The 72,089-nt window shown below is 42.5% G+C and overlaps 3 protein-coding genes across 3 annotated transcripts; all 3 read left to right on the top strand.

Moving 5' to 3' along the window:
- Window positions 1-30,673: 30,673 nt before the first annotated feature.
- LOC131707242 (T-cell ecto-ADP-ribosyltransferase 1-like) lies at window positions 30,674-31,330 on the top strand. Its single transcript, XM_059009515.1, has one exon. The coding sequence runs from the start codon at window positions 30,674-30,676 to the stop codon at window positions 31,328-31,330; it is 657 nt and encodes a 218-aa protein (XP_058865498.1).
- Window positions 31,331-35,866: 4,536 nt separating this feature from the next.
- Window positions 35,867-39,851, top strand: LOC131707362 (NAD(P)(+)--arginine ADP-ribosyltransferase 2-like). Its single transcript, XM_059009891.1, has 4 exons — window positions 35,867-35,906; window positions 36,839-36,955; window positions 37,287-37,944; window positions 39,815-39,851. The coding sequence occupies exons 2-4, from the start codon at window positions 36,869-36,871 to the stop codon at window positions 39,838-39,840; spliced, it is 771 nt and encodes a 256-aa protein (XP_058865874.1). The 5' UTR covers window positions 35,867-35,906; window positions 36,839-36,868; the 3' UTR covers window positions 39,841-39,851.
- A 26,111-nt stretch (window positions 39,852-65,962) lies between these two features.
- On the top strand, window positions 65,963-71,432 carry LOC117414372 (endonuclease domain-containing 1 protein-like). The gene is made up of 2 exons (XM_034024164.3): window positions 65,963-66,458; window positions 69,654-71,432. Exons 1-2 carry the CDS (start codon window positions 66,144-66,146, stop codon window positions 70,230-70,232), a joined length of 894 nt encoding a protein of 297 aa, XP_033880055.2. The 5' UTR covers window positions 65,963-66,143; the 3' UTR covers window positions 70,233-71,432.
- The last annotated feature ends 657 nt before the right edge of the window (window positions 71,433-72,089 follow it).

The following is a 72,089-nucleotide window of genomic DNA, read 5'->3' as shown; positions in this document are numbered from 1 at the left end:
TGAGACTCCTATTTCACAGCAGTTTCAATGAGACTCCTATTTCACAGCAGTTTCAATGAGACTCCTATTTCACAGCAGTTTCAATGAGACTCATATTTCAAAGTAGTTTCAATGAGACTCCTATTTCACAGCAGTTTCAATGAGACTCCCTATTTCACAGTAGTTTCAATGAGACTCCTATTGCACAGCAGTTTCAATGAGACTCCTATTTCACAGCGGTTTCAATGAGACTCCCTATTTCACAGTAGTTTCAATGAGACTCCTATTGCACAGCAGTTTCAATGAGACTCATATTTCAAAGTAGTTTCAATGAGACTCCTATTGCACAGCAGTTTCAATGAGACTCATATTTCAAAGTAGTTTCAATGAGACTCCCTATTTCACAGTAGTTTCAATGAGACTCCTATTTCACAGCAGTTTCAATGAGACTCCTATTTCACAGCAGTTTCAATGAGACTCCTATTTCACAGCAGTTTCAATGAGACTCATATTTCAAAGTAGTTTCAATGAGACTCCTATTTCACAGCAGTTTCAATGAGACTCCTATTTCACAGCAGTTTCAATGAGACTCCTATTGCACAGCAGTTTCAATGAGACTCATATTTCAAAGTAGTTTCAACGAGACTCCCTATTTCACAGTAGTTTCAATGAGACTCCTATTTCACAGCAGTTTCAATGAGACTCCTATTTCACAGCAGTTTCAATGAGACTCATATTTCAAAGTAGTTTCAATGAGACTCCTATTTCACAGCGGTTTCAATGAGACTCCCTATTTCACAGTAGTTTCAATGAGACTCCTATTGCACAGCAGTTTCAATGAGACTCATATTTCAAAGTAGTTTCAATGAGACTCCCTATTTCACAGTAGTTTCAATGAGACTCCTATTTCACAGCAGTTTCAATGAGACTCATATTGCACAGCAGTTTCAATGAGACTCCTATTGCACAGCAGTTTCAATGAGACTCCCTATTTCACAGTAGTTTCAATGAGACTCCTATTGCACAGTAGTTTCAATGAGACTCCCTATTTCACAGCAGTTTCAATGAGACTCCCTATTGCACAGCAGTTTCAATGAGACTCCCTATTTCACAGCAGTTTCAATGAGACTCCCTATTTCACAGTAGTTTCAATGAGACTCCCTATTGCACAGCAGTTTCAATGAGACTCCTATTGCACAGCAGTTTCAATGAGACTCCTATTGCACAGCAGTTTCAATGAGACTCCCTATTGCACAGCAGTTTCAATGAGACTCCTATTGCACAGCATTTCCAATGAGACTCCTATTGCACAGTAGTTTCAATGAGACTCCCTATTTCACAGCAGTTTCAATGAGACTCCCTATTTCACAGTAGTTTCAATGAGACTCCTATTGCACAGCAGTTTCAATGAGACTCATATTTCAAAGTAGTTTCAGTGAGACTCCCTATTTCACAGTAGTTTCAATGAGACACCCTATTTCACAGCAGTTTCAATGAGACTCCTATTGCACAGCAGTTTCAATGAGACTCATATTTCAAAGTAGTTTCAATGAGACTCATATTTCACAGTAGTTTCAATGAGACTCCTATTTCACAGCAGTTTCAATGAGACTCCTATTGCACAGCAATTTCAATGAGACTCCTATTGCACAGCAGTTTCAATGAGACTCCTAATGCACAGCAATTTCAATGAGACTCCTATTGCACAGCAGTTTCAATGAGACTCATATGTCACAGTAGTTTCAATGAGACTCCTATTTCACAGCAGATTCAATGAGACTCCCTATTGCACAGCATTTTCAATGAGACTCCTATTGCACAGCAGTTTCAATGAGACTCCCTATTTCACAGCAGTTTCAATGAGACTCCTATTTCACAGCAGTTTCAATGAGACTCCTATTTCACAGCAGTTTCAATGAGACTCCCTATTGCACAGCAGTTTCAATGAGACTCCTATTTCACAGCAGTTTCAATGAGACTCCTATTTCACAGCAGTTTCAATGAGACTCCTATTGCACAGCAGTTTCAATGAGACTCCTATTTCACAGCAGTTTCAATGAGACTCCTATTGCACAGCATTTTCAATGAGACTCCCTATTTCACAGCAGTTTCAATGAGACTCCCTATTTCACAGCAGTTTCAATGAGACTCCCTATTTCACAGCAGTTTCAATGAGACTCCTATTTCACAGCAGTTTCAATGAGACTCCTATTTCACAGCAGTTTCAATGAGACTCCCTATTTCACAGTAGTTTCAATGAGACTCCTATTGCACAGCAGTTTCAATGAGACTCCTATTTCACAGCGGTTTCAATGAGACTCCCTATTTCACAGTAGTTTCAATGAGACTCCTATTGCACAGCAGTTTCAATGAGACTCATATTTCAAAGTAGTTTCAATGAGACTCCCTATTTCAAAGTAGTTTCAATGAGACTCCTATTTCACAGCGGTTTCAATGAGACTCCCTATTGCACAGCAGTTTCAATGAGACTCCTATTGCACAGCAGTTTCAATGAGACTCCTATTTCACAGCAGTTTCAATGAGACTCCTATTTCACAGCAGTTTCAATGAGACTGCCTATTTCACAGCAGTTTCAATGAGACTCCCTATTGCACAGCAGTTTCAATGAGACTCCTATTGCACAGCATTTTCAATGAGACTCCTATTGCACAGCAGTTTCAATGAGACTCCCTATTTCACAGCATTTTCAATGAGACTCCTATTGCACAGCAGTTTCAATGAGACTCCCTATTGCACAGCAGTTTCAATGAGACTCCCTATTTCACAGTAGTTTCAATGAGACTCCCTATTTCACAGTAGTTTCAATGAGACTCCCTATTTCACAGCAGTTTCAATGAGACTCCTATTGCACAGCAGTTTCAATGAGACTCATATTTCAAAGTAGTTTCAATGAGACTCATATTTCACAGTAGTTTCAATGAGACTCCTATTTCACAGCAGTTTCAATGAGACTCCTATTGCACAGCAATTTCAATGAGACTCCTATTGCACAGCAGTTTCAATGAGACTCCTATTGCACAGCAATTTCAATGAGACTCCTATTCAACAGCAGTTTCAATGAGACTCATATTTCACAGTAGTTTCAATGAGACTCCTATTTCACAGCAGTTTCAATGAGACTCCCTATTGCACAGCATTTTCAATGAGACTCCTATTGCACAGCAGTTTCAATGAGACTCCCTATTTCACAGCAGTTTCAATGAGACTCCTATTTCACAGCAGTTTCAATGAGACTCCTATTTCACAGCAGTTTCAATGAGACTCCCTATTTCACAGCAGTTTCAATGAGACTCCCTATCGCACAGCAGTTTCAATGAGACTCCTATTGCACAGCAGTTTCAATGAGACTCCCTATTTCACAGCAGTTTCAATGAGACTCCTATTTCACAGCAGTTTCAATGAGACTCCTATTTCACAGCAGTTTCAATGAGACTCCCTATTGCACAGCAGTTTCAATGAGACTCCTATTTCACAGCAGTTTCAATGAGACTCCTATTTCACAGCAGTTTCAATGAGACTCCTATTGCACAGCAGTTTCAATGAGACTCCTATTTCACAGCAGTTTCAATGAGACTCCTATTGCACAGCATTTTCAATGAGACTCCCTATTTCACAGCAGTTTCAATGAGACTCCCTATTTCACAGCAGTTTCAATGAGACTCCCTATTTCACAGCAGTTTCAATGAGACTCCTATTTCACAGCAGTTTCAATGAGACTCCTATTTCACAGCAGTTTCAATGAGACTCCCTATTTCACAGTAGTTTCAATGAGACTCCTATTGCACAGCAGTTTCAATGAGACTCCTATTTCACAGCGGTTTCAATGAGACTCCCTATTTCACAGTAGTTTCAATGAGACTCCTATTGCACAGCAGTTTCAATGAGACTCATATTTCAAAGTAGTTTCAATGAGACTCCCTATTTCACAGTAGTTTCAATGAGACTCCTATTTCACAGCAGTTTCAATGAGACTCCTATTGCACAGCAATTTCAATGAGACTCCTATTTCACAGCAGTTTCAATGAGACTCCTATTTCACAGCAGTTTCAATGAGACTCCTATTTCACAGCAGTTTCAATGAGACTCATATTTCAAAGTAGTTTCAATGAGACTCCTATTTCACAGCAGTTTCAATGAGACTCCCTATTTCACAGTAGTTTCAATGAGACTCCTATTGCACAGCAGTTTCAATGAGACTCCTATTTCACAGCGGTTTCAATGAGACTCCCTATTTCACAGTAGTTTCAATGAGACTCCTATTGCACAGCAGTTTCAATGAGACTCATATTTCAAAGTAGTTTCAATGAGACTCCTATTGCACAGCAGTTTCAATGAGACTCATATTTCAAAGTAGTTTCAATGAGACTCCCTATTTCACAGTAGTTTCAATGAGACTCCTATTTCACAGCAGTTTCAATGAGACTCCTATTTCACAGCAGTTTCAATGAGACTCCTATTTCACAGCAGTTTCAATGAGACTCATATTTCAAAGTAGTTTCAATGAGACTCCTATTTCACAGCAGTTTCAATGAGACTCCTATTTCACAGCAGTTTCAATGAGACTCCTATTGCACAGCAGTTTCAATGAGACTCATATTTCAAAGTAGTTTCAACGAGACTCCCTATTTCACAGTAGTTTCAATGAGACTCCTATTTCACAGCAGTTTCAATGAGACTCCTATTTCACAGCAGTTTCAATGAGACTCATATTTCAAAGTAGTTTCAATGAGACTCCTATTTCACAGCGGTTTCAATGAGACTCCCTATTTCACAGTAGTTTCAATGAGACTCCTATTGCACAGCAGTTTCAATGAGACTCATATTTCAAAGTAGTTTCAATGAGACTCCCTATTTCACAGTAGTTTCAATGAGACTCCTATTTCACAGCAGTTTCAATGAGACTCATATTGCACAGCAGTTTCAATGAGACTCCTATTGCACAGCAGTTTCAATGAGACTCCCTATTTCACAGTAGTTTCAATGAGACTCCTATTGCACAGTAGTTTCAATGAGACTCCCTATTTCACAGCAGTTTCAATGAGACTCCCTATTGCACAGCAGTTTCAATGAGACTCCCTATTTCACAGCAGTTTCAATGAGACTCCCTATTTCACAGTAGTTTCAATGAGACTCCCTATTGCACAGCAGTTTCAATGAGACTCCTATTGCACAGCAGTTTCAATGAGACTCCTATTGCACAGCAGTTTCAATGAGACTCCCTATTGCACAGCAGTTTCAATGAGACTCCTATTGCACAGCATTTCCAATGAGACTCCTATTGCACAGTAGTTTCAATGAGACTCCCTATTTCACAGCAGTTTCAATGAGACTCCCTATTTCACAGTAGTTTCAATGAGACTCCTATTGCACAGCAGTTTCAATGAGACTCATATTTCAAAGTAGTTTCAGTGAGACTCCCTATTTCACAGTAGTTTCAATGAGACACCCTATTTCACAGCAGTTTCAATGAGACTCCTATTGCACAGCAGTTTCAATGAGACTCATATTTCAAAGTAGTTTCAATGAGACTCATATTTCACAGTAGTTTCAATGAGACTCCTATTTCACAGCAGTTTCAATGAGACTCCTATTGCACAGCAATTTCAATGAGACTCCTATTGCACAGCAGTTTCAATGAGACTCCTAATGCACAGCAATTTCAATGAGACTCCTATTGCACAGCAGTTTCAATGAGACTCATATTTCACAGTAGTTTCAATGAGACTCCTATTTCACAGCAGATTCAATGAGACTCCCTATTGCACAGCATTTTCAATGAGACTCCTATTGCACAGCAGTTTCAATGAGACTCCCTATTTCACAGCAGTTTCAATGAGACTCCTATTTCACAGCAGTTTCAATGAGACTCCTATTTCACAGCAGTTTCAATGAGACTCCCTATTGCACAGCAGTTTCAATGAGACTCCTATTTCACAGCAGTTTCAATGAGACTCCTATTTCACAGCAGTTTCAATGAGACTCCTATTGCACAGCAGTTTCAATGAGACTCCTATTTCACAGCAGTTTCAATGAGACTCCTATTGCACAGCATTTTCAATGAGACTCCCTATTTCACAGCAGTTTCAATGAGACTCCCTATTTCACAGCAGTTTCAATGAGACTCCCTATTTCACAGCAGTTTCAATGAGACTCCTATTTCACAGCAGTTTCAATGAGACTCCTATTTCACAGCAGTTTCAATGAGACTCCCTATTTCACAGTAGTTTCAATGAGACTCCTATTGCACAGCAGTTTCAATGAGACTCCTATTTCACAGCGGTTTCAATGAGACTCCCTATTTCACAGTAGTTTCAATGAGACTCCTATTGCACAGCAGTTTCAATGAGACTCATATTTCAAAGTAGTTTCAATGAGACTCCCTATTTCAAAGTAGTTTCAATGAGACTCCTATTTCACAGCAGTTTCAATGAGACTCCTATTGCACAGCAATTTCAATGAGACTCCTATTTCACAGCAGTTTCAATGAGACTCCTATTTCACAGCAGTTTCAATGAGACTCCTATTTCACAGCAGTTTCAATGAGACTCATATTTCAAAGTAGTTTCAATGAGACTCCTATTTCACAGCAGTTTCAATGAGACTCCCTATTTCACAGTAGTTTCAATGAGACTCCTATTGCACAGCAGTTTCAATGAGACTCCTATTTCACAGCGGTTTCAATGAGACTCCCTATTTCACAGTAGTTTCAATGAGACTCCTATTGCACAGCAGTTTCAATGAGACTCATATTTCAAAGTAGTTTCAATGAGACTCCCTATTTCACAGTAGTTTCAATGAGACTCCTATTTCACAGCAGTTTCAATGAGACTCCTATTGCACAGCAATTTCAATGAGACTCCTATTTCACAGCAGTTTCAATGAGACTCCTATTTCACAGCAGTTTCAATGAGACTCCTATTTCTCAGCAGTTTCAATGAGACTCATATTTCAAAGTAGTTTCAATGAGACTCCTATTTCACAGCAGTTTCAATGAGACTCCTATTTCACAGCAGTTTCAATGAGACTCCTATTGCACAGCAGTTTCAATGAGACTCCCTATTTCACAGTAGTTTCAATGAGACTCCTATTGCACAGCAGTTTCAATGAGACTCATATTTCAAAGTAGTTTCAATGAGACTCCCTATTTCACAGCAGTTTCAATGAGACTCCTATTTCACAGCAGTTTCAATGAGACTCCTATTTCACAGCAGTTTCAATGAGACTCCTATTGCACAGCAGTACACTCAGTTATTCTTAAACACAATTATTAAAAAAAGGACTGTTATTTAAAATGCTGCAGTTATTAAAATGTCGCGATTGCTTTCCGTTTCTTCATTCCGATTTGTAAACTGACAACAAAGTAACATTGGGATGATTCAGAACCCATTGTAGCTGTTTCACAGAAAATACCTGCAATTGAAACCAATTTTACTATCTGCAATGGTACAATCATCCATTTACTAATCTCTTCAATATTCATACACACTTTGTATCAGTATTCAAATAAGCATTAACTGCAGGTTTCTTTCTTTACTCATATGTTATAGCTCCGATAATGAAATACACCAAAGAGACGGGTCTGTAGTTTTGCATATTCAGGACGGGGCGGGTGGGGGCGATTGAAGAGGAATTCAACTCACCCCTTGAGTGTTTGAAGAGACAGGCTGCTGGACTCATTACAATTGACAGGTAAGTGCAATTCCAAACTCCACAGAGACATCCTACAAAGTTTCTATTGGTTGTAATTCAGGGGTCTGATTTTAGGGTTTTACCCAGTTTAATTGGATCTGCATTCAGGGTTAAACCTGAAAACTCCCTGAACAGGCAGCAGGACTGTGTATGAACTAATAAACGCAGGCACAGTTAGCTGCGATTCAAATACAACGCATACAAAAAGAGCTTTTTTTGTTTCAAACGATCTCCAAATGATTTCATTTAACAAAATCACAACCTGATTGATCACAGTGAAATTCTTCCAGATGTTAAGAAATGGATAATTTAATGCTGTGCAAAAGTCTTAGACATTAGGTTAACTTAGACATCTTTCTTTGCATGTTTCTACTCTTTGCATCGTTTATCTGATCCTTGCTGTTCCTCACATCAATTTAAAGGATTTTTAAACAACTTTCTATTGGTATACTGTATATGAAAATAGCACAAATGTACTGTATGTTATAACTCCTGAAACCAGAACTCAAAACCAGAAGCCCTAATTATAGATTTTTTATATATATATTGTAACAGCCCGGCACTCACTCGGGTTCGTTGCCCCTTTAAAAGTACGACCCAGGACACAAGAAATGGAGTTTTCAGCGCTGACGCGCTAATATTTTAATAAACACAAAATTAAAACAAATACAAAACAAACACCTAGCTCCTCTTGGAGCGCTTACTACACAAGTTCTTTTCCCTCACTAACTTGCAGGACGGCTAAGCCGTTTACCTGCTAACACAAACAAACTTAACACAGCACTTACTCTTAGGACTGCTCGGAAACAGAGCACGTCTTCTGTCTCCTTCTACTCAGCAGCCACGTACAGCCAAGCTGCACGTCTTATATACCCTGCACCTGACATTAATTTACAATATATATCTGGTGCGGGTGATAATTAAACAATAAACAATTAAACAAAATAATAAAACAATTAAACAAAATGTGCATACGCACATGATTCTCTCGCAGGGAGGTTTTAACCCCCTCCCTGCTGTTTCTCATAACCCGCTATTTCACAATATATATATATATATATATATATATATATATATATATATATATATATATATATATATATATATATATATACATTTGTTTTTTCTAAGAGTATCTAAACTAACAGGACAGTGAAGAAGATGGCTCAATCTCTCTTGAAATTCTGCTTCCTTCTCCTATTGGCCGCTCAGTTTGTGGCCCCTCAGTTGTTTGTGGCCCCTAAACAAGTAAGTTTGTAATTTCCCTTCCTAGGGACCCCCTTCCCCCCCGTCTGTCTGTCTGTCTGTCTGTCTGTCTGTCTGTGTGTCTGTCTGTGTCTCTGCTGGATTTTGTTCCAACCGAGGAGTTTAATTCACTGAGCCCTTAATTTGAACTAAAACAATTTGCTTAATTGGAAATGTTTTAAAATTGTTTAGGTTGGGAGATTTCAAGTATATTTTGTGATCACATCGTCATGATTTATGCAACTGCACAAAATCTACACAAAACTGCACAAAATCTGCTGTCCATGAACGGCGGCCATTTTGTTTTTCCTATTTTCAGAATTCTCCAATACCGATGGACTTCTCAAAACATTCCCTGGATGATCAATATAAAGGCTGCAGAAACGAAATGTTACAAAAAGTTCAAAAGGTTTACCTGCCTAGAGAACTGAAACAGAACCCAAAATTTAATTCCGCCTGGTCCAACGCAAAATCGGCAATGAAATCCAAATCTCTGGGATATCTGACTCTAGAACAAGCCACTGCCATCTACGTTTACACAATGCCAGGCGTTTACAGTGACTTCAACACAACGGTCAGAAACGGAGGCGGAAAGAATTACAAGGCGTTCCCGTTCAAGGCGCTGCATTTTTACATAACCGATGCCCTGAAGAAGCTGAAAACCAAATTTAAAAACTGTTATCATGTCTACAGGGGCGTTTCCAAGCCCACAAGCGTGGGCAAGGGTAAAACTGTCCGCTTCGGCCAGTTCACCTCCACTTCACGAAGCCTACAAAAAGCCATGCATTTTGGATCCGGAACAATTTTCCACATGCGCACATGCCAGGGCGCATCGATTAAAAGTTATTCGATGTTCCCAACTGAAGACGAGGTGCTGGTGCCGCCATTCGAGAGGTTCCGAGTGGAGGACGTCAACGGGAATCAAATCAGACTGACACCACTGCCAAAAACCACAAGCATTTACAACTGTCTGGCAGGTAAGGAGAGAGATGTTGCGGCAGGCCATCTGGCTCAAAAACGCAGGAAGTTTAGTTTGACCTTTAACTCTTGATTGCAGACTTCCAAGTGGCATATCCAGTAAAGGCAATCTGCTGGAGTGCAGGATGCGCCCTATAGGAGATCGCTGGTTCGAATCCGGGGCTATGCCATTGCCAGCTGAAGCTAGGAGGTCCCAGGGGGTGGCAAATTGACCAAGTGTAGCTGGCCTTATTTTGCTTTGTGTAATTTATTTTTATTTTTTTTAAAGAATCAGTCCTGGATTAGTCATTCACCAACAGCTGTTTATTGAGTCTACCGTATCATACGGCCTGTCTGTTTCAAGGCAAAAGTAAAGAAGAAAAGGATGAATTAAGTGGCCCTCCTTCAATACCACACCTACATACGTCAAAGGATCAAAGGAAAACAATTAATTTGCTAGACAAAAATAATAATATAAAACAATATATACATCCATAAAGAATAACGGTTATTACTTTATACAGTGTTCATTCACACACACACACACACCCACATTCAAATGTGAGCTGCACGCGCATCATAACGCTAGCGGTTGATTTATAAATATACTTTTTAAATGTTTTCTCATTGTAATTTTCCATTTTTACATGAGAACATTTACCAATAAACATAATTATTGTATTCTATATACATTGGTATTTATTTGCGTTACGGTTTTATTTTCTAAATAGATTCGAGAACAATAATAAAAAATAAAGACTAAAAACAAAGCTTTCCCTCCACATATCACAGTATACAAACACTATAATAACGATATGTACAATAAGTAAACCAATTTATATAATAATAATAATAATAATAATTTCCAGACAGAGAGCGACGTGGAAAAACAACCTCCCTACGCCAGGTACATTACAAACTGGGCAGCAGGTCATTACAGTGACAGCGGTTTCTTAGATTGCCCGATTGGCTTCACAGCTGGCTTGCAGTGTGAAAGAAAGCAGGCAGCTCGACTTGACAGCTTGAAGCACGTTGTTGTTTCGGAGGACTGAAGCTTGAGTGCGCTTGTCTATGGCAAGCCTTTTTAACATCTAATCCTCAATTGCTGATATCAGCAATTTTAATAGTGATATCAGTAATGTATTGCTGATATCAGCAATTCTATTTTTGATATCAACAATTCTCAATGTTATTTTTTGATATCAAAAATAGAATTGTTGATATTGGAAAAATAATTGTGGATATCAACAATAGTACCTTTTATTTTGATATCAACAATTGTATTTCCAATAAACAATTCTATTTTTGACATCAAGAAAACGATTACAATACTGATATCAAAGATAACATTCGTGAGATCAATAATACCATTCTTGATATCAGCAATTGAGGATTAAATGTTAAAACGGCTTGCCATACTTGTCTGTCTTCATCTCTTCAAGCTGAGTCACTGCAGGGGGAGTGGGGGGGAGGTTGCAGTGGTCAGACAGGCTCTTTTAAAGTAATTGGGAATTCCAAATTGGGGAGAAAACGTGGTTAAAATAATTGCTGATTCCAAATAAAACAAAAATGGTAACTAGTAATTGCATTAGTTTTGCAGGTTTTGTTTGAGAAAGCTTAGCGTTACTTGAACAGTTTTTGCATGAATATAGTCTGTGTTTCACATTGCTACCCACTTGTCATTTATTTCTCTTTTTCATTGCAGTGCATAAAGGAAAGACACACGGGTGATGTCAGAGTTGAGTCTACAGTCACGTGACACGAGTCATGTGACCAACGCAGGCTGCACAATACAGATATTCAATCTAAATTCATTCATTGTGGGCCATTTGCTGTGCGCTGTATAAACCATTTCAAACAGATGGAGAGACACAAGTCTTTAAGTCAAAGACTTGGCAGCTTTTATAAGAGCAAAGCTACATTCAGAAATAGAGGGTCCGTGTTTGAATGTTCAGAACATGAAATGTAAAAAAAAAAAAAGAAAAAGCATTGTATGGAGTCTCTCTCTCTCCGTGGCTTTTGATGTGGTCTTTCTTTCGTTTTTTTTCTGCAATAAAACAGCTTTTTGAGCATCATTCAAAAATCACTTGTGCGTCTGTGTGGAGTTATTGCTTTAACTATAGAGCATGATCTGGCATTCATGCACTTCAGGGGTGGGAATATGACTCCTATTGCACAGCAGTTTCAAAGAGACTCCTATCGCACAGCAGTTTCAATGAGACTGCAGTACACTCAATTCTTCTTAGAATATTAAAAAATAAATAAAAAAATAGGACTTTTATTTAAAATGCTGCAGTTATTAAAATGAGCTGTTTCACAGAAATTACCTGCAATGGAAACCAATTTTACTATCGGCAATGGTACAATCATCCATTTACTAATCTCTTCAATATTCATACACACTTTGTATTAGTATTCAAATAAGCATTAACTGCAGGTTTCTTTCTTTTCTCCTATGTTATAGCTCCGATAATGAAATACACCAAAGAGACGGGTCTGTAGTTTTGCATATTCAGGACGGGGCAGGGCAGGGGCGATTGAAGAGGAATTCAAATCACCCCCTGGCTCTGGAGTGCCACAGACAGACCCTCCTGGTTTTGATTTACCCAGGCCCCCTTAATAAAGGAATTGATTGAATGACTTTTCAATTGATTCAAAGGTATTTGACAATTAAAGATGCCTAGAAAACAACAAGCTGCAAGGCTGAATTAGGCAATAATTACACTGAAGCCAGAACGAAATGAATCAGGAGAGACCAATGCTGCACAATGTCGTTTGTTAAATCAATCAAGATGTATATGAGGGTAAAAAGAAACTAGTTATTTTGGTAATTAGAGTTTGATTAACATATCAAAACATGTTTAAAGGGACGTCGTCACAGGGTGATTATCAAAAATAAAAACTCAAAACTAGAAGCCCTAATTTATATTTATTTATATATATATTTTTGTTTTTTTTCTAAGAATATCTAAACTAACAGACTGTCTGTCTGTGTCTCTGCTGGGTTTTGTTCCAACCGAGGAGTTTACTTCATTGAGCCCTTAAATTGAACTAAAATACTTTGCTTAATTGGAAATGTTTTAAAATTGTTTAGGTTGGGAGATTTCAAGTATATTTTGTGATCACATCGTCATGATTTATGCAACTGCACAAAATCTACACAAAACTGCACAAAATCTGCTGTCCATGAACGGCGGCCATTTTGTTTTTCCTATTTTCAGAATTCTCCAATACCGATGGACTTCTCAAAACATTCCCTGGATGATCAATATAAAGGCTGCAGAAACGAAATGTTACAAAAAGTTCAAAAGGTTTACCTGCCTAGAGAACTGAAACAGAACCCAAAATTTAATTCCGCCTGGTCCAACGCAAAATCGGCAATGAAATCCAAATCTCTGGGATATCTGACTCTAGAACAAGCCACTGCCATCTACGCTTACACAATGCCAGGCGTTTACAGTGACTTCAACACAGCGGTCAGAAACGGAGGCGGAAAGAATTACAAGGCGTTCCCGTTCAAGGCGCTGCATTTTTACATAACCGATGCCCTGAAAAAGCTGAAAACCAAATTTAAAAACTGTTATCATGTGTACAGGGGCGTTTCCAAGCCCACAAGCGTGGGCAAGGGTAAAACTGTCCGCTGCGGCCAGTTCACCTCCACTTCACGAAGCCTACAAAAAGCCATGCATTTTGGATCCGGAACAATTTTCCACATGCGCACATGCCAGGGCGCATCGATTCAAAGTTATTCGATGTTCCCAACTGAAGACGAGGTGCTGGTGCCGCCATTCGAGAGGTTCCAAGTGGTGGCCGTCAACGGGAATCAAATCAACCTGAAACCACTGCCAAAAACCAAAAGCATTTATAACTGTCTGGCAGGTAAGGAGAGATAGTTGGCTGTGTTGAGCATATGTGTGTGTCAGTGTGTGTAGGAGCTATAGCCTGGAAATCGCTGATTTGAATACGGGCTATGCCATCGCCGGCTGTGGCCGGGACTTTCCAGGGGGCGACGCAATATTGGCCAAGTGTTGCCCATATGGGGAGTGCTGAAGTTGGCTGGGTAATCCCTGCCTCACTACTGCTGGCTGTCTTCTTATCACCGGATCTGCGCGAGTCCTCCGACGGCGTGATGGGTCTGGTTGGCTTCACTGTGTGGGGCTCATAGTGTGGCAGAGAGAAAGCGGGTTGATGACAGCTTGAAGCTGCTTTTTTTGGCTTCTTTTTTTCATTGCTTTACATTGAAATACTCTTTGTACAAATTCAAGGGGATTGTGACCATTCCCTTATCAGCTCAAGTGTCACATCTGCAACAAAAAGCATTGACAATGCACAGCCAAAAAAAATGCTCCAACACCCCAGCCCTGGATCTGCAATGCCTGCCTGTGGCAATGTGCCCCGCCCCTGTGTGCATATTATGTGTTGTATGTTGCGTGCGTGTGTTAATGTTGGTGTATAGATTGGTACACGGGATATAAACGGGTCTGTGTTTCACGTGTGATTTAAAAAGTGTAGATTTGTATTTAGGCACGAGGAGGGCACAAATCACTTCACGTGCTGGTTAAATGAAATTTATAATTAAAGTTCGGGAGGAGGGTCGGACACCAATCTCCGCATCACCAAATTGAATCATTCAATTTACACATTAGCTAATTTAAATTGTTAGCACTATAAATACCCTCTTCACTTATCTCTCAGTTGCATTTTGATTTCATTGTACATGCACGCATCATGGTCTGCATTCTGGATTATTCCGTTTCGACGGATGACGATCTGTTTGCTGTTTCCCCGGAGCCGAGATCCACGCAACCAGTTCAACCAGCCCTTCCCGGGCCAACTCCACCACAACTTCGGTCGGCAGTATTACCACTCCAAACATCTCTGCCCAGATGTCAGCTTCTCCTGTCTGCTGTGGCTCCCGCCTGGCCACTCGTTCCTCCGCAACTCCTGAAATCAGAGACTGGATGATCTCCCGGCTCCAGCTTTATCTTCGTAGCAACAACATCCCATTCAAATCTACAGCACGTAAGGAGAATTTGTTTACTTTATTTCATCCTTCCCGTCGCAGGCGCTATGACGTCAGCACTGATCGTTGCTTTACCCAGTGTTGCCAAGTATCACGACAAAACAAGCCCAACCCATGTCAGTATGGGTGTTTTTACAAATTCCAACCCACGACTCAAGAAGCTAGCCCAATTTCCGCGTATTATAAGCGGACTTGAAACACCTCCCCCGCACTGACTGCATCTCCACGAAGCGCTTCTACTACCGGAAAAATCCGAAAGCAGGACCATCGCACCTGTCAATCAAAGGCTCATTTAGCAGTTCCTGAGCATTCTGGCTCCAACTATAACCTTTCAGGTTACCTCCCCTCACTGCAGGCGTCCAGCAGGCCCCTGCAGTGACCTCTTTGGCCACTATGGTCGTCCAGCAGGCCCTCGTAGTGATCCTTTCTCTGTGAAATGCTTTTCTTTCTGCGCTTCAGCAGTTTTGAGCATTTGTTTCCAGAGATTGTTTTTACAGTTAGGAGCGGCTGCTCCCGCGATCTATCCTGGGGGTTTCGACACCCGCCACTGTTGTATAATATGCATCTGTAACCTTTCTGGTTACACCCCCTCATCACTGCAGGCGTCCAGCAGGCCCCTGCAGTGATCTCTTTGGCCACTATGGGCATCCAGCAGGCCCCCATAGTGCTCCCTTCACCTCCAACTATAACCTTTCTGGTTCCCTTCCCTCACTGCAGGCGTCCAGCAGGCCCCTGCAATGACCTCTTTGGCCACTATGGGCGTCCAGCAGGCCCCCATAGTGCTCCCTTCACCTCTAACTATAACCTTTCTGGTTCCCTTCCCTCACTGCAGGCGTCCAGCAGGCCCCTGCAATGACCTCTTTGGCCACTATGGGCATCCAGCAGGCCCCCATAGTGCTCCCTTCACCTCTAACTATAACCTTTCTGGTTCCCTTCCCTCACTGCAGGCGTCCAGCAGGCCCCTGCAGTGATCTCTTTGGCCACTATGGGCGTCCAGCAGGCCCCCATAGTGCTCCCTTCACCTCTAACTATAATCTTTCTGGTTCCCTTCTCTCACTGCAGGTTCCCTAACCTTTCTGGTTCCCTTCCCTCACTGCTCATCTGCAGTTTTGAGCATTTGTATCCAGATATTGTTTTGCCAGATTTGTAATAACTTCATTGATGGAACCTGTGCTATTCTGCCTGTAACTTCCTTCATTTCCGCTCACCGTAACTCCACCACACCCAGCATCAACAGTCCCTCACGAAGATTGCTCCCTGCAATATGCAAATCGACCATGCCATATTCTTAATCAAAATTGCTGGGAAAAACGCATGACTGGCTAAAGCCAATATATCAAACACATTTAAAATCATGCCCATTGAGCCTGTCCTCAGGGGATTGTATTTTTTATATTTCCACTTTTCTGTCCGGTCCGGTCCCCCCCCCCCCACTAAACGCAATCTTCTGTCCCTCCTAGGCCATTTAAACTACATGGGAGCATGGGAGGATTTGCAAACAAGAGGATGCCATTCAGCCCATCTTGCTCGTTTGGTTGTTAGTAGCTTATTGATCTCAGAGTATCATCAAGAAGGATCAAGAAGGATCCCAGGGTGTCGGCAACATTACTAAGTTGGTTCCAGACCCTCACAATTTTCTATGTAAAAAAGTGCCTCCTATTTTCTGTTCTGAATGCCCCTTTGTCTAATTTCCATTTGTGACCCCTGGTCCTGGTTCAAAAAGTCTCCTGGGTTGACGTTGTCAGTACCTTTTAGGATTTTGAAAGCTTGAATCAGATCACCGCGTAGTCTTTGTTCAAGTCTGAATAGCTTCTTTTCTTTTGGCCTGTCTGCATACGACATGTGTTTTAAATCCGGGACAGTTCTGGTCGCTGTTCTTTGCACTCTTTCTGGAGCAGCAATATCCTTTTTCTTTTAATGAAGTGTCCAGAACTGAACACAGTATTCTAGGTGAGGTCTTACTAATGCATTGTACATTTTTAACATTACTTCCCTTGATTTTAAATTCAAAACTTTTCACAATATATCCGAGCATCTTGTTGGCCTTTTTACAGCTTCCCCACATTGTCTAGATGAAGACATATCTGAGTCAACATAAACTCCTAGGTCTTTTTCAAGGATTCCTTCAATTTCAGTATCTTCCATATGATATTTATAATGCACATTTTTCTTGCCTGTGTGCAGTACTTTACACTTCTCTATTAAATGTCATTTGCCATGTGCTTGCCCAGTTCTGAATGCTGTCTAGATCATTTTGAATGACCTTCGCTGCTGCAACAGTGTTTGCCACTCCACCTATTTTTGTGTTGTGTGCAAATTTAACAAGTCTGCTTATGTCACAGAATGACAATTTTAGCGTTTCCAGCCCAGTCTCTAATTTTGTATTGTTTGTATTTTTAAATAACGTTTTTTTATTATTATTATATTATTGGTTTATCACATATTTAACTTTTGTTTTTGTTGTGAGAACACTTTATTACTTTGTTATGAAGCACATTTATTTATTTTTTGTAAGTTAAGTTACTCACCTCGTTTTTTTGTTTGTATTACACGGAGCACTGTGACTGAGGAGAAGCAGAAGTGTGACGTCATCAACCCGCGCCTTTATATAGACATTTCCTGTTAGATTTTGGGAAATGTAGTTTTTGGGCTAGTGCTAGTGCCAATTAGATATTGGGTGTCTGATTGGTTTTGAGCAGGAATAGGAGTGGCCAACTGGGTTTATAAGCAGCACAGCATGAATAGAACGGAGAGACACACCAGGATACAGAAGGAGACGCACCAGGATACAGAAGGAGACGCACCAGGAGACAGATGTCAGGATACAGAGGATGAGAACTGGGGAGGAGAATTCTGGTGCACCTTGGGATTGCTGATTGAAGTACTGGAATACTGGAGTACCGGAACTGGAGCTGGAACTGGGATTATGGTTTGAGGCTGCATTGGATTGTGTCTGCTACCTAGATTACTGGGTGTATTAAGCAAATCGTTGGGTGATGGAAATTGCGTGTGATTTTATAATTGTCAGCAACTTTAGTTGTTACAGTGGACCCTGGTGTACCCTTTCTTCCTATTTGTATTGATTCTGATTGGAGGTGCTTCTATTTGTTGTGGGATTTTAGATATGTCTTGGTTTTATTTGACCTCCTTTATATTGTCACTGTTTCACTCTACCTAGCAAGGTGCGATTGAGAACTAAGCGCTGTTGGAACAGATTATTGCTGCTGTGTTTTCTTTCCATCTCTTTTCTCCAGGAGAGGGCACATGTTAATGGGGGACTGTCCTGGTTGTGGTACGGAAGACAGGGATTTTGTGGAGCTGGGAATACGCTGTTTACCTGCCCCTGAAGTCTCGAGTGGAGATTGAGCAAATTGAAGCGATAGCTCTTTAGTTATTACTGGAGGGCTTTATTAATTTTATTTTGTTACTTTGCTCCCTAGTCACTGTAGTGGGGGGTTTTTAATTTGTTACTTTACGCCCTAGCTATTGATATGGGTGTTATGTTTTGGGTTTTTATTTTGTGATTTTTACTTATTGGTTTATTGTGTTGTTTTAATAAACCATTTTATACCGTGTAATTTGTGTCTGCCTCTTGGTGTGGTTAGCGTTTTGTGGTGGTTCCCAACTAGTTACATTTACAAACGAACCTGTGTTCACTTGTTTAAAATCCAGGTCCTGGTGCCTGACCATCACCAGGTGGCGTAGTTGGCTACTAATAAACCAAAAGTTTACTATAAATAACATATTAGATTAAGCAGTCTCGTGCTTTGACGACTGGTGACACTTACTATTCCATAATCTAAATCATTATGTAGATTAGGAATAGCAGAGGACCTAATACTGATCCCTGTAATACACCACTGGTTACCTTGCTCTATTTTTGATGTCTCCTCTAATCAGTAATTACAGTTGGGTGCGGCTGCTCCCGCATTCCCCACCCCCCATCACTGCAGGCCCCTGCAGTGACCACGCTGGCCACTATGGGCTTCCAGCAGGCCTCCATAGTGCTCCCTTCTCTGTCAAACGGTTTTCTACCAGCTGCGAGCTTCAACAGGGCCCCACTGCCCCCTTCTATTCCTTACCTCCGCTGTCTTCCAAATGTAACCTTTTAGGCTACCCTCCCCTCACTGCAGGGATTCAGCAGGCCCCTGCAGTGACCTCCCTGGCCACCATGGGTGTCCAGCACGACCCCATAGTGGTCTCTTCTCTGTGAGATGCTTTTCTTCTTTCAGCTTACCGGCAGTTTATTCAAACACTTTCAAAACCATTCCCATTTCTTTGAATATCAGTCAGGGCCGCAATACTGCATACTCTGGAGGCCTTCTGTTTTCTACATGTTAACTACTCCCTAATCCACGTGCATGCATTTCCTTGAATCCCTACTGCGTTCAATATGAGAAATTAATCTTTTATGTGGGACTTTGTCAAAAGCTTTCTCGAAATTTAAATAAACCATGTCATATGCTTTGCAATTTGTACGCAATGAGGATAAATCCTCGAGGCAGAGCTTTTATCTCCTACCCTCTCTCTATTTGATCCTTTCTGTCGATTCCCTCAATGATGTCATACTTATGGTTTGGTTCCTTTTTTTTCGCAAGGAACTCAGCCTGTGGGAGCTCCTACTAAAAGAAAGGAATGGCAGTACTTTCTTTTACGACAACTGTCTCCTGCTGCACAAAGACATTCAGCCGTTCAAAGATGCAGCTCTCTCTCTTGGCTTTGGAGGATACTACAAGGGAAAATTGGTTTTCTGCTCCATGGCCCAACGAATTCAGCATTATTCCTATAACCGATCACTCCTCGTCATTGCGCAAAGTGTGTCCATTTGCTGTAGCCGCACTCCTTTTGGGGGTCTTCCTGGGCTCAAAATCCATTCTTCTCCACTCACAATTCACCTTCAGTCTAAATCTTTAACAAGATCGTTCATTCTCCCACCATATAATGAGAATATTCAGAAGGATTACCTGTTTATCTGTTACTCATCAGTTCATTTCCAGAGCTCAACACATTCTCGGCCACCTGAATATAATTGATTCTCTTTCTCGTTTCCAAATGCAGAGATTCAGAGCATTGGCTTCCGAAGACGACCTCCTGCAAACTCAGATTCCTCATTTTTCAGACCTGACATTCATGTGAGCCACCTGCTGCATTCCCTGATTTCTGCAGGCTCTAGAAACAACTCTTCTCAGCATCACTCCCCGCTCACTGCAAATGTACCGGTCATCCTGGAATTGCTTTAAAATTTCACTTTGCATTCAACATTCCTTTCCATCATTTTCAGTGCCCGTAGTGTCATCCTGTTTTATGTCCCTTAAGAACAGAGCTATAAGATTTGAATTTCCGGCATCAAGTTTTTCTACAAACTCAACTCAATTTCAGTGTCCCAGCTCTACACTCTGCAACTCACAAATTTCACTAATCCTGAAAGGGCTTCAACTATCAGAATCCTGCTTGCCATCAACGTACTCTCTTGGTGCCTCTCATCTGCTCCAGCTACTCCTGCCTGTTTTAGATAAAACCTTACAGATCTTTCTCTTAGCCTTCTTGGGTTCCCATAGGTGCTGGGAGTCTACATCGCTCTCAAATTCAACCCCCAGATTCACCCCTTAATCTCTGACCTAGCAATCCCCTCATCTGATACTCTTTCCTTCCTGCTCAAAAGAAGTAAAACGGACCAGGAAGATTAGAGAAAGCTTTTCAATTTTGTTTATAAATTAAACTCCCATGTTGGCCATATGACCCCTTTCTCTCTTGTCCATCTCTATCTTTCTCAGGGCGCATCACCCTCAGGCCTGCTGTTTATTAACGAAAACTGAACAATCGTCACCCAACATTTGTTCTTCTTTCACCTGATTTATTTCCAGGTCCGGATTCGCAGCTGAGCAGTTTTCCGGTCCTTCCTTCAGAATCGTAGCAGCTTTTTCCCCACTGAGTTCCAGACTCTCTTATCAAACGGTTAGGTCGTTGATCCTCCGGTGCTTACCAAGTTCACATTATAACAAATATTATGGAGCCTAAAAATGCTTTTACAGAAATGTGCTCTTAAGTGTTAGTAGCCTGCCTGGAGGAAGGGCAATCGAATCAGCCATGGATTCCCAGAGGTTTATTTCCCAAAAATGGGTGTTGTTTTCCTCTCCTGCGTGCTGATGATCATTTGTTAAAGGTTGGCTAAACCTTCAAGTGGGCTATATTCAATTCTAATTGTGGCATTGAGACCGGCTTGTTCTTTTTGGGGGTCTCAGCCTCGTCCAGTTGGCCAGGCAGCGAACCCTCAAACCAAGTTAGGTTTGATGCCAAATGAATGTGTATATACAGCATACTTTTCTGTTAAATCGCATACTCCACATTCTCTACAATAAATATTTGTACTAAAACATTTTGTGATTGGTGTTTGTCCCGAACTACTGAAATATTCATTGGTAATTTTATAAGTTCTGCAGTTTCCTTCCTACCAGTTTTCGCGTTGTTTTTTCCTTCAGAATTAACTGCCTGCCCGGAACTGTAAAAACACCGGTTTTCGCTGCAACACGGAAACAACGCCGCATTGGCAGACAGCAAATAGGGCAATACCTGGCTTCACTCCTATACTTAGCATTGGAGTAGCAGCCATTTTGGTTGAGGATAAAATAACCCGCATTACAGAAAATATCCGCAAGATGGCACCAAAGGACAGATAAATAATCCGATCCCAGGTCAGGCTGGGCAGTTGCTGTCACTGTTCCTGGAATCTTTATGTTTTTGTTTTGTTTTGTTTCTCTCCTCTCGTTCTCGCTCTCTCCTTCCAACACCCCACCCTGAGTGCCGAGAGCTGCAACAGGTGACCATCTCCTTCTGCATGAGTTTTAATTATGTTGTGGATGGGGCTACCCATCCACGCTAAACAAAACAAAATCGGCTACGCCGTCAAAATACAAACAATGAAACATACGGCACTCGCCGACATAAATACAATAAATCATAATAAACAAAAAACAATAATCTGAACAGGGGCGGAGGGGACTCCGTTCTAAAAATAAACAAAACAATGTACAGGGCTGCTCGCCCTGTTACAAACCCGCATTACAGAAAATTTCCGCAAGATGGCACCAAAGGACAGATAATTATTGCAGCAACTGATAACTTTTTACACAACTTTTTATTGTTTTCCTCTTACGATACTATGTGTCAGCGTTTTCAATTCAACCCCCTTCACTATTATTATATTATATAAAAATAGAACTGTGTGATTGAACACTGCCTTTCAGATTTGAATGTAATCGCGCCTGCGAAACAAACTGTGACATACTGGAGAGAATACAATCGCTACAGAATTCAGGACAAAAAAAAAATGCTACAATAGGGAACTGGGTGCAAGCCCGCTGAGGTGAGGCATACACTGGACTAGCTCCCCTGAAAACAATATTTGTTAAGATCTCAACTAAGCAAAAAAAAATAGTTTTTTGGTGGTTTTGTGTCGTGAAGTTAATTTGGACAACACAAAACCAGCACAAGCGCAGCACAAAGTAACAGGCCAGGTATGGTTTAGTTCCGTTATGGTAAGGGGAGGGGGGTCTATGTGACGTCACTCGTGTTACTTGTACCGCTGAATTTTGGAACAAGATACGGAGGTGAAAGTTCAGGACCTGGAAGGCCGAGATGCTTCTGGTTTTCATTCCAGTTCAACTCTTAATGACCTAATTGGGTTGATTGGAACCACTTAACCTTTCTTTCCTAGGACCGATACAAATGGTTAAATTGGTCCAATCAAGAACCCTGACCTATACCATCCTATACCATCATTGTGTATAACATCAACGCATCAATATGTTAAATTATAGGGCAATAAAAACATTTGGCCTATACCAGAGGTCAAGAGGAGCCCCAAATATAGTTTTATTTTATCATAGTGCTGATGTAGATAAGCCATGCTATAGGAATGAGTCATTATATATTTCATCTCTACATTCAAACGTTTCACTTTGAAACTTGAAAAGTACATTTTAACTCACAGCTTTTAAACAGTCAGAACTATAATCTCAAATAACAAACAGAAAGTCTTCATTCTAACCAGGAAGCACACTGCTCCCTTATTGCAGGAGATCGCTTCAGAAACACACGAGCGAGCGGTGACACTAAGCAGTTTTATTACACAGGAGAGTTACCCGTAGAGGTAACGTTCCAGCCCATTTCCACCTCTGAATACAATTATTATTATATTTCCTAGCAGACACCCCCCTTCTCCAGGGCGACTTACAATTATTACAATATATCACTTTATTTTTACATACAATTACCCATTTATACAGCCGGGTTTGTACTGGAGCAATCTAGGTAAAGTACCTGCCTGCTTGCTCAAGGGTACAGCAGCAGTGTGTGCCTTCCCCCCACTTGGGTTTGAACCCACGACCCTCCGGTCAGGTCAGGAGTCCAGAGCCCTAACCACTACGCCACAGTGCAGCCCTGAACTATCTTATCAATACTATGCTATCTAGTGCACTATATCTACTAGAAACAGTATCATGGTATATGAAATAAAAAGTACAATGCTATTAGGATCAAATTAAACAGTACAAATTCAGATGTTTTTGCAGTTGACAGCTTTCCATTTAAGTTGAGGTCTGAAATGAGAAATCTGGGTGTAATCTTTGACAGATATCTTTCATTTGAACCTTATATTAGAAAGATAACCAAAGTATCCTTTTTTCATTTAAGAAATATTGCTAAGCTAAGGTACTTTCTCTCCATGCAAGGTGCAGAGAGGTTGATCCATGCTTCTATAACATCCAGACTAGATTACTGCAATGCTCTGTTCTCTGGTATTCCCAGATCAATCTTATCTCGACTGCAGCTTGTGCAGAACGCTGCTGCCAGGGTCTTAACAAGAAGTACGAGATATGATCACATTACCCTAGTACTGGCAGCCCTACATTGGCTCCCTGTAAAGTTCAGGGTTGATTTTAAGGCTATGTTTATTACATACAAAGCATTAAATGGCTTACATCCCTCGTATTTAAATTATATTTTAATCCCATACACACCTATACGACCACTGCGATCCCAGGACGCAGGATGGCTTACTGTCCCTAAGATTTTTAAAATGAACACAGGAGCTAGAGCATTTGGCTTTAGGGCTGCCGAACTATGGAATCAACTGCCAGTTTCTGTAAGGGAGGCACCAACTGTAGCGTTTTTTAAAACCCGATTGAAGACATATTTTTATAATCTGTCGTTCATATTTGAAATGTTATTACCTTGTATTGTACTGCATTTTATCTGTATAGTTTTGCATTTTTATATTTATTGTTGTTGTTTTTTGTGCTCAACAAACCATTGCTGTTTTGTTCTGTTGTGAAGCGCCCTGTGACAGTTTATTGTGAAGGGCGCTTGTGGCGGAGTGTCCCGCCCCTTTGTTTATTATTGTTTTGATTTATGTGTTAATGTGACGGCGAAAGTCGTCCTTTATTATTATTATTATTATTATTATTATTATTATTATTATTGTTATTATTATTATTATTATGTATTGTTTGGCTGGACGAGCGAGATGCCGTCCGCCAGGTTATTGTTTTTATTTTTAAAAACCTCGTGAGGTTGCGTGACTGATCAGCTACTGATTATTTAACGAGCTGACAGTCACACATCCTTATTAATCCCGTGCAGACTGTGGCCGAGGGGTAATAAGGTAATTTAATTAATAGCTAGTTAACCCCTCGGCCAGAATATAAAAGCCTGTAGCTGTCTGCGCTCAAGGTGTAAGAGATGAGACGTAAGTTTGGGGGGAGGAGGGAAAGGGAAAGGAAAAGGAAAGGAACAATTGCTACATGTGCTGGTCACGCAACCAGCACACTATTTGTTTACTATTTGATTGTTTGGCCCTTGTGCCCTTTTGTTTTGTGTTTGTTTAATCTTTTGAGTATTGTTTAATAAAACGCTGGACGCCTTAGCGTCTCAGTTTGCCCCGCCATTCCTCACTGTTTGGAGTCTGTGTTTCTGGTCTGACGTCACCACTTCAAGCCACCCTTTCACAGTGCTATATTAAATAAAGATTGATTGATTGACCTGCACTTTTTGTTCACAGATCTTTACTGCCATTCAAATATCACCCAAATTTACATTGTATACAGCAGAGTAATACGTTTCGATATGTATCCACAAAGGCTTTAACACAAACTCTTAAACTATTATTACTGACACGTTTCTCTATGAACAATAAAATGCAAAGTTAACTCCACAAGGCCCATTCCTGTAGCAAATACTGTGGTTTGCTCTGTTTATTTTCCATCTCTCGCTTTAGCTTTTAACTGCTGCTGCTGTTGCGTACCGGATAAAGAGAAACATTGTTTTAATTTAGCAGGGATGAGAGAGAGAGAAAACAAACTAGTAGCACTGCTACTACTAGAAACTAAGCGCAGTGGAAGTTAACAAACTGAATTCGAATGCGATTAGACTGCAGGCAGAACGAAATGCAGGTTCAACTAGAATCAGCAGAGAGCAATGCTGCACAATGCTGTTTGTAACTCAGCTCATATATGAGGGTAAAAAAAAACATTATTTGGTAATTCGTGTTTGATTAAGAAAGAAAGTAAGAAAGAAAGAAAGAAAGAAAGAAAGAAAGAAAGCGAATTGGCTCATAATATGTTTAAAACAAAAAAAAAACAAAAACGAATACGCTGCAGATCTCGCCAGCTCCCTGTATTATTATTATGATCTCAATTCAATGTTTTTTCATAAGTAGTGCATGGTGCGTAGGCAGTTAGCGCTGTTGCCTGCCTGCCTCACAACCCTAGTGCCCTGGGTTTGAATCCCCGTCTCTATCTCTTTCTCTGGGTGTCTGTGTATGGAGATAGGATTTACAGTGCCTTGCGAAAGTATTCGGCCCCCTTGAACTTTGCGATCTTTTGCCACATTTCAGGCTTCAAACATAAAGATATGAAACTGTAATTTTTTGTGAAGAATCAACAACAAGTGGGACACAATCATGAAGTGGAACGAAATTTATTGGATATTTCAAACTTTTTTAACAAATAAAAAACTGAAAAATTGGGCGTGCAAAATTATTCAGCCCCCTTAAGTTAATACTTTGTAGCGCCACCTTTTGCTGCGATTACAGCTGTAAGTCACTTGGGGTATGTCTCTATCAGTTTTGCACATCGAGAGACTGAAATTTTTGCCCATTCCTCCTTGCAAAACAGCTCGAGCTCAGTGAGGTTGGATGGAGAGCATTTGTGAACAGCAGTTTTCAGTTCTTTCCACAGATTCTCGATTGGATTCAGGTCTGGACTTTGACTTGGCCATTCTAACACCTGGATATGTTTATTTGTGAACCATTCCATTGTAGATTTTGCTTTATGTTTTGGATCATTGTCTTGTTGGAAGACAAATCTCCGTCCCAGTCTCAGGTCTTTTGCAGACTCCATCAGGTTTTCTTCCAGAATGGTCCTGTATTTGGCTCCATCCATCTTCCCATCAATTTTAACCATCTTCCCTGTCCCTGCTGAAGAAAAGTAGGCCCAAACCATGATGCTGCCACCACCATGTTTGACAGTGGGGATGGTGTGTTCAGGGTGATGAGCTGTGTTGCTTTTACGCCAAACATAACGTTTTGCATTGTTGCCAAAAAGTTCGATTTTGGTTTCATCTGACCAGAGCACCTTCTTCCACATGTTTGGTGTGTCTCCCAGGTAGCTTGTGGCAAACTGTAAACGACACTTTTTATGGATATCTTTAAGAAATGGCTTTCTTCTTGCCACTCTTCCATAAAGGCCAGATTTGTGCAGTATACGACTGATTGTTGTCCTATGGACAGAGTCTCCCACCTCAGCTGTAGATCTCTGCAGTTCATCCAGAGTGATCATGGGCCTCTTGGCTGCATCTCTGATCAGTCTTCTCCTTGTATGAGCTGAAAGTTTAGAGGGACGGCCAGGTCTTGGTAGATTTGCAGTGGTCTGATACTCCTTCCATTTCAATATTATCGCTTGCACAGTGCTCCTTGGGATGTTTAAAGCTTGGGAAATCTTTTTGTATCCAAATCCGGCTTTAAACTTCTCCACAACAGTATCTCGGACCTGCCTGGTGTGTTCCTTGTTCTTCATGATGCTCTCTGCGCTTTAAACGGACCTCTGAGACTATCACAGTGCAGGTGCATTTATACGGAGACTTGATTACACACAGGTGGATTCTATTTATCATCATTAGTCATTTAGGTCAACATTGGATCATTCAGAGATCCTCACTGAACTTCTGGAGAGAGTTTGCTGCACTGAAAGTAAAGGGGCTGAATAATTTTGCACGCCCAATTTTTCAGTTTTTTATTTGTTAAAAAAGTTTGAAATATCCAATAAATTTCGTTCCACTTCATGATTGTGTCCCACTTGTTGTTGATTCTTCACAAAAAATTACAGTTTCATATCTTTATGTTTGAAGCCTGAAATGTGGCAAAAGGTCGCAAAGTTCACGGGGGCCGAATACATTCGCAAGGCACTGTATTTAGCATTTAATCATCATTATTATGGTTTATGCTACACAAAATCTCCATGATTGCTATGTGGAGACTTTCTTTCCAAGTGCAAAAATTGAACTTTAAAAGATAAAGATTCCTGATACTTGCTCTTTTGCAAAAGCTCCATATTGTAAACCCCTTCAATATAACACCCCTGCACTTTGTTCACCACACAATGGCTGGCTTTCATTAGTATTAAAACACCTTCTACCTGGGACAGTGAAACACACACACGCACACGCAAAGAGAGGGATCTGTAGTTTTGCATATTCGGGAGGGTCTATATTATAAAGTATAAGAGCAAATAATCTGAGTGGAACTCAACTCACCCCTTGAGTGTTTGAAGAGTCTGCTGGACTGCATTACAATTGACAGGTAAGTGCAATTCCAAACTCCGCAGAGACATGCTACAGCAGTGGTTCTCAACCCTGGTCCTGGAGTACTTCCCCCTGCCTGCCTGCCTTGCTGTTTTTTGTTCCAACCGAGCTGCTCTCAATTATTTCATTGAACTAATAATTTGCTTAATTTGAGTTTGTTTTATTGTGTATCTTGGTGGTGGCCAGCCCTGGTCCTGGAGGTCTGGTGTCCCTCCTGGTTTTTGTTCCAACCGTGCCCTAAATTACTAACTAGACCAATTATTACCAATTATATTGGATCAATTAAGTAATTTAGGACACAGTTACAAGAAAAGCCAGGGCTGGGCACCGCTGGCCCTCCAGGACCAGGGCTGAGTACCGCTGGCCCTCCAGGACCAGGGCTGGGCACCGCTGGCATTGCTTTATAAAAAGTTGGATCATTTAAGTTCCTCATACATTTTTTTTTATACTTACCTTGAAATCTCTCCCAAGTGTTTAAAATAATTCAAAAACTCAGATTAGGAAATTATGAGTTCAGTGAAGTAATTCAGAGCAGCTCAGTGGTTTAAACATAAACCTGCAGGGCAGGAGGGAAGGCAGGCAGGCAGGCAGGCAGGCATGCAGGCAGGGAGGCAGGCAGGCATGAAGGCAGGCAGGCAGGGAGGCAGGGAGGCAGGCAGGCAGGGAGGCAGGGAGGCAGGCAGGCAGGGAGGCAGGGAGGCAGGCAGGCAGGGAGGCAGGCAGGCAGGCAGGCAGGCAGGCAGGGAGGCAGACAGGCAGACAGGCAGGCAGGCAGGCAGGCAGGCGGGGAGGCAGGCAGGGAGGCAGGCAGGGAGGCAGGGAGGCAGGCAGGCAGGCAGGCGGGGAGGCAGGCGGGGAGGCAGGGAGGCAGGCAGGCAGGCAGGCGGGGAGGCAGGCAGGCAGGGAGGCAGGGAGGCAGGCAGGCAGGCATGCAGGCGGGGGGTTGTTGGGTTTACTCCACACAGTCTTACAAAATACGGGGCTTGAAGTTTTCTGTTTTTATTTTTGATCACTATTGTGATGTCCATATACAACTAAAGTAGCTGATTATTTTTTAATTTTTTAATTCATTTTTAGCATTACAGGGTTCCACACTCTAAATGAATAGGAAACATATTGAATCATATATATATATATATATATATATATATATATATATATATATATATATATATATATATATGAAGGGCTCAAGGACTAAAAACAGTTCACCATCACATGTAAGCAGCAGAGGTTAACAGCATGCAGTCATTTACAGTGCATTTCACAGCATGCAGTCATTTACAGTGCATTTGATCATTTCAAGGCTTAAAAACAACTATTGATTACAGGTTTAAAAGGGAGAGAGAGATGTAAAATAAACACTCAAAACATCAAGCCCTACATATATTCATTCTTTATTTTTTTAGTTCTTTCTTTTATTCCTTGCCTGTTTTCTCTTTCTTTCTGTTATTCTTGCTTTCTCTTTTCTTCCTTTGTGCACTGATTAATCTACCAGTTAATCAAGTAAAGCCCATATATTTTGATTGAGCGACAGCCCTGCTTGCTTTCCTTCCTTCTTTTTCTTTCTTTGTCTTTCTTTCTTTCTTTCTTCTAAAATCAATACATATGGTCACTATATACATGTTCCTAAGAGTATCTAAACTAACAGGACAGTGAAGAAGATGGCTCCATCTCTCTTGAAATTCTGCTTCCTTCTCCTATTGGCCGCTCAGTTTGTGGCCCCTCAGTGGTTTGTGGCCCCTAAACAAGTAAGTTTGTAATTTCCCTTCCTAGGGACCCCCTTCCCCCCGTCTGTGTGTCTGTCTGTCTGTCTGTCTGTCTGTCTGTCTGTCTGTCTGTGTGGCCCCTCAGGCCCCTAAACCGGTAAGTTTGTAATTTCCCTTTAAAAAAGAATAGCTTAATAACACAATACAGTACAAACAGGAACTGTCTTCAGTCCTAAATTAAGAGCCAGTTTAACTAAGAGCAAGTACAATATATATATATATATACCTGGTATATAACGTACACTCTGATATAATGTACCTGTATCGTGGGCCCAAATAAATATCGTATTGAATCCTTTTTAAAAAGCTTGTTTATTGCATACTCTTATGGTACATGCTTGCTGTTATTACGCACGCACCACGATGGCACGCAGCACGCCTGTGCGGCGGATATTACGTGCTTGCTGTTTGAGCGTTGCTCTTGATTACAGTTCATGTACTGTATTAACATGACGAGAGCTAAACGAGTGTCAATCTCACTCAAGGATAAACTCTACATTATCAGTGAAATCAAAAAGGGACGAAAGCAGGCACAATTATGTAGTAAACTGGGGTTGTCAAAAAGCACTGTGAATATGATATGGAAAAGTCGGGAGAAAATCCTGTCAGTGATTGATTCTTCAGTATGTGCACCTGCCTGTAAACAGGTGCGCACTTCGAATTAGAAGACACGCTTCTCAAGTGGTTTAAACAATAAAGAGATGCATTAGTACCATTAGTACACACAAGCGATTGATGTTGTTAAATGTTTTGTGATGAGCCATTCCAAACTCCGCAGAGACATGCTACAGCAGTGGTTCTCAAACCTGATCCTGGAGTACTTCCCCCTGAGATCAGTTCATGGACTCAGTAGTTAAACTTGAAGAGCTAAAGTTTAAAAAGATCTTGTTGACACCAGATCTGCGTTAGTCCTCCGACAGCGCAACAGGTCTGGTTGGCTTCACTGTGTGGGGCTTGCAGTGTGACAGAAAGCTGGCGGTGAAATAATTGCTGATTCAAAAAAAAAAAAAAAACATGTCTGTTTATGCAAGTAGGAGATTTTGTGTGATCATTATGACTTTTTCCACTGGTCAAAATGTACTGTCCAAGAGTGGCGGCCATTTTGTTTTTCTATTTTCAGAATTCTCCAATAGTGATGGACTTCGCAAAACAGTCCCTAGATGATCAATATGAAGGCTGCAGAGACAAAATGTTACAAAAAGTGCGAGAAGTTTACCTGAAGAAAGAATTGAAAAACAGCGAGAACTTTAGAAAGGCTTGGTCTATGGCTAAAATTGCAATGAAAAACAAACCTCTCAAAGGCCTGACGCCAGAACAAGCCACGGCTGTCTACGCTTACTCCACCAAACACATTTACACCGACTTCAACACAGCGGTCAGAAACGGAGGCGGAAAGAATTACAAGGCGTTCCCGTTCAAGGCGCTGCATTTTTATTTAACCGATGCCCTGAAGAAGCTGAAAACCAAATTTAAAAACTGTTATCATGTGTACAGGGGCGTTTCCAAGCCCACAAAAGTGAGCTTGGGTCAAATCATCCGCTTCGGTCAGTTCACCTCCACTTCACAAAGCCTAAAGGTTGCAACAGGTTACGGGACGGCAACTGTGTTTGTTATGAAAACCTGCCAAGGCACATCGATCGACGATTATTCGTGGTTCATTAAAAACGAAGAGGTCCTGGTGCCGCCATTCGAGAGGTTCCAAGTGGTGGCCGTCAACGGGAATCAAATCAACCTGAAACCACTGCCAAAAACCAAAAGCATTTATAACTGTCTGGCAGGTAAGGAGAGATAGTTGGCTGTGTTGAGCATATGTGTGTGTCAGTGTGTGTAGGAGCTATAGCCTGGAAATCGCTGATTTGAATACGGGCTATGCCATCGCTGGCTGTGGCTGGGACTTTCCAGGGGGCGACGCAAAATTGTCCAAGCGTTGCCCAGATGGGGAGTGCTGAAGTCGGCTGGGTAATCCCTGTCTCTACACTGCGGCGCACCAGTGACTCCTGTGGCGACCAGGTGTCTGTCTGCGAGCTGGCTCTCTTCTTGTCACTGGATCTGCGTTAGTCCTCTGAAGGCGTGATAGGTCTGGTTGGCTTCACTGTGTGGGGCTTGCAGTGTGAAAGAAAGAAAGCGGGTGGATTGACAGCTTGAAGCACGTTTCGGAGGACTAAAGCTTGAGGGCTCTTTGCCTCTCCCGAGTCACTGCCAGGGGGTTGCAGCAGCAGCAGCAGTGATGAGACACGGTCTTAAAACAATTGGGCATTCCAAATTGGGGAGAAAACAGGGGTAAAATAATCGCTGATTCCAAATAAAACAAAAATGGTAACTAGTAATTGCATTAGTTTTGCAGGTTTTGTTTGAGAAAGCTTAGCGTTACTTGAACAGTTTTTGCATGAATATAGTCTGTGTTTCACATTGCTACCCACTTGTCATTTATTTCTCTTTTTCATTGCAGTGCATAAAGGAAAGACACACGGGTGATGTCAGAGTTGAGTCTACAGTCATGTGACACGAGTCATGTGACCAACGCAGGCTGAACAATACAGATATTCAATCTAAATTCATTCATTGTGGGCCATTTGCTGTGCGCTGTATAAACCATTTCAAACAGATGGAGAGACACAAGTCTTTAAGTCAAAGACTTGGCAGCTTTTATAAGAGCAAAGCTACATTCAGAAATAGAGGGTCCGTGTTTGAATGTTCAGAACATGAAATGTAAAAAAAAAAAGAAAATGCATTGTATGGAGTCTCTCTCTCTCTCTCCGTTGCTTTTGATGTGGTCTTTCTTTCGTTTTCTTTCTGCAATAAAACAGCTTTTTGAGCATCATTCAAAAATCACTTGTGCGTCTGTGTGGAGTTATTACTTTAACTATAGAGCATGATCTGGCATTCATGCACTTCAGGGGTGGGAATATGACTCCTATTGCACAGCAGTTTCAATGAGACTCTCCATTACATAGCAGTTTCAATGATACTCCCATCGCACAGCAGTTTCAATAAAACTCCTAATGCACAGCAGCTTCAATGAGACTCCCTATTGCACAGCAGCTTCAATGAGTCTGCCCATTACATAACATTCAATGAGACTCCCCATTACACAGCAGTTTCAATGAGACTCCCCATTACACAGCAGTTTCAATGAGACTCCTATCGCACAGCAGTTTCAATGAGACTCCTATCGCACAGCAGTTTCAATGAGACTCCTATCGCACAGCAGTTTCAATGAGACTGCAGTACACTCAATTCTTCTTACATTATTAAAAAAAAATAAAAAAATAGGACTTTTATTTAAAATGCTGCAGTTATTAAAATGAGCTGTTTCACAGAAAATACCTGCAATTGAAACCAATTTTACTATCGGCAATGGTACAATCATCCATTTACTAATCTCTTCAATATTCATACACACTTTGTATTAGTATTCAAATAAGCATTAACTGCAGGTTTCTTTCTTTTCTCCTATGTTATAGCTCCGATAATGAAATACACCAAAGAGATGGGTCTGTAGTTTTGCATATTCGGGACGGGGCAGGGCAGGGGTGATTGAAGAGGAATTCAAATCACCCCCTGGCTCTGGAGTGCCACAGACAGACCCTCCTGGTTTTGTTTTACCCAGGCCCCCTTAATAAAGGAATTGATTGAATGACTTTTCAATTGATTCAAAGGTATTTGACGATTAAAGATGCCTAGAAAACAACAAGCTGCAAGGCTGAATTAGGCAATAATTAGACTGAAGCCAGAACGAAATGAATCAGGAGAGATCAATGCTGCACAATGTCGTTTGTTAAATCAATCAAGATGTATATGAGGGTAAAAAGAAACTATTTATTTTGGTAATTAGAGTTTGATTAACATATGAAAACATGTTTAAAGGGATGTCGTCACAGGGTGATTATCAAAAAAAAAAAAGAATTCTCCAAAACCGATGGACTTTGCAAAACAATCCCTGGATAATGAATATAAAGGTTGCAGACAGCAAATGTTCCAAAAAGTGTGAAATGTTTACCTGAAGAAAGAATTGAAAAACAGCGAGAACTTTAGAAAGGTTTGTCTATGGCTAAAATGGCAATGAAAAACAAACTTCTCAAAGGCCTGACACCAGAACAAGCCACGGCTGTCTACGCTTACTCCACCAAACACATTTACACCGACTTCAACACAGCGGTCAGAAACGGCGGCGGTAAGAATTACAAGGCGTTCCCGTTCAAGGCGCTGCATTTTTACTTAACCGATGCCCTGAAGAAGCTGAAAACCAAATTTAAAAACTGTTATAATGTCTACAGGGGCGTTTCCAAGCCCACAAAAGTGAGTTTGGGTCAAATCATCCGCTTCGGCCAGTTCACCTCCACTTCACGAAGCCTAAAGGTTGCAACAGGTTACGGGACGGAAACTGTGTTTGATATGAAAACCTGCCGAGGCACATCGATCGACGATTATTCGTGGTTCATTAAAAACGAAGAGGTCCTGGTGCCGCCATTCGAGAGGTTCCAAGTGGTGGCCGTCAACGGGAATCAAATCAACCTGAAACCACTGCCAAAAACCAAAAGCATTTATAACTGTCTGGCAGGTAAGGAGAGATAGTTGGCTGTGTTGAGCATATGTGTGTGTCAGTGTGTGTAGGAGCTATAGCCTGGAAATCGCTGATTTGAATACGGGCTATGCCATCGCTGGCTGTGCCTGGGACTTTCCAGGGGGCGACGCAAAATTGTCCAAGAATTGCCCAGATGGGGAGTGCTGAAGTCGGATGGGTAATCCCTGTCTCTACACTGCGGCGCACCAGTGACTCCTGTGGCGACCAGGTGTCTGTCTGCGAGCTGGCTCTCTTCTTGTCACTGGATCTGCGTTAGTCCTCTGAAGGCGTGATAGGTCTGGTTGGCTTCACTGTGTGGGGCTTGCAGTGTGAAAGAAAGAAAGCGGGTGGATTGACAGCTTGAAGCACGTTTCGGAGGACTAAAGCTTGAGGGTTCTTGTCTTTGCCTCTCCCGAGTCACTGCCAGGGAGTTGCAGCAGCAGCAGCAGTGATGAGACACGGTCTTAAAACAATTGGGCATTCCAAATTGGGGAGAAAACAGGGGTAAAATAATTGCTGATTCCAAATAAAACAAAAATGGTAACTAGTAATTGCATTAGTTTTGCAGGTTTTGTTTGAGAAAGCTTAGCGTTACTTGAACAGTTTTTGCATGAATATAGTCTGTGTTTCACATTGCTACCCACTTGTCATTTATTTCTCTTTTTCATTGCAGTGCATAAAGGAAAGACACACGGGTGATGTCAGAGTTGAGTCTACAGTCACGTGACACGAGTCATGTGACCAACGCAGGCTGCACAATACAGATATTCAATCTAAATTCATTCATTGTGGGCCATTTGCTGTGCGCTGTATAAACCATTTCAAACAGATGGAGAGACACAAATTGACTTGTTTTTTTGTTGTTTTTTAAGTCAAAGACTTGGCAGCTTTTATAAGAGCAAAGCTACATTCAGAAATAGAGGGTCCGTGTTTGAATGTTCAGAACATGAAATGTAAAAAAAAAAAGAAAAAGCATTGTATGGAGTCTCTCTCTCTCCGTGGCTTTTGATGTGGTCTTTCTTTCGTTTTCTTTCTGCAATAAAACAGCTTTTTGAGCATCATTCAAAAATCACTTGTGCGTCTGTGTGGAGTTATTACTTTAACTATAGAGCATAATCTGGCATTCATGCACTTCACGGGTGGGAATATGACTCCTATTGCACAGCAGTTTCAACGAGTCTCCCTATTGCACAGCAGTTTCAATGAGACTCATTTCACAGCAGTTTCAATGAGACTCCTATTGCACAGCAGTTTCAATGAGACTCATATTTCACAGTAGTTTCAATGAGACTCCTATTTCACAGCAGTTTCAATGAGACTCCTATTGCACAGCAGTTTCAATGAGACTCCCTATTGCACAGCAGTACACTCAGTTATTCTTAAACCCAATTATTAAAAAAAGGACTGTTATTTAAAATGCTGCAGTTATTAAAATGTCGCGATTGCTTTCCGTTTCTTCATTCCGATTTGTAAACTGACAACAAAGTAACATTGGGATGATTCAGAACCCATTGTATTATTGTTCTGCAATTGAAACCAATTTTACTATCGGCAATGGTACAATCATCCATTTACTAATCTCTTCAGTATTTATACACACTTTGTATCAGTATTCAAATAAGCATTAACTGCAGGTTTCTTTCTTTACTCCTATGTTACAGCTCCGATAATGAAATACACCAAAGAGATGGGTCTGTAGTTTTGCATATTCAGGACGGGGCGGGGTGGGGGCGATTGAAGAGGAATTCAACTCACCCCTTGAGTGTTTGAAGAGACAGGCTGCTGGACTCATTACAATTGACAGGTAAGTGCAATTCCAAACTCCACAGAGACATCCTACAAAGTTTCTATTGGTTTTAATTCAGGGGTCTGATTTTAGGGTTTCACCCAGTTTAATTGGATCTGCATTCAGGGTTAAACCTGAAAACTCCCTGAACAGGCAGCAGGACTGTGTATGAACTAATAAACGCAGGCACAGTTAGCTGCGATTCAAATACAACGCATACAAAAAGAGCTTTTTTTGTTTCAAATGATCTCCAAATGATTTCATTTAACAAAATCACAACCTGATTGATCACAGTGAAATTCTTCCAGATGTTAAGAAATGGATAATTTAATGCTCTGCAAAAGTCTTAGACATTAGGTTAACTTAGACATCTTTCTTTGCCTGTTTCTACTCTTTGCATCGTTTATCTGATCCTTGCTGTTCCTCACATCAATTTAAAGGATTTTTAAACGACTTTCTATTGGTATACTGTATGTGAAAATAGCACAAACTGCCAAGAAGTTGTATGTTAAATGATGAGCCTAGTACAAAGCATGCGGGAATAGTGCTGGTTGTAAAGAGTGAAGCTGGATGTTCTCTTCAGTGTTGTTCATCCTTGTTTGCACGGTTTCTGCAGCACTTCATGTTAGCTGCTGCTGCTCATGTGTAGTTTGCTTTGAGTTGTTGTGATCACAGGATGAAGCGGTTAAAGATAATGTATGGATGGATGGATGGGGGTTGACAGGTTTGGTTTCTTCTCACCCAAACTAACCGTCAAAGTTGTTATAATAGTAGAAAAAACTAGTGGAGCCTTTGAGTAAATTATTGATGCTGACAACTGCCATATCTATTATAACTCCTGAATATTTTCTAAGACTCTTGCACAGCAGTGTGTATATATATATATATATATATATATATATATATATATATATATATATATATATATATATACATTTGTTTTTTCTAAGAGTATCTAAACTAACAGGACAGTGAAGAAGATGGCTCCATCTCTCTTGAAATTCTGCTTCCTTCTCCTATTGGCCGCTCAGTTTGTGGCCCCTCAGTGGTTTGTGGCCCCTAAACAAGTAAGTTTGTAATTTCCCTTCCTAGGGACCCCCTTCCCCCCGTCTGTCTGTCTGTCTGTCTGTCTGTCTGTGTGTCTGTCTGTGTGTCTGTCTGTGTCTCTGCTGGGTTTTGTTCCAACCGAGGAGTTTACTTCATTGAGCCCTTAAATTGAACTAAAACAATTTGCTTAATTGGAAATGTTTTAAAATTGTTTAGGTTGGGAGATTTCAAGTATATTTTGTGATCACATCGTCATGATTTATGCAACTGCACAAAATCTACACAAAACTGCACAACTGCACAAAATCTGCTGTCCATGAACGGCGGCCATTTTGTTTTTCCTATTTTCAGAATTCTCCAATACCGATGGACTTCTCAAAACATTCCCTGGATGATCAATATAAAGGCTGCAGAAACGAAATGTTACAAAAAGTTCAAAAGGTTTACCTGCCTAGAGAACTGAAACAGAACCCAAAATTTAATTCCGCCTGGTCCAACGCAAAATCGGCAATGAAATCCAAATCTCTGGGATATCTGACTCTAGAACAAGCCACTGCCATCTACGCTTACACAATGCCAGGCGTTTACAGTGACTTCAACACAGCGGTCAGAAACGGAGGCGGAAAGAACTACAAGGCTTTCCCTTTCAAGGCGCTGCATTTTTACTTAACCGATGCCCTGAAGATGCTGAAAACCAAATTTAAAAACTGTTATCATGTCTACAGGGGCGTTTCCAAGCCCACAAGCGTGGGCAAGGGTAAAACTGTCCGCTTCGGCCAGTTCACCTCCACTTCACGAAGCCTACAAAAAGCCATGAATTTTGGATCCGGAACAATTTTCCACATGCGCACATGCCAGGGCGCATCGATTCAAAGTTATTCGATGTTCCCAACTGAAGACGAGGTGCTGGTGCCGCCATTCGAGAGGTTCCGAGTGGAGGACGTCAACGGGAATCAAATCAGACTGACACCACTGCCAAAAACCACAAGCATTTACAACTGTCTGGCAGGTAAGGAGAGAGATGTTGCGGCAGGCCATCTGGCTCAAAAACGCAGGAAGTTTAGTTTGACCTTTAACTCTTGATTGCAGACTTCCAAGTGGCATATCCAGTAAAGGCAATCTGCTGGAGTGCAGGATGCGCCCTATAGGAGATCGCTGGTTCGAATCCGGGGCTATGCCATTGCCAGCTGAAGCTAGGAGGTCCCAGGGGGTGGCAAATTGACCAAGTGTAGCTGGCCTTATTTTGCTTTGTGTAATTTATTTTTATTTTTTTAAAGAATCAGTCCTGGATTAGTCATTCACCAGCAGCTGTTTATTGAGTCTACCGTATCATACGGCCTGTCTGTTTCAAGGCAAAAGTAAAGAAGAAAAGGATGAATTAAGTGGCCCTCCTTCAATACCACACCTACATACGTCAAAGGATCAAAGGAAAACAATTAATTTGCTAGACAAAAATAATAATATAAAACAATATATACATCCATAAAGAATAACGGTTATTACTTTATACAGTGTTCATTCACACACACACACACATTCAAATGTGAACTGCACGCGCATCATACCGCTAGAGGTTGATTTATAAATATACTTTTTAAATGTTTTCTCATTGTAATTTTCCATTTTTACATGAGAACATTTACCAATAAACATAATTATTGTATTCTATATACATTGGTATTTATTTGCGTTACGGTTTTATTTTCTAAATAGATTCGAGAACAATAATAAAAAATAAAGACTAAAAACAAAGCTTTCCCTCCACATATCACAGTATACAAACACTATAATAACGATATGTACAATAAGTAAACCAATTTATATAATAATAATAATAATAATAATTTCCAGACAGAGAGCGATGTGGAAAAACAACCTACCTACGCCAGGTACATTACAAACTGGGCAGTAGGTCATTACAGTGACAGCGGTTTCTTAGATTGCTCGATTGGCTTCACAGCTGGCTTGCAGTGTGAAAGAAAGCAGGCAGCTCGACTTGACAGCTTGAAGCACGTTGTTGTTTCGGAGGACTGAAGCTTGAGTGCGCTTGTCTATGGCAAGCCGTTTTAACATCTAATCCTCAATTGCTGATATCAGCAATTTTAATAGTGATATCAGTAATGTATTGCTGATATCAGCAATTCTATTTTTGATATCAACAATTCTCAATGTTATTTTTTGATATCAAAAATAGAATTATTGATATTGGAAATACAATTGTGGATATCAAAAATAGAATTGTTGATATCAAAATTAGAACTGCTGATATCGGAAATACAATTGTGTATATCAAAAATAGTACCTTTTATTTTGATATCAACAATTGTATTTCCAATAAACAATTCTATTTTTGACATCAAGAAAACGATTACATTACTGATATCAGAAATACCATTCTTGATATCAATAACACAATTCTTGATATCAGAAATGCCATTCTTGATATCAATAACACAATTCTTGATATCAGAAATGCCATTCGTGATATCAATAACACAATTCTTGATATCAGAAATGCCATTCGTGATATCAATAATACCATTCTTGATATCAGCAATTGAGGATTAAATGTTAAAACGGCTTGCCATACTTGTCTGTCTTTGTCTCTTCAAGCTGAGTCACTGCAGGGGGAGTGGAGGGGGGGAGGTTGCAGTGGTCAGACAGGCTCTTTTAAAGTAATTGGGCATTCCAAATTGGGGAGAAAACGTGGTTAAAATAATTGCTGATTCCAAATAAAACAAAAATGGTAACTAGTAATTGCATTAGTTTTGCAGGTTTTGTTTGAGAAAGCTTAGCGTTACATGAACAGTTTTTGCATGAATATAGTCTGTGATTCACATTGCTACCCACTTGTCATTTATTTCTCTTTTTCATTGCAGTGCATAAAGGAAAGACACACGGGTGATGTCAGAGTTGAGTCTACAGTCACGTGACATAAGTCATGTGACCAACGCAGGCTGCGCAATACAGATATTCAATCTAAATTCATTCATTGTGGGCCATTTGCTGTGCGCTGTATAAACCATTTCAAACAGATGGAGAGACACAAATTGACTTGTTTTTTTAGTTGTTTTTTTAAGTCAAAGACTTGGCAGCTTTTATACGACCAAAGCTACATTCAGAAATAGAGGGTCCGTGTTTGAATGTTCAGAACATGAAATGTAAAAAAAAAAAAGAAAAAGCATTGTATGGAGTCTCTCTCTCTCTCCGTGGCTTTTGATGTGGTCTTTCTTTCGTTTTCTTTCTGCAATAAAACAGCTTTTTGAGCATCATTCAAAAATCACTTGTGCGTCTGTGTGGAGTTATTACTTTAACTATAGAGCATGATCTGGCATTCATGCACTTCACGGGTGGGAATATGACTCCTATTGCACAGCAGTTTCAATGAGACTCTCCATTACATAGCAGTTTCAATGATACTCCCGTCGCACAGCAGTTTCAATAAAACTCCTATTGCACAGCAGCTTCAATGAGACTGCCCATTACATAACATTCAATGAGACTCCCCATTACACAGCAGTTTCAATGAGACTCCCCATTACACAGCAGATTCAAAGAGACTCCCCATTACACAGCAGTTTCAATGAGACTCCCCATTACACAGCAGTTTCAATGAGACTCCCCATTTCACAGCAGTTTCAATGAGACTCCTATTACACAGCAGTTTCAATAAGACTCCTATCGCACAGCAGTTTCAATGAGACTCCCTATTGCACAGCAGCTTCAATGAGTCTGCCCATTACATAACATTCAATGAGACTCCCTATTACACTGCAGTTTCAATGAGACTCTCCATTACATAGCAGTTTCAATGATACTCCTATTACTCAGCAGTTTCAATGAGATTCCCCATTACACAGCAGTTTCAATGAGATTCCCCATTACACAGCAGTTTCAATGAGACTCCTATCGCACAGCAGTTTCAATGAGACTGCAGTACACTCAATTTTTCTTACATTATTAAAAAAAAATAAAAAAATAGGACTTTTATTTAAAATGCTGCAGTTATTAAAATGAGCTGTTTCACAGAAAATACCTGCAATTGAAACCAATTTTACTATCGGCAATGGTACAATCATCCATTTACTAATCTCTTCAATATTCATACACACTTTGTATTAGTATTCAAATAAGCATTAACTGCAGGTTTCTTTCTTTTCTCCTATGTTATAGCTCCGATAATGAAATACACCAAAGAGACGGGTCTGTAGTTTTGCATATTCAGGACGGGGCAGGGCAGGGGCGATTGAAGAGGAATTCAAATCACCCCCTGGCTCTGGAGTGCCACAGACAGACCCTCCTGGTTTTGTTTTACCCAGGCCCCCTTAATAAAGGAATTGATTGAATGACTTTTCAATTGATTCAAAGGTATTTGACGATTAAAGATGCCTAGAAAACAACAAGCTGCAAGGCTGAATTAGGCAATAATTAGACTGAAGCCAGAACGAAATGCATCAGGAGAGATCAATGCTGCACAATGTCATTTGTTACATCAATCAAGATGTATATGAGGGTAAAAAGAAACTAGTTATTTTGGTAATTAGAGTTTGATTAACATATGAAAACATGTTTAAAGGGATGTCGTCACAGGGTGATTATCAAAAATAAAAACTAAAAACTAGAAGCCCTAATTTATATTTATTTTGATATATATATATATATATATATATATATATATATATATATATATATATATATATATATATATATATATTATATATATATATATATATATATATATATATATATATATATATATATATATATATATATATAGTGACACACCGGGGTAAGTCTGTCACTTGCAGGACCGTCTTCACTGTCTCCTTTGGTGTAAGACAGAATCACAGGACCACAGAAATGAAATAAAACAGTACGGTGCCTGTATATTTATTTACAGCAAACAAAATAAAACAAAACAAAACTAAACAATATCTAACTCAGTTTGGAGATCTGACTCCCCCCCCCCTTTAAATATCTTATTCACTGGGTAGCTAAGCTACTTACCAGTTTTAAACTTGTTGCACCGGATTTCTTTTTGTCTTTTCCTTAATTTCTCCTTTCTCCACACAGTCTAACCGCAACCACCATAAGCCTCCCCCAGCTCGACCCTGAACAAAGGAGATAATTTCCTTTTATTGTAAATCAGTCCAGCCACTTACAAAACTAACACATCTTAACCACCTGCAGCTGTCCTGGTTTACATTTCAATTAAACCCTTGTACCCCTGGTCCTTGTAGTTTCTTTGGTGGCTGCCATTTTTGTAGGCCCTATTAACTATTGCCCTATTGTCTCTTGGGAGATGTAGTCTTTCCCTGCTCAATCCGGCACTTTCCAGTGCCCCGGTCCTGTATACCCTAATATGCTAGGACCCACATATTTACCATTCGTGACCAGCCCACGTCTATGGTCACATATCCACCTCCCCAGCTTCGATCCATCGGATCGAGCGTCTGTGGATACCATGCAATGTACCCTCGAGAGTCCGTCAGCATTCCCTTGTTTGCTACCGGCTCGATGTTCAATCTGGTAATTAAATGGTTGCAATTCTAAAAACCACCTGGTGACACGCGCATTGCGCTCTTTATTTTGATGCATCCATGTCAGAGGTGCATGGTCTGTCACCAGTGTGAATTTCCTGCCCAATAAGTAATATTTTAATGCATTCAAGGCCCATTTTATTGCTAGACATTCCTTCTCTACGATAGCATAGTTCTTTTCAGATGGTGACAATTTACGGCTAAGGAATAGAATGGGGTGTTCCTCCCCCTGTATCTGCTGGGAGAGGACTGCTCCCAACCCCACATCAGATGCATCTGTTTGGACAAGGAATTCAGCGGAAAAATCAGGCGTTACCAATACCGGGTATGCACACAGTGCATTCTTTAAACTCTGAAATGCCGCCTCAGCCTCGTTTGACCATTTGATCATCACGGGCCCCTTGGCTTTAGTGAGCTCTGTCAGGGGAGCAGCCATCGTGGCAAAGTTAGAAATAAATCTCCTATAATAGCTGGTCAGGCCAATGAACGCTTTCACCTGTTTTTTATTTATTGGTTGTGGCCATCGTTTGATTGCTTCCACTTTGTCTATTTGGGGTTTCACTACCCCCCGACCTATCACATATCCCAAGTATCTGGCTTCTTCCAGCCCAATCGTGCATTTCTCTGGGTTTGCCACCAGCCCCGCCTGTCTAATTGCGGTTAATACTGCCTGTACTTTTTTTAAGTGAGACCCCCAGTCTTCACTATGTATGACCACGTCGTCAATATATGCCGCCGCATATTCCTTATGTGGTCTAAGGATCCGATCCATCATTCGCTGGAATGTTGCGGGGGCCCCATGTAATCCAAACGGTAGTACTGTGTACTGAAACAATCCGTCTGGGGTTGCAAACGCAGTTTTTTCTTTGGCTTTCTGAGTTAGGGGGACCTGCCAATACCCTTTAGTTAGGTCCAGAGTTGTCAGGTAACGGGCGCTGCCCAGTCGATCAATTAATTCGTCTACCCGTGGCATTGGGTAGGCGTCAAATTTAGAAATATTATTTAACTTGCGATAATCGTTACAGAACCGTAAAGTACCATTTGGTTTTGGTACCAAAACTATGGGGCTTGACCATTCACTTTGCGACTCTTCAATGACTCCCATTTTTAGCATTTTTTCTACCTCCTCCTGTATAGCCTTCCTTCTGGCCTCTGGTACCCGATAGGGCTTTAAATTAACTCGTTTTCCCGGCTCTGTGATGATGTCATGGAATATCACGTTAGTGCGCCTGGGAGACTCTGCAAACACCTGTCTGTTTCTATTCAGGAACTCTCTAACTTCCTGCTGCTGGTGGACAGACAGGGTGTCAGATATCTTTACCTGGGCTCCGCCTGGCTGAGTTTGCACTGGATTGGCTGTCTCCAGGGAAACCAAGACCTCTCTGTCTTTCCATAGTTTCAGCAAGTTTACGTGGTAAATCTGAACCGGTTTTCGTCTCCCTGGCTGGCTAACCTTGTAATTTACCTCCCCGACTTTTTCGAGGATTTCATAAGGTCCATGCCATTTTGCCAGGAATTTACATTCGACCGTCGGTACTAAAACCAGTACCCGGTCTCCGGGTTGAAACACCCTTATTCTCGCTCCCTTATTATACGATCGTTTCTGGGCCTCTTGAGCTAGTCTCATGTGCTCTCTTACCATCGGCATCACTTTTGCGATGCGATCCTGCATCAGAGTAATGTGTTCAATTACACTCCTATAGGGGGTGTTTTCTTGTTCCCATGTTTCCCTGGCTATATCTAGCAACCCTCTGGGATGTCTCCCATACAACAGCTCGAAGGGTGAAAATCCTGTTGATGCCTGGGGAACCTCTCGAATAGCAAACATAAGGTACGGTAATAGACAATCCCAGTTCTTTCCATCTGTTTCAATGGTTTTTTTTAACATAGATTTTAAAGTCTTATTAAATCTTTCCACAAGCCCGTCCGTTTGTGGGTGTGTCACAAAGACGGCCAGAGTGGGTGGCGTCAGACCGGAAGCAGGAAAGAATACAGAGACAGTGGTTGTGATGAGCTGAGTGCAATGGCTGCACTCAGCGTTTAATAACAAATAAAAGGGTTGTAAACAGTACAAAAACACGGGACACGGCACTATACGCCAAAGTAAAAAGACAAACAAAACGCACTAAACACAAACGGTGCTCGGAGACAAACAAACACGGTGAGTACACACAAAACACTTATATTTCCGATCTTATTTTACTCCTTCTCTCTCACCCGTTCTCCACTCTCTGAACACCTAACTCTGAGTGCAAGAAATGTGCGTCTATATATACTATTGTGCTGGGATTCAATTACTAATTAATTATTCACTTGAATCCCAGCACGTGAATTAATTCTGTGCAACCCCGTGCTCACATATTACATTTAACCAGCACGTGAAGTGATTTGTGCTCTCCTCGTGCCTAAATACAAATATACACTATTTAAATACACGTGAAAGACAGACCCGTTTATATCCCGTGTACCAATCTATACACCAACATTAACATACGCACGCATACATACACAAAACACACAAATGCACACAGGGGCGGGGCACTTTGCCACATATACCCCCCCTTGTGCGCAGCACACATGGCCTCAACGGCCACCTCCCCCCTTAAAAACCCAGCAGTCCAGGACAAAGTCTCGGGCTGGGAAGGGAGGCTTCAGTGGGCCCATGGCTGGCCATGCTGTCAGCACCCCTGCCGGTAGTGGCACAGCTGACAGCCTGTTGGTCCCGTCCTGCAGCGAAAAAGCTGCGGGGGCAGGTGGTCCCCCGACCTCCCCCTTCTTCGTAGCCGGCAGCTCCCTCCTGTGGGGCTCCGGCCACAAGAACTCCTGCAGCGAAACTGCTGCTGGGGATAGTGGTCTCCAGACCTCCTCCCCCTTCTTCGTGGCCGGCAGCTCCCCTTTCTGGGGCTCCGGCCACCGTACTCCCTGCGGAGGTACGGGCAGCAGAGGCAGCTCCTGCTCCTCTGCTCCGGGCGGTGGTGGAGGCAGAGGCAGCTCCAGCTCCTCTGCTCCTGGCGGTGGTGGAGGCAGAGGCAGCTCCAGCTCCTCTGCTCCTGGCAGTGGTGGAGGCAGAGGCAGCTCCAGCTCCTCTGCTCCTTGCAGTGGTGGTGGCGGAGGCAGAGGCAGCTCCTGCTCCTCTGCTCCTTGCGGTGGTGGTGGCGGAGGCAGAGGCAGCTCCTGCTCCTCTGCTCCTGGAGGTGGTGGAGGCAGAGGCAGCTCCTGCTCCTCTGCTCCTTGCGGTGGTGGTGGCGGAGGCAGAGGCAGCTCCTGCTCCTCTGCTCCTGGAGGTGGTGGAGGCAGAGGCAGCTCCTGCTCCTCTGCTCCTGGAGGTGGTGGAGGTAGAGGCAGCTCCAGCTCCTCTGCTCCTGGCGGTGCTGGCTCCCTCTGCTGTGGCGGCTGGGCATGTGCACGCCGTGCTGCCTTCAGCAGCATAGCGAGAGGCTGCTGGGGGACACCAGCATCCTGCCCTTCTCCCCCCCAAAAATTTTCAGGGGGTTGAGCCTGTAACTCCTCCCCTTCTGGCTCTTGGGGCTGAACCAGCAGGCATTTTCCCTCTGCTGGTGGCTTGGGTCCCAGGGCTGTGGAAGCCCCGACTTGCCTCCCTTTGGGCTGTGGACGCACCGACTCCTCCCTTTTGGGCTGTGGACGCCCCGACTCCTCCCTGTTGGGCTGTGGACGCCCCGACTCCTCCCTGTTGGGCTGTGGACGCCCCGACTCCTCCCTGTTGGGCTGTGGACGCCCGACTCCTCCCTGTTGGGCTGTGGATGCCCCGACTCCTCCCTGTTGGGCTGTGGACGTTCGGGCTCCCCCCACTCAGGCGTAGGACGTTCGGGCTCCTCCCACTCAGGCGTAGGACATTCGGGCTCCTCCCACTCAGGCGTAGGACATTCGGGCTCCTCCCACTCAGGCGTAGGACGTTCGGGCTCCTCCCACTCAGGCGTAGGACGTTCGGGCTCCTTCCGCTTGGGCACTGGCGAGCTGGCATAGGGGCATCCTGACCAGTCATGTCCCCCTTCCTCACATCGCCCGCACCAGCTCGGTGGCACCTCGGAGCAGTCCCTCCAGCGGTGATCCACCTCTCCGCACCAGGTGCACCAGGGGAACAGGTTCTCTGGCTCCTCTGGCCGCTGTTGCAGTTGTGGTTGGGGCGGTGGGAGCAGCAGTCTACCTCCCCCTGCTGGTGGTGGAGACTGAGGCGACCCCTGCTCCTCCCTCTCCTGATGGACAGGGCAGTGGGCCACGAAGTGCTCACCTCCGCAGATGGGGCATCGTTGGGGTAGCTGTCCGAGGGGGTACCAGGGGCAGTTGGTGCGGGAATGCCCAGGCTCAGCACAGCAGTAACACCCGGGCTGCTGTTCCTCCTCCTCCTCACCTTGGAAGGGGCAGATCGCCACCGTGTGTCCTTGGACCCCACAGGCCATGCACCAGCCTTGGTCCTCAAGGCCCCCGAGGAGGTCCTCCAGGTCCCGGCAGCCGTCTCTCCAGCCTTCCATTTTCCCCTCGGGGTGCACCAACCAGTCCCATATTTCTCGGGACGGTGGGGAACCCGGTCGCAGTGGGGTGGCTACTGCTGGTTGGGGTGACCGCTGCTTCTGCTGCTTCCTGCAGCTCTTTCTCCCCATCCCTCTTCTTGCTCTTTTTTTTTTTTTTTTTTTTTTTTTGTAATCCAGACCCCTCCTGGTCTGACGCTTGGAGGCGCGGCTATCCCACTTCTGACACCACGTGTCACAAAGACGGCCAGAGTGGGTGGCGTCAGACCGGAAGCAGGAAAGAATACAGAGACAGTGGTTGTGATGAGCTGAGTGCAATGGCTGCACTCAGCGTTTAATAACAAATAAAAGGGTTGTAAACAGTACAAAAACACGGGACACGGCACTATACGCCAAAGTAAAAAGACAAACAAAACGCACTAAACACAAACGGTGCACGGAGACAAACAAACACGGTGAGTACACACAAAACACTTATATTTCCGATCTTATTTTACTCCTTCTCTCTCACCCGTTCTCCACTCTCTGAACACCTAACTCTGAGTGCAAGAAATGTGCGTCTATATATACTATTGTGCTGGGATTCAATTACTAATTAATTATTCACTTGAATCCCAGCACGTGAATTAATTCTGTGCAACCCCGTGCTCACATATTACATTTAACCAGCACGTGAAGTGATTTGTGCTCTCCTCGTGCCTAAATACAAATATACACTATTTAAATACACGTGAAACACAGACCCGTTTATATCCCGTGTACCAATCTATACACCAACATTAACATACGCACGCATACATACACAAAACACACAAATGCACACAGGGGCGGGGCACTTTGCCACAGGGTGGTAAACTGAGGTCCGCAATTGTTTAATGTTCAGGAGGTCACACAATGCTCTGGTTACTTTAGACATAAATGGGGTTCCCTGATCTGTAAGAATTTCTTTGGGGATTCCTACCCGGGTGATTAACAACATCAGCTCTTTAGCAATACCCCTAGCCGACGTATTTCTCAGTGGCACAGCTTCGGGATATCGGGTGGCATAATCCACTATCACCAAAATGTGTTGGTGCCCTCTAGTGGATTTTGGGAGTGGACCAACCAAGTCCATTCCAATCCTTTCAAATGGAGTTTCTATAATAGGCAGGGGAATTAATGGACTCCGAAAAGTTTTACACGGAGCTGTTTTTTGACACTCAGGGCAGGATGCACAATGCTTAGTTACTGCTGTTACTACCCCAGGCCAATAAAATGTGCGTGTCACTCGTTCCTGGGTTTTTTCCGCTCCCAGGTGTCCCCCCAGTATATGACCATGTGCTAAATCCAGCACTGTCCTCCTATATGGTTGGGGCACTAACAGCTGCTCTGTAACCCCCTCCCCTGTCTTCGCTACCCGATATAACAATTCGTTGCGGCTTATAAAATGGGGAAAATATACTGGTCTAGCAGGATTAACCAATACACCATTTATCATTTCTATTTTTTCCCTCGCGTTTGCTAACGTAGGGTCCCGTAATTGTGCTGTGCCAAAATTATCAGGGTTTACACCCTGTACTGGAAACTCCTCCTCTCTGCTGCCATCCCCTGTACCTGAGGGACCAGGAACTTCCGGTCCCGGTTCATTTCCCTCCATAACTACTGGTGGCTTCGTTCCAGTACTGGCCCGGTCGGGCTCAAAATTAGGTAATAACATTGCCAATTCTTCACTCAGAGGTTCAATGTCAGCCTCCTGTGAATTATTGGGCGAAGCCAATAGGCCCTTTTTGTTCCAAAGTTGTTCAAACAATGGAAAGTCTCGCCCCAGGATTACCTCATATGGCATTACAGGTACCACAGCTGCTCGCCATTGCACAGATCCTACGGCCGTCTCGAACGGTACCATGGCGTTGGGGTATGACTGGGTGTCACCATGTATACAGGTAATCCCAAGGTCCCTAGACTTAATCAATTGTGTGGGCCTGACTAAACCTGTCGAGACCAATGTAACCATACTTCCCGAATCAAGCAAAGCTACAACATTATTACCTCCTATGTTTATTCTACAACAGGGGTTTCCCTCCGACCTGACCCCTGTCAGCACAGACACCACAGTGCATGTATACAGTCCCTCATAACCGTCTCCCTCCCCCATATTACATTGCATGGGTTCAACATTTAATGGACAATTTTACAGCAATATGACCTGGACCTTGACATTTAAAACAAATTATATGTGGTTGTATCAGTCCCGATTTTGGTCTAGCTCCCCCTTCTGACTTTGACGGCCAGAATGTTTTTTCATTATTACTTTCCAGTCCCTTCGCAGCATGCCGCTGCCCTTCTGCCCCCCTTTTACTTGAAACAGTCTTACCGGTATAGGCGGTGTCTCTCTTCTGGGGGCCCTGGTCCGCTCCGATCGGTTTCACAAGGTCCCCTGCTGCGAGGTATCGTTCCACCAACGCAACGAGCTGGTTTGCATTGGTCGGATCTCCCTGTCCGACCCATCTTCTGATGTTGGAGGGTAATCCACGAAGAAAGTGGTCCATGACCACTCGTTCCACAATAGCAGACGGGCTACACTCCTCGGGCTGTAGCCATTTCCTGGCAAGATGTATGAGGTCATACATTTGTGACCGTGGTGCTCTGTTGAACTGGTAAGCCCACCCATGAAACCTCTGGGCTCGTACAGCTGAGGTCACTCCAAACCGGGCCAAGATCTCTGCTTTTAACAAGGTGAAATCATCTGCTTGTTCGGGTTCCATATCGTAGTATGCCTTCTGTGCATCTCCCACTAAGAACGGAGCTATAATCCCGGCCCACTGGTCCTGTGGCCACTTTTCCCGTTCTGCAATGCATTCAAAAGTTTTGATAAACGCCTCCACATCATCCTGTTCTGTCATTTTCTGGATGAACTTGTTAGCCCTGATAGGTAGGGAGTGGGGGTGTTCTCTGGTACTGAGAGCTAGGATTTTTTGATCCAACTCATGTACCTCCTGTCACAGTGCTTGGGAAGTGTTTCTTTGCTCCTCCAAAAATATGCGGTTGGTCTCCTGCTGCACCCGGGTCGCTTCTTGCTGAGCTCGGGTTGCCTCTTGCTGAGACATCACCGCTTGTAGGAGGCTTTGTACCACCCCTTCCATGTTGCTGTGTTTGCGCTATCTTTTATCAGTGGAGATGAAATGCCCGCATTCTCCACCATATGTGACACACCGGGGTAAGTCTGTCACTTGCAGGACCGTCTTCAATGTCTCCTTTGGTGTAAGACAGAATCACAGGACCACAGAAATGAAATAAAACAGTACGGTGCCTGTATATTTATTTACAGCAAACAAAACAAAACAAAACTAAACTAAACAATATCTAACTCAGTTTGGAGATCTGACTCCCCCCCCCCCCTTTATCTATCTTATTCACTGGGTAGCTAAGCTACTTACCAGTTTTAAACTTGTTGCACCGGATTTCTTTTTGTCTTTTCCTTAATTTCTCCTTTCTCCACACAGTCTAACCGAAACCACCATAAGCCTCCCCCAGCTCGACCCTGAACAAAGGAGATAATTTCCTTTTATTGTAAATCAGTCCAGCCACTTACAAAACTAACACATCTTAACCACCTGCAGCTGTGCTGGTTTACATTTCAATTAAACCCTTGTACCCCTGGTCCTTGTAGTTTCTTTGGTGGCTGCCATTTTTGTAGGCCCTATTAACTACAACTCCCGCATTGTCTCTTGGGAGATGTAGTCTTTCCCTGCTCAATCCGGCACTTTCCAGTGCCCCGGTCCTGTATACCCTAATATGCTAGGACCCACATATTTACCATTCGTGACCAGCCCACGTCTATGGTCACATTATATATATATGTTTTTTCCTAAGATTATCTAAACTAACAGTCTGTGTCTGTCTGTGTCTCTGCTGGGCTTTGTTCCAACTGAGGAGTTTACTTCATTGAGCCGTTAATTGAACTAAAACAAGTTGCTTACATCAACTATTTGATCACATCATCATGATTTATGCGAAGGCACAAAATCTGCTCTCCATGAGCGGCGGCCATTTTGTTTTTCTATTTTCAGAATTATATCCGGAATTCTACAATACCGAGGGACTTTGCAAAACAATCCCTGGATGGTGAATATAAAGGTTGCAGACAGCAAATGTTCCAAAAAGTGTGAAATGTTTACCTGAAGAAAGAATTGAAAAACAGCGAGAACTTTAGAAAGGCTTGGTCTATGGCTAAAAAGGCAATGAAAAACAAACCTCTCAAAGGCCTGACGCCAGAACAAGCCACGGCTCTCTTCGCTTACTCCACCAAACACATTTACACCGACTTCAACACAGTGGTCAGAAACGGAGGCGGAAAGAATTACAAGGCTTTCCCGTTCAAGGCGCTGCATTTTTACTTAACCAATGCCCTGAAGAAGCTGAAAACCAAATTTAAAAACTGTTATCATGTGTACAGGGGCGTTTCCAAGCCCACAAAAGTGAGCTTGGGTCAAATCATCCGCTTCGGCCAGTTCACCTCCACTTCACGAAGCCTAAAGGTTGCAACAGGTTACGGGACGGAAACTGTGTTTGTTCTGAAAACCTGCTGAGGCACATCGATCGATGATTATTCGTGGTCCATTAAAAACAAAGAGGTCCTGGTGCCGCCATTCGAGAGGTTCCAAGTGGTGGCCGTCAACGGGAATCAAATCAACCTGAAACCACTGCCAAAAACCAAAAGCATTTATAACTGTCTGGCAGGTAAGGAGAGATAGTTGGCTGTGTTGAGCATATGTGTGTGTCAGTGTGTGTAGGAGCTATAGCCTGGAAATCGCTGATTTGAATACGGGCTATGCCATCGCTGGCTGTGGCTGGGACTTTCCAGGGGGGCGACGCAATATTGGCCAAGCGTTGCCCATATGGGGAGTGCTGAAGTTGGCTGGGTAATCCCTGCCTCACTACTGCTGGCTGTCTTCTTATCACCGGATCTGCGCGAGTCCTCCGATGGCGTGATGGGTCTGGTTGGCTTCACTGTGTGGGGCTCATAGTGTGGCAGAGAGAAAGCGGGTTGATGACAGCTTGAAGCTGCTTTTTTTAGCTTCTTTTTTTCATCGCTCCACTTTACATTGAAATACTCTTTGTACAACTTCAAGGGGATTGTGACCATTCCCTCATCAGCTCAAGTGTCACATCTGCAACAAAAAACATTGACAATGCACAACCAAAAAAAATGCTCCAACACCCCAGCCCTGGATCTGCAATGCCTGCCCCATCAACTGTCACTTCCCATACACTCACCTTGCATTCTCATTATCCCTTGCACTCGTTGCCTTTATTGGTCTTGTTCATCGGCTTCATTGTTGGAAATATATTGCTTCATGTTCTTTCACCTATTCTTCTATGTATGGGTGTGGCGGAGTGTCCCGCCCCTATTTATTATTATTTGTATTTTTGTTTGCGGCACGGGGTAAAAGCGCTGCGTCTTTTATTATTATTTAAAAACCCCGTGAGGATGCATGGCTGATCAGCTACTGATTATTTAAATAGCTGACAGTCATGCATCCTTACCAAACGCGTGCAGACTCTGGCCGAGGGATAATAAGATAATTACCAACTAGTTAAATCCCTCGGCCAGAGTATATAAACCAGCAGCTCTCTGCACTCGGGGTTGGGGTGTTGGAGTAGAGAGTACGGGGAGCGGAGAGAAGGAATAACATTTAAAAAACAATTGCCAATACGTGCTGGATTATCCAGCACGGCACTTACTTGTTTGTTTATTTATTCGTTTGGCCCTCGTGCCCTTTTGTTTGTATTTTGTTTAAATCTTTTGTTTGTTTATTATTAAATACGCTGAGTGCTTTTGCACTCGGTTTCACCCGCCCATCCACTGTTTTGGAGTCAGTTACTTCCTGGTCCGTGACGTCATCCACCACACCACTGCGAGCCAGACTGCCACATATGGTGTCCTGCGTGGGACAAAACAAACGCCTCCAATAGCCGGACCAGGAAAGAAAAGCTCGTTTTTTTGTTCGTTTTTTTTTCAAAGTGTTTTTTGTGTGTTTTTTGGGGGAAAAAAAAAAATATGGGAAGAAGCGGACGGAGGAAGCAGCAGCTACAGCAGTGTGGGGCCGGTCGCAGGTCCCACTGTAGCTCAACCATGCTGGACGTCTGCCCCACCTGCTTGAAAGGTGAGGAGTGGTGCTTCGGTGTTGGGGAGGTGGGTCACATAGCACCCTACCAACCCCCTCCATGGCAGGAGAAAGAGGAGCCAGAGCGTCCAGTGAGGGAGGACCTGCATCCTCCAAAGAGGACGAATGCACTCTCCTCTGAGGGAGTCTGGGACTGGCTGGTGGAGCCGGGGAGGGATTATGAGGAAGCCCTCCCTGCAGTGATCAAACTCCTGTGGGCAAGAGATGGGGAGCGCTGGGAGGCCTGGGAACAGCAACACCACCCAGCATCCCTCCCAGACATCGCAGCCATGGTGCTCAACTACCTGGCTGCGGATATGGGAGAGACCCTGCTGCTGCCATCTCCAGCACCAAAGGGAGAGGAGCCATCGGTACCATCTCCACCAGCAGAGGGAGAGGAGCCATCGCTACCATCTCCACCAGCAGAGGGAGAAGAGCCATCGCTGCCGTCTCCAGCGCCAGAGGGAGAGGAGCCATCGCTGCCGTCTCCAGCGCCAGAGGGAGAGGAGCCATCGCTGCCGTCTCCAGCGCCAGAGGGAGAGGAGCCATCGCTGCCGTCTCCAGCGCCAGAGGGAGAGGAGCCATCGCTGCCGTCTCCAGCGCCAGAGGGAGAGGAGCCACCGCTGCCGTCTCCAGCGCCAGAGGGAGAGGAGCCATCGCTGCCGTCTCCAGCGCCAGAGGGAGAGGAGCCATGGCTGCCGTCTCCAGCATTAAAGGGTGAGGAGCCCTCGCCACTGTCTCCACCACCAGGAGCAGAGCAGCAGGAGCTGCCTCTGTCTCCACCACCGTCAGGAGCAGAGCAGCAGGAGCTGCCTCTGTCTCCACCACCACTAGGAGCAGAGCAGCAGGAGCTGCTTCTGTCTCCACCATCACCAGGAGCAGTGCAGCAAGAGCTGCCTCTGCCTCCGCCACCTCCACCAGCAGAGGGAGAATGCCTGCTGGTTTCGCCTCCACAGCCTGAGGAGGAGGAGCCCGAACGTCCTACGCCTGAGTGGGAGGAGCCCGAACGTCCTACGCCTGAGTGGGAGGAGCCCGAACGTCCTACGCCCGAGTGGGAGGAGCCCGAACGTCCTACGCCCAAGAGGGGGGAGTCGGTGCGTCCACAGCCCAAGAGGGAGGAGTCGGTGCGTCCACAGCCCAAGAGGGAGGAGTCGGTGCGTCCACAGCCCAAAGAGGGGGGAGTCGGTGCGTCCATAGCCCAAGAGGGGGAAGTCTGTGCTTCCACAGCCTTAGGACCCAAGCTGCCAGCAGAGGGAGAATGCCTGCTGTCCCCATCTCCGCCAGCAGAGGGTGAGTTCCTGCTGGTTCTGCCTCCACCGCCGTGGGAGGACGACGTGTTGCTCCGGCCTCCGCCAGCAGAGGGAATATGCCTGCTGGTTCCGCCTCCCTCGCCACCACCAGCAGAGGGAGCATGCCTGCTGGTTTCCCCACTGCAGCCTGAAGGGGAGGAAGCCCTGCGGCCTTGGCAGCCTGAAGGGGAGGAAGCCCTGCGGCCTTGGCAGCCTGAAGGGGAGGAAGCCCTGCGGCCTTGGCAGCCTGAAGGGGAGGAAGCCCTGCCGCCTTGGCCGCCAGAAGCGGAGGAGCCCCTGCCGCCTTGGCTGCCAGAAGAGGAGGAGCCCCTGCCGCCTTTACCAGCAAGAGGAGAGGAGCAGGAGCTGCCTCCACCACCACCACCACCATTGGGAGAAGTGGAGCTCCTGCTGTTGCCTTCATGGCTAGGGGCTCCCCTCCCACCATCGCCATTGCCTGGGGATGGCTGTTCTGCATCGCCTGGGGCTGCCTTTTGTTCTCCACAGGACACAGGGTACGAGGGAGAAGTGGAGCTCCCGCTGCCGCCTCCATGGCCAGGGGCTCCCCTCCCGAGTTCGCCTCCCGAGGGTCCACTGCGGCTGCCGTCGCCTTCCGAGGGTCCGCTGCGGCTGCCGTCGCCTTCCGAGGGTCCGCTGCTGCTGCCGTCGCCTTCCGAGGGTCCGCTGCTGCTGCCGTCGCCTTCCGAGGGTCCGCTGCTGCTGCCGTCGCCTTCCGAGGGTCCGCTGCTGCTGCCGTCGCCTTCCGAGGGTCCGCTGCTGCTGCCGTCGCCTGGGGTCGCCAGGGATCCTGCTTCGCCTGGGGTTGTCGAGGGTCCGGCTTCGCCTAGGGTCGCCGGGGATCCTGCTTTGCCTGGGGTCGCCAGGGATCCTGCTTCGCCTGGGGTCGTCGAGGGTCCGGCTTCACCTGGGGTCGCCAGGGATCCTGCTTCGCCTGGGGTCGCTACACGATGGCCGGAGCTCCATGAAAGGGAGCTGCCAGAAATGAAGAAAGGGGGGGAGGTCAGGAGACCAGCTCCCCCAGCCGCACTTTCGCGGCTGGAGATCATGTGGTCGGAGCCCCACGGAGGGGAACTGCCGGCCATGAAGAAGGGGGGAGAGGTCAGGAGACCAGCTCCCCCAGCCGCACTTTCGCGGCAGGATAGAGTGTGGCGGGAGCCCCGGAAGAGGGAGCTGCCGGCCACGAAGAATGGGGAGGTGCCAGAGATTCCACCATGGCCATCCCCCAGAAGTAACTTGCTTCCCCCTCTTCCGGGACTTTAAGACTGAGGGGGGAGGTGGCCGTTGGGGCCATGTGTGCTGCATGTTCTTTCACCTATTCTTCTATGTATGGGTGTGGCGGAGTGTCCCGCCCCTATTTATTATTATTTGTATTTTTGTTTGCGGCGCGGGTAAAAGCGCCGCGTCTTTTATTATTATTTAAAAACCCCGTGAGGATGCATGGCTGATCAGCTACTGATTATTTAAATAGCTGACAGTCATGCATCCTTACCAAACGCGTGCAGACTCTGGCCGAGGGATAATAAGATAATTACCAACTAGTTAAATCCCTCGGCCAGAGTATATAAACCAGCAGCTCTCTGCACTCGGGGTTGGGGTGTTGGAGTAGAGAGTACGGGGAGCGGAGAGAAGGAATAACATTTAAAAAACAATTGCCAATACGTGCTGGATTATCCAGCACGGCACTTACTTGTTTGTTTATTTATTCGTTTGGCCCTCGTGCCCTTTTGTTTGTATTTTGTTTAAATCTTTTGTTTGTTTATTATTAAATACGCTGAGTGCTTTTGCACTCGGTTTCACCCGCCCATCCACTGTTTTGGAGTCAGTTACTTCCTGGTCCGTGACGTCATCCACCACACCACTGCGAGCCAGACTGCCACAATGGGCTAAATGTCTGTCCATGTGTGCCCTGATCTACCTGTGCCTTACCTGCATGTTTCCATGTGTCTTCCCAAAGCATACTTGTCTGCACCTGTGATGACGCCTCTCTCATTCCCTGTCTGTCTTTCTCTCTGTAGTAGCACTTGTTAGGATAACTAAGAACAATTCAGTCTGTGTTGAGCTCTTTCCTTGGCACATGTTGTAGTATCATAGTCAGTGAGGAATCTTTTGTTCATTTCAGCCCGGGTTTTATTTAATCCACACAGTTACAATGTATTCCTTTCAATGCTTCTGACTAGCCTCTATAACCAACACGAACCCACAGAAATTCTGCAGCTATATAAAGTGGAGCTTCCTCTGGTGGCTCAGCTCAGGACCGCACTTCTACATTCCCTCCCTTCTAAACTGTTTACCCATTCATACTTGAAATCCTTATATTATTAGTTTTTTTTAAACCCACCGCTCTTAACCCCCAACACCCCCACCACCAAAGTTTCCAACAGATCTCTCTCTATACATATTTTTTATTGTGTGTGTGTGTGTGTGTGGGAAGGTTAGGGTAGACTGCCTTCCTTGTGAGATCAGGGCGCATTCTTGCCCTCTATACTAACAGATCTCACATTATCTAATATAAACCTTCAGATAGCTTGTTGCTTTTCTTTCTCTGGTAGAGCGTCAGAGTTCCCCCTAGGGCAAGGGAGATTGTCCACTTATCTCCTAGTCCCCAGCAACTCTCTCCGCACCTCTCCCAGCTGGCCCCGGGGTAGGAGGTAAATCCTGGTACTCAACTGCAGGTATAACTCTTGGTATAATGGGTGGTTTTGAGTCTGTGGCGGTCTCCACGAGCTCCACAGAGGAACCTTTCCATTCCCCCAGATTGTCCAGGGCTCCCTCTGGTTCTGATCCTAGCCCACTCACTGACCTCCCATCAGACCAGGCCCGAATCTGGTCCACATGCCGACGCATCACATGTCCATTTCCCAGAATCGCTGTATAAGACACTGGTCTGGTACTTTCTTTAATCGCCGCAGGAATCCTCTTTGGTCCACCACTAAAATTCCGAACAAAAACTCCATCCCTTGATCAGAAACTTCTCAGTTTTGACCCCTTATGAATTTCTTTTGCTTAATTTGTTTGTTTTGTACTCTGGTCTTCACACTGGGGATGAGGAGGTCTAACGTGGACCTCAACTTCTGAGACATTAACATCTCGCCTGGTGATAAACCTGTTGTAGAATGTGGTGTAATTCGATAACTAAACAAGAATCTTGACACCTTAGCTTCAATAGTACCTCCTTGCATCTTCTTAATTCTGTCTTTTAAAGTATGAACTGCCCGCTCCGCCAGTCCATTAGATGAAGGGTGAAAAGGAGCAGAAGTCACATGATGGATGCCATTTTTCTTCATGAAAGTTTGGAATTCTATACTAGTAAAACAACTTCCATTATCTGATACTACCATTTCAGGTAATCCATGAATACTAAAACTTTGTCTCAATTTCTCAATTGTAGCAAATTATGTTGACACATTCATTGGATACACATCCATCCATTTTGAATGAGCGTCAACCAGCACCAGGAACATCTTTCCCAAAAAAAGGCCCTGCATAATCCATACAAATTCTTCTCCATGGCTGCTCTGGCCACTCCCAGGGATGCAATGGAGCACTGGCAGGTGTTTTTCTGTTTTCCTGACAGGCAATACAGGACTGTACTTCCTCTTCAAGCTCCAAGTCCATATTAGACCATCACAGGTACGATCTAGCTAGCCCTTTCATTCTAGTGATCCCTGGATGTGCTTGATTTGTGCCCTGTCTAGGAATAGCTACTCGGGACCCCACAATACACATCCGTCTTGTACACTCAGTTCTAATTTTTGGGTGCAGTACGGCTTTAACTCTGATGCTTCCTCCATCTCCGGCCACCGTCTCATTACATACTCTCTAACTCAAGCCAATACAGGATCTCTTCCAGTCCATAGGTGGATTTGCATAGTACTCACCGGCAGGGTGTCCAAATGGTGCATCATTAACACTTGTCCCTGGATTCCTTTGTCTGTTACTTCCTCTGTTACAGGTAGACGGTTCAAAGCATCCGTGTTTCCTTGATATCTCCCTGCTTTGAACACAACGACATATTCATATGCTCTCAAAGTCACAGCCCATCTTTCATGCGATGAGACAACACAGCACCAACCCCATACGGTGAGGCATCACATGATAAAATGAACTCCCGGTTTGCTGAGTAGTGAACGAGAACTTTAGAAGACTGCAGTCATTTTTTAGAACTCCCAAAAGCTCTTTCTTGCTCTTCCATCCAAGTCCACTTGATGTCTTTCCGCAACAACTGATGTAACAGAGCTAAAAGTGTTGAAAGATTAGGCAAGAATTTATTATAATAATTCAGCAATCCTAAATAAGCCTTCAGCTCAGTTCCAGTGGTTGGGGCAGGAGCCTCTTGAATGGCCTTCACCTTTGCTTGTACGGGATGAAGTCCCTGGGCAGACCCGGTATCCCAGGTACTGTACTTCATTAGCCAAGAACACACACTTACTCCTTTTTAATCCAAGACCCGCCTTTTTTAGCCAGCTTAACACCTCTTCCAAATGGCACAGGTGCTCTTCAGTGGTGCCCCCCCCCTGACCAGGATGTCATCCGGATACACTGCCACTTTTGAAATGCCCTGCAACAGCCCTTCCATGATTCTCTGAAAAATAGAAGGAGCCTAGGAAACTCCAAAAGGTAAGCGGTTATAAGTAAACAAACCTTTATGGGTACTCACTGTTAGATACTTCTTAGATGGCTCATCCAACACAATTTGTTGATAAGCGTGGCTCATATCCAATTTTGTTAACTGCTGTCCCCCAGATAACACAGCAAACAAATCCTCCATGCGGGGAATGGGATACTGTTCCAAGGAGGCTACTCGGTTCACTGTCAATTTATAATTGCCACAAATTCTAATGGTTCCATCCGATCACAAAACTTAACTGGCTTGATTATTTTCTCTCTCACAAGTCTGGCAATTTCAGCTTCCACCTTATTTTTCATTGCATAAGGTACGGACCTTGGTTTAAAAAAACGTGGCAAGGTTTCCGTATTCACATGAATCTTGGCTTGCAACCCCTTCAATGTGCCCAGTTCTTCTTTAAAAACCTCTTCATGTCTTACCAACACATCTTGCAGTGTCTCTCTCTCTCTCTCTCTTAACTGGACTTGACAGACTTCTCTCAAATCCATTCTCACATTCTCCCGTATAGCTTTTCAAATGAATGGATTTTTTTCTAATGTAGGTGCTTTATTTCCTTTCCATCCTGCTTATTCAGCCTGATTCACTAGGGTCACGCTGCAACCAGTATCCACTTCCAATGTCACAGCCCTGTCATTTACTTCCATAATAACAGTTATTGGTCCAGCTTTTGGAATGCCAGCCCTCTTTACTCTAAACATTGTGAACACGTCTTCTTCCTCCTCTGCAGCTCCTTCAAGATTATAAATATAAATTCCGAGCATTTTCCTTGAATTTGCTTTCTGATGTTGGCCTACTCACATTTCCTTTATTTTTATTCCTACAAACTTTAGCAATGTGGCCTTTCAAACCACAACAATATATATATATATATATATATATATATATATATATATATATATATATATATATATACACATACACATGCGTTTGGTTTTATTGCTTGCTTTTCCCTTTAATCCCCCCCCCCCCCACACACACATCCCCGTCTAGAACAAAACATGATTGGCTGAAAAAAGAGGCCGACAGGTTATTTCAGACTGCAAAATTATGTGGCGCTGTTGTGTAATGCATCAATTTGAACATGAAAGGGCTTTTGTGCATAAAATACATTACAACATGCATTTCGTCTCAAAAGGCAAAATAGTTAAAAAAAGGTAAAAGAGAATTTTCATTTTGTGGACACAATTAAATAAAACTTTCATTTTGTGCACAAAATACACTTTTCCTTAGATCATTTTGTGGACATAATGAATAGTCAAGTATACATTTTGTCCACGAAAGCAAAGTCCGTTTTCACTTTCGTCTGCAAAATTATTTAACATAAAATTAACATTTTGTGAAATGAAATACACATTTTGTGGAACAAAATGATAATTATGTGCTCAAAATGAAAAAAAGTTATTTAATGTTGTCCACAAATTGAAAACTCTCTTTTACCTTTTTGTCTACAAAATGAAAACTCTATTTTGTCTTTTGTGGTTGAAATGCACGTTGCAATGTATTTTCATGTACAAAATGAAAACTCTATTTTGTCTTTTGTGGTTGAAATGCACGTTGCAATGTATTTTCATGTACAAAATGGTGCATGACACAAAATGGCTCCCCATACAGAATCATTTCTTTGTGAATGCATCATCTAAATTGAATGGAATTCAGCTCCAGTACTTTCTTTTGTATCAGATCTTCAAGTCTTTTGCAGTGTTTTTTAAACAATTACAGGAAGACAGGTCAGTGATGCATAAAGCGTGTATTTAAGAGACCACCTGTGTGAAGAAGAGGACACTATCTGACTGTCCAAAAGTAGGAACACATGCTACAGACTTAGAAAATATTTCATTGTATGTATTTCTTTAGTTATCCAGTGTGTACAGTGTCAGTTTATATAACAAGTAAATCTCAAGATTAAAAAAACTGTCATTTTCATTTGAGACGCAGTTTTATTCAACGGCCATTTGTACGCTACACTGACACCAAAAAACAGGTGCTTTTTATATTTAGCACAGTGTATTTAGCACAGTTAGTCTTTTTGAAGACTTATTGCTTGCTTTCCTATATTTAGCTAAATATAATACAGTCAAACCTGTATTAAGAGACCTCAAGTGACAGTCAAACAGTGGCCTCTTAACACAGGTGGTCTCTTAAAAGAGGGGCCCCCATACGTTTTCTACTTGTCTCCGACATGCCTTCCTGTAATTGTTTAAAATACTTTGTAAAAGACTTGAAGATGGAATATGAACAAAAGGAAGTCTTGTATCTGAATTACATTGATTTTGAATATGCATTTACAAATACATTATTTTGTGACAGCAAAAAATATGCCAGTTCTCCATTTCGTTTCAAAATGTTCTAGATAAAAGTCGACTAAAATGGTTGCTTGATGCAGGTTTGAGTCCATTGCTGGGTCGGAGGATTGTGGTCACTGGTCACGTTAGACATACAGGTAAATTAAAGTACAGCTTATCATTGGGAGGAATTTAAAGTGGTCACATGAGCAGGTTTGACTGTATATTGAAACCAAAAAGAGGCCACAGCTCTTTTTTACAGCAGTACCGACACTATGTAAACTATCGGTTTCTATGTAAAGCTTTTTAGGAAGCGTGTCTTCCTCCCTAACTACAGGCTACATTGCTGAGAAGAATACAGTATCCCCTCACATTTGAATTAAAAACACAGATTTCAGGATGATGTCATATGGTATGTTGTACCAGTTATGTGTGCAATTTTATTAAACCCTGGGGTCCCCCTCACTGCTGAGTAGCAAGTGAATACGGGACTGTGGGTGACACAAGACATAAGCCTGATCCGCTCCTTGCAAAGGGGACACCGCTCTTTTGTACAGCGGTATCGACACTATGCTGCAGTGCTGGAAGTGCCAGGTCCAATCTCAAACTTCACTGCATGAACCGGTAAAACCTCACAAGTATTCCATAGCTAATGCAAAGAACAGCTACATGGGAGGGGAGCTTGAGATATAGACCTACTCTATTATCCACCGCTGAAACAATGACACTATTGTAATCACACAAGGGAACATGAACCACATTTATTAAACTATCCATAGAACACTCGCTCAGTAACCTACTTTGCAAACTCATCCTACATTACAGTCATTCAAATTTATAACAAAAACAATGTAAAAAAAACAAATTAGAAAAAACACAAAAGCCATTTAAAGTGGAGATATCAAACACAAAACCCAATTTAGGAGGAGCAACTGGGGAAACCTTGTCAAACACCAAGCAAATCAGCACAATTGGAAAGGTGCTGGGGCCCAACATTCACACAATTGTTGCTTCTAACTTGGCTTCTTTTTTTGATCACTCCACTTTATCACTTGAAATGCTCTTTGTATAACAGAGTACATTGTGACCATTCCCTTATCAGCTGGGTTGTGTTTTTGTTAAAGATTATATTTAAATGATGCACTCTTTAAACATAAGCTCTTCAGTATCTAAAGTACAATGTAATATTATATATCCATCTGCATTTTGAACAGTGGTTCTTTTTTCAGTTCAGGTATGAAGAGTGAACTGAGCAGAAAATGTTAATTGTTTAATGATTTAACTCATTTACAAGTAGTGGTCTGGGCTTTTCCAAAAGCAAAGCACAGACTGATGCATCCTTTATTTAAAACCAAAACAAAACCAACAAAACGCACGCACACTTTTAACATAGAAATTGCATAGATCACATACAACCTAACAATGATACAGTGCCTGTACATAGAGATGCTTTAAATAAAATTAAAAAAAGATAAACCACACACACACACACAGCGGTTAATATCCCTATGCACTTATTAATCAAGAGGAATCCTTACAGCTAAAGTCCTGTTTCTCCACATTACAAGAAAGATACTTACAGCTAAAGTCCTGTTTCTCCACATTACAAGAAAGATCGTGTAAATGTATTTGTAAGTTCTGCGGGTTGTCAAGTTCCATATCTTTAAGAAACACCCGTCAGATATGATATTAAATCACATATACTGGTAGCTAACCTGAACTTGAAATTTCAAAACTGTGTCACCCTGCTTTTATAGCAGTGACCCACACGTCAGTCATAAGCAAATCGAAATCTGGATAATATATACATTGTATATATATATATATATATATTTAAAATACCCACAACCAATAACAACATGCAGACTGCAGAAACATTTACACGTGTCTCCTGAACACTATCAAAAATGACACGGCAACATTGTACTGTTTTCAACAAAGCTGTTAATGAAGAAAATATTAACATTGCATTGTAACATTCTGTTCTGAACAGAAGTAGTGATTAAATGTTAAAAATATATGAAACTCTTGGAAACAATGTAATGCGCTGTATAGGCTACTTTTTCTTTGGTAATTCAAATTATCTGCATGTTTATTTTCCATTACCGACAAAGTGCATGCTTTTATTGTTATTATTATGTATGTATGTATCGCCCAAGTCAACTGACAGCTGTCACAATGACAAAAAAATAAATTTAAAAAATCCCAATACAGTTCAGCCTTTACATTAATGCTGATTTTATCTTGTAACAGTGTAAAGTGCACGAGGTGGGAGTTGTAGGTGACGCATGACATAAGCTTGATTGTGACAGTGTGTGTATAAGAAAATAGCAAGAAATCTGCAGCTACAGCAAATCCGTCAGAACTCCTTGGAGCAGGACTAACTCATTGAGATGCAAGTGGGCTGGATGCAATCATACACTAGTTTAAAAATTGAGAGGTGTGCCAAAGTAAGCAGGGAACGCCCTCAAATGCCCAACAAGTTGAGATCGAACCATGCGGCGTTGCAAGACTATTTTTTCACCGCAAATCTGTTATTGAAAATGGGACGCAGCTGCAACTGTTTCAGACTGGCATTGCACCTGAAAAGTAATGCTGTGCCATCATGTCTCCTTCAAAAATGAGGATGTGCTCTAAAACTTTGGTTTCAGCCCGAGTCATTCCCTCGCTGGCTATGGCCGGTTGTCCACAGGGACAGCGTGTAATTGGCTAAGCGCTGCCCGGGCGCCTGCAAGCCTGGGGAATGGGTCTTCATATGGGAATGTGTTCTCTAATCTATGGGGGAAACACATTTGGAAAAGAAAACTAATGTTAAGCTAATTAAAGATATAGAACACTTTTGAACATAGAAATGCTACTCTAATCTTGTATATATCCAATTCAAATAATAAGCAAATATAAAATAAATATCATTAAATGAATCATTGACCTTCATGATAGACCTGCATGACTGATTCTGATGAAGCAGGTCACACATATTCACAACATTCCCATGTCGTTATCCCTTTAAAAAACTGAGTTGATTCTGTTAAACTGGTGGGACTATATTGATACAATGCATACTGTTCTATACTACACTTTCTAAATTCTTTATTTTAAACCGGCAAGGGCAATTAAAATAATCAAGAAGTTAAAAAATTACCTTTAAAGTGCACACAAACAATTACAATACAGATATTACTAGAGTTGTATTGTCACTGTATTAATAATATACTGTATTGTAATGTTTGTTGTTTGATTTTTTACCGGTTTAGATTACTCGCCACTAGCAGTATTAATGAATGTATTTATTTTCTCAGTTCAGGTCGATTGATGATCCTTTTCAGTCATGTCTTATACTTTCCAAAACATATATTACTATTGATCCATTTCATTAACAAAAGTTAAAAAGCTTTTTTTTTTTGTTTTCGCTTGTAGATGTACTGCTGTCTGATACATCCTTATTGCAGGGGTTTCTTACATTAACACAAAGGATTCATAATAGCTTTTCCCCACCTGTCAGTAAATGACTTTGCATTATGAAGAGGGTCTCTTTCAAGAAAGAGAAACATTCTGTAGTAATTGAAGAACAACTTCGTGGAACAACGCTCACTGTTAATGTCAAAAATCTCAAACTTCTTTTTGCAGTGATATACAGTAAACAAATAGAAATGTATGTGCTTAAATATGCAATATATAACACGCATACATGTATTAGTGCATGCATTTGTAGTTTATTCTACTTGGCAAAACATTATCTTCTCACTTTTGATTTCTTTTCAGTACCTACAGTATACAAGATCATAACCATTTACAGTATGAGTATTGACAGACTTTTTCGTATCCAGCAGGCAGTGTGTATTTATTTTATGCAAATCAGCGTGTTCCTTGACGAACAAGAGGTTTTGTTCAAGCCGGGCCGTGTAAAGCTGTCAGTCAGATCATTAGTTTAACAATGCGAATTAAAGCTTTGACAGCAATAATCACAAACACAATAACCACGATCTTCAATAAACAAAAAGCAATTGCAGTTTAAAATAGGAGGAGGAGGCACAACAAATGCATTGCATTCTTTATTAACATTTATCCACGGCGGCTTACTTTTTTTTTTAAACTAGTGAGCAACAATACAAGCCAGCAAACAGGATAATAATAATATTGTACAGTGCCCCTGCATGGGGGGGGGGTATTGAAGGCACAAATTATTATCACTGATTACCAGTTTTATCAAGACAGAAATACAGATGTGACCCGTGTGTGCTGAACTGTGTTCAAATTCAAAGTGCTTTATTGGCATGACGAGAGCACTCATGATTTACCCCCCTTTGAGCTGGTTGAAAAATCAACTTTAAAACAGTACCTTTGTTCAAACCTGCGCAGATATAATGAAAATTAATCCCTGAGGCAAAACAATTGACACACTTGTGCATTTCAAGTGAGGGCTCATTGTTCTAGTTATTTGACATGTTATATCTTCATATTTTAATGTCCCCAATTTCCTTTCCTTCCTTGAAACAAATGAGTAATCTAGTCATGTCATGCAAACTCTGCATTCTTGTGGGCCAATGAGAGTGCTCTCAGTGTACCTGTGTCTGGGCTGTGGGCTGGACTGACCAGTATATATACAAGTCATGTCCTGAAGGGTTTCAAGAGACTGCTCCCAGAGCCCCGGCTTCTAACTTCCAGCTTCCATTCAGTCTTTAGAGACAGACAAACACCCAGACAGCCAGCCAGACAGCCAGACAGCCAGACAGAGAGAGAGAGAGAGAGATACGAACAGCCAGCCATCCAGCTAGACAGAGAAAGAGAGAGAGAGAGAGAGAGACATCGAGCGACGATGGGGTTTGTCTGTGGGCTGTTTCTCCTGCTCACTCTGCCTGTGCTGGCTCTGACTGAAGTGGTGGTATCTTTCTCAGTGTGTCCTGATTTTTTTTGGAAAGATCAAAATGGAAATCCTGTCACTCCAACAATATTTACAGAAGTGGACCCGCGCGGTCATGATCGTTACCAGAAGATCTGTCAGAGATACGACAACCTCTATCAGTTTGCGACTCTTTATGACACAACTCACATGATCCCTGTGTACTCGGCATATAACTTCAGAGGCATTCAGAGGTGCAGCAGAAAGAGCAACTGGCTTATTGAACCCAAGGTGAGTGCGTTTCATCAGTTTGATTTATTTATTTATCTTTGAGATAAAGAACCTCACCGTTGTCACAAATGTACCTACAGTACAGTCCACCCGGGAGTGGGAGTCTTCTACATTAAAAACATTACAATGTGACAACCTCAAGATCACCATAACAAATTCAGCCACAGACAACAGTGAACATTAAAAAGTACAGAGTCAATAAATACTATAATATAGATAACATACAAACACATACTGAGCACATTAGCCATAGAGTGGAATTATCATGAAAGAAGAGGGAGTGTCAAAACTACTAGGATTTCACACACAAGAAGAATGGGTCTTCTCATTATCATCTTCATTATTTATTGGAGTAAAACTGTCAATGTCTGTTTAAATGGGTGAGCTTTCTTCACTTTCTGGTGATTTCTTTAATTCTGTGTCTTATAAAAAATAAGGTCAGCAAACTCTTGCGACAGTAGGGTTATGTGCAGTTGCAGTGGTGTTGGCACTGAAGTGTTTCCTGTAGAATGTTGTGTTCTAGGGTGTAATTCTGAAAGATTTATGCAACGCCCCCGACCACGGATCGTAAGTGATAATACAGTCGACTACGCCACCCTTACTAGATGTTATAATTATAAAAGGGAAATTGAGTATTTAAACACAATTGAATATTGAAACCCCCGCACAGATTCCCATCAATTAAATGAGAGAGACATATATGCAGTTCAGAAATGCCCCGAAGGAGCGGCTTATTAAAATACAAGGAAAAGGGATGAATAAAAATTCAAATGGTATCATGCAAGTCAAACAAGGTAACAAATCCAGTAATATTCATTACATTGATGCATTAAGGAAACTCAAGACTATAATTAAGACAATAGTAATACACAATTAGTGCTATTCCATCATAAAGAGAGACAGCTAGGTTGGTGTAACATGTGAAATATCCAATATCTAATTGTATTTAGTCGTTCCTTTACCACACCGACAGTTCATCTATAAAGTGCAAAATGCACGAGTTCTATCAGTACTCTTATTTAAAGATCCAAACCTACTATAAGAAAGCAGCTTCAATGTGCAAAGTAGCAAAGTGCAATAATTGTACATAAATCAATGATTTCATTATGTATAGCAGCCAAATCACATGTGCAAAATAGCAAGGTGCAATAATTACACACTGATCAGTAATCTCCTATAAATATGTATAGCAGCAGTCTCAGTGCAATTAGTGCATAACAATATTAGCTGCCTAATAGGGGGACTAGATATTCAAACGCACATTTATCCTGATGCAACGAAGCCCCAAAGTCCAGTCAGTATTTAATGATATTAACAAGTTAATACTACGGTGTAGTAAAGCAACATAGAGAAAATCTTTAACGTCAGTACAAACACTAACCTAGTCGTATAGCATTAACATGGAGTCAATGTGCACTGAGCGCCAGCATATTCCCCTGAAGCCTTCAGACACCGTGCCTATACACGTATCGCTGCAGAATAAAGAACTGCATAGCTGCCTTTCACTGCATGTCTTCAAAGTCTCTATTAATGAAATACAGTCATAGTATTTGAAGCCTATCAATCATTGCATGCTTGACTGTATTACCATTATAAAAGAATACAATTAAAACACATACAACCTGCTACACTTCCTCAGGAATCAAACCGTACTTAAACTGCTTTACAATAACGTACCAAAGTATGAAACAAAATTTACCTTGGGCAAACACAGCTGGGACACGGAATCAATACGCCACCCAGCCTTGCCCTACAAATTACCAACATAATACACAACAAACCCACAAAGAAGCAAACGTAAACATACACAGAAAAGTAGGCGATGCAATCATGCTTACCAAAGTTAGCAGAACGAAAAGTTCTATCTACGGAGCAACCCCAGCAGAGTCTCCAATCATGTAGTGTTTGAATATAGTTCTTCTTCTGTTTGGTTAATGGCCACCAAGCTCCAGCGAAGCTTACTGTCACCACCTACTGATCAAGTGTGTTTTTCCCCCTAGTTTATTTATTTATTTTCCATACTCGTTATTATGAGCACAACCCTTTGCCTTTTGTACACCCTTTTTATTATAAATTCTTAATTCTTCCTGATTTCCTAACACATTTCCCTGTATCTCTACCTATTCTACTTCCATTCAATATACCTTCCCTGAAAAAAAATATTTTGTACATTCAAAACCCTAAACTCATCCCCTACCTCTATTCTCACTTCCCTATATCTAGCACATTCACCCATCATGTGTTCCACTACTTCCCTAACCCCACACTGCATACATAACCCATTCTCATGCGCTCTAATTCTATATAAGGCTGCGTCCTAAACCGCACCCTCCCTCAATTTTGACCCTCGCTTGAGGGGCATAAGTACTGTGGTGGCCATCTTAGGGGGTGTCCCAATTCCTTAGGGAACGAGTGAAGTAAACTGCACCCTTCGACAGAGTGTACAAAACAGTAGACTTCTGTGGAAGTGTTTTTGTGCTGAAGTCCCAGACCTCCTTGCGTTAAAGGTGGAGGCAAGACACTTTCAAATCTGGGAGATGCGGCACATCAATGTAATGTAAATGTAGTTAGATAGGAAATTGTAGATATTCTTAAGTTATTTGTCCAGCACATTATTTGTGAAATGTATTTTGGCTGATGAAAAAGCGATCCCTATGATGAGCCTAAACATGGAGGAGTTTTCCCAAGACCAAAAATAGAAAACGTACTTGTTTTCTTATGCGTCATTTTTTATTTTTTTTTTAATTACTTTTGGAAAATGGAAAGGAAGATTGTATAGAGCGCTTTCCCCCTACTCCCATGATCCTCGCCGTTCCCACAATTCTCTCCCTCCTCCTATGTCAAAAACTTTGAATATAGTTAGACAAAACGGTTCATTTATATAACGCACCCAAATTGCCAATTAAACAATTATAACAAATAAACAGAAATTAAAAGAATAGGGAAGCTAATGTGTTTAAAGACAGGATTCCCCTGGGTCCTACTATCCTTACCTGTTGCAGTCCACCTGCTGCATTCATCAATGTAAAAACACCCGTCTGAAGAGCGAGAGGGATGTGCGGCTATTAACTAGGACATGACAAGTGTCCATGTCTTTTACAATTCATTGCAGAGCATTGTTTGTTTGTTTGTCTGTCTGTTTTGTTTTGCTTTGCGTTTCCTTCATCAATGAATAACTGAAAACATTTTTTACAGCTTGACGACAACAACGGCGGTCCTGACATGAAAAATGAAAACAATGTCCAAAACTTGGGTCAGTATCAAGCCATCAACAATGATTATGTTAAATCTAGATATGACAAGGGCCACCTGTACCCTGTGTCCCAAGCAGACGATCAGTGCACAGCGTACTCCACCTTCACCCTGACCAACGCGGCTCCACAGCACCAGCACTTCAACAGGGGGGTGTGGAATCAAATGGAGAGGGCTGTTCTCAACTACATGAATACAAATTGCCAACTAGATACTAATAAGATACTAGATAAGATTGCGTACATCGTGACAGGAATAGTGCCGAGCAATCCTAGCAGTCTAATGAACAGAAGGGTGAACATACCAGCGTATTTCTGGAATGCCTTTTGCTGCTTTGACAAAATTTCTAAAAAGTGGGTGTCGAAGGCTCACGTAGGTCCGAACGACATCAGCGGAACACTCCAGGAACTGAGTCTGACTAATCTGGAAACCAACCTGGCCCAAGATTATGGTAAGGCGTTCTCTGTATTCGGAGGACACTGCCAAAGTGATATTAACAATCCTATCTATTCTAAACCATGAATTCACACTAAAGAAACCAAATAAATCTCCTTCAATATGAAAGCAATGGAATTAGTCAACTGTTCTTTGAAGAGAGTAATCAGATTGGCTTTGATTGCCATTGTTTGCTAACGCTGCTTAACGCATTTTAAAAAAATCACTAAATTCCAAATTCCCGACTAATTTCCTGTTCCTATTCAGAGGCACTTGTCAAGTTCTCCTTAACTTGACTATATTTTGTTGTGTGTTCTGGGGGGGGGGGGGCATAGAGCCGTATTCATAAAACGTTTATATCATGTTAAACTTATCACCAGTTATTCAAACAGGAGAAACAAACTCCTGATATTTACAAAATCTAATTGAAATCATCAAATCGTTGGAAATCATTAAGTATGTCTTGAATTACCAACCTGAAAAGATGTATGTGTGATACTTTTCAAATTCTTTGTGTGTTTTTTGTAATTATGAAATTTAGGCCTGCATCACCCATATGGAAGAAACACAGATGTTCAATATATGTCCAATATATTATTTTACATATATGATAATATATTAGACGTATGTGTTCTTTCCGTAATCAAAACTTTGACCTAATCGCAAGCGTAGTTCTGATGGTGGCTGTTTGGCTGCTCAGAGGGCTATTATTGCTGCTTCTACCCCAGAGGGAACCTGCCATCGACACTGGCTTTGTCATTTGAATTAGAGGAGTCAAAGCTTTGATATGGTTCAGGCCTTAGACTTTTTTATTTTTTCCAAGCTTTGTCAAGAATTTCTAATAATGTACTGTGTGCACTAGAACTACTTAATATCACACAGAGCTATACTACGGTACCTCCTTTCAACCCCAAACGTATCAGCTGTGTTCCATCTTCTAATTACCATCCTGGCTGTAATGGTTTCTGGACATGGGATATCTGAGTGTCTGTGCCCATATTTTCCCTGACAGCCTTAGAAGAGGAACTAAAGATGTTATTTTTTTATTGTGTTAAATGTCCACTGCTCTCCAAGATGGCTGCACATGTAACAGTCAGAACAGTACACACACCTTACTTAAGCATTTGTACCAACAAATGGGAACAGGTAACACACACCCCCTTTTTAAGCACCCTTTATTCAATGTCTCCTGTATTCTTTTCTGTCACTACAAAGCTGTTAATGAGAACTAATTCTGTGAAATTCCTGAGCTTTATTCCTCGACTATTAAAAATGAACCTGCATTGACTCAGTTGTTGTGTTGTGTATCTGTGCCTGAAGCATCAATGATTTTTATCATTGTGGTTGTTGTTTAAACTGTATTCATTCAATTAATGTGTTATCAGCAAAAGTTGACATACCCCAATGAATGGGAAACTGCAACACTTTGGGGTATGTACACTTCTGGACAACAACTGTAGAATATAAGTGAACCAAACTAAACACAACCCACAAAAACACGGCTGGACAAATTCATATTTTTTCATTGTAACTGTTTGCCTCTTAATGTACTTACTTTGAATAGGCCGGGCCCGACGCAACTCATTGTGTCCATGTCTTTCTTCGGAAAACTCCTTTTACTAGCAGGGTTATTTCACCCCTATTTAGCTTATGAGGGATAATAGAGAGTCTTCTTATGACAGCAACATTGCTGTTCTTCAGGAGCTGGATTGCGTCTAATTATTTCAGTTCAGTTCTCTCCTTCACTGGCCCGAAGTCTTTCTCTGGCCAGTACTATCTCAGGTTTAGCTTTACAGTACAGTATCTTTTCTTTGAGATTAGCGATTTCAGCATTTCCAGTAGGCAGGTTGGTTATGGGTTCTTCTATTGCCTCTGGATAAGAACTTTGATCATCAGGCCCCTCCGTGGTTCTTATCGAAGTCTTTTTGCCTCAGGTGAGCATGG

This window comes from Acipenser ruthenus, chromosome 39, assembly GCF_902713425.1.
Source record: "Acipenser ruthenus chromosome 39, fAciRut3.2 maternal haplotype, whole genome shotgun sequence".
Lineage (NCBI taxonomy): Eukaryota > Metazoa > Chordata > Actinopteri > Acipenseriformes > Acipenseridae > Acipenser > Acipenser ruthenus.
The sequence above is the reverse complement of the archived record's forward strand: the minus strand, read 5'-3'. Positions and strand labels throughout refer to the sequence as shown.

What these genes read in the sequence shown, in the direction of transcription:
- LOC131707242 (XM_059009515.1), top strand. Translation starts at nt 30,674, where the DNA reads ATGGACTTCGCAAAACAGTCCCTAGATGATCAATATGAAGGCTGCAGA.
- LOC131707362 (XM_059009891.1), top strand. Translation starts at nt 36,869, where the DNA reads ATGGCTCCATCTCTCTTGAAATTCTGCTTCCTTCTCCTATTGGCCGCT. An exon ending in GGTTTGTGGCCCCTAAACAA is followed by an intron (nt 36,956 to 37,286) that starts GTAAGTTTGTAA and finishes TCCTATTTTCAG; the next exon opens with AATTCTCCAATACCGATGGA. An exon ending in CATTTACAACTGTCTGGCAG is followed by an intron (nt 37,945 to 39,814) that starts GTAAGGAGAGAG and finishes TTTTCATTGCAG; the next exon opens with TGCATAAAGGAAAGACACAC.
- LOC117414372 (XM_034024164.3), top strand. Translation starts at nt 66,144, where the DNA reads ATGGGGTTTGTCTGTGGGCTGTTTCTCCTGCTCACTCTGCCTGTGCTG. An exon ending in ACTGGCTTATTGAACCCAAG is followed by an intron (nt 66,459 to 69,653) that starts GTGAGTGCGTTT and finishes CATTTTTTACAG; the next exon opens with CTTGACGACAACAACGGCGG.